This window comes from Watersipora subatra, chromosome 1 (genome assembly GCF_963576615.1).
Source record: "Watersipora subatra chromosome 1, tzWatSuba1.1, whole genome shotgun sequence".
NCBI classification, from domain to species: Eukaryota; Metazoa; Bryozoa; class Gymnolaemata; order Cheilostomatida; family Watersiporidae; genus Watersipora; species Watersipora subatra.
In genome coordinates this window covers 14,384,234-14,456,322 of record NC_088708.1, presented here as the reverse complement: position 1 = coordinate 14,456,322, position 72,089 = coordinate 14,384,234, and the positions used below count along the sequence as shown (strand labels likewise).

General features: G+C 35.9%; 1 protein-coding gene across 1 annotated transcript; it reads left to right on the top strand.

Annotated features, from left to right (window-relative positions):
• Positions 1–13,594: 13,594 nt before the first annotated feature.
• On the top strand, positions 13,595–43,999 carry LOC137400896 (kin of IRRE-like protein 1). Its single transcript, XM_068087238.1, has 14 exons — positions 13,595–13,900; positions 15,439–15,666; positions 17,772–17,894; positions 19,375–19,508; positions 19,590–19,761; positions 21,034–21,145; positions 22,266–22,417; positions 25,896–26,165; positions 27,497–27,647; positions 32,859–33,007; positions 35,261–35,377; positions 40,027–40,208; positions 41,335–41,510; positions 43,190–43,999. Exons 1-14 carry the CDS (start codon positions 13,855–13,857, stop codon positions 43,272–43,274), a joined length of 2,097 nt encoding a protein of 698 aa, XP_067943339.1. The 5' UTR covers positions 13,595–13,854; the 3' UTR covers positions 43,275–43,999.
• The last annotated feature ends 28,090 nt before the right edge of the window (positions 44,000–72,089 follow it).

The following is a 72,089-nucleotide window of genomic DNA, read 5'->3' as shown; positions in this document are numbered from 1 at the left end:
TCCGAACTCGGCTTACAAAGGATCGACACTTACAACTCATCTTTTAGTTTACATCAAAAGCCATTTTTGGCTGCAAACTGTAGCATAGATATCAATGAGTGCAATGAGCTATTATGCAACCTTGTTAAATATAATTATTAAATGAAAATATGCATTTAAATATAGAATAAAATAAATAACTTGAAGGGTCCAACACATTGCAACGCAGGCTATAAAATCCCCGTGGATTAAATGCAAACAACATATATCACCTGGTAGAGATATCTCTGTTTCCCAATGTATATTAATCTAGAGATCTACGACAAGTTGGAGGTAAGTTAGCAAATTTCTTGTGTCCAAAAGAGTTAATGTCACTCTGCCTGAAAGAGTGCAAAATATAGGCGACATTCGTTTTGCTCGTGAAAGGGCTAAATTTATCTTCTCAATATTCTGACGAGGTGTTTGAAAAATACAGTGCCATCCCTTATTTGAACGTCACCTCTGACCTCTGATAAAGCGCCACTCCAAGGAAACGATTGAAAAGTAGAGTGCCATGGCGTTCTAATAAAGGTTCAACTGCATGTATATGACAATAATTATTAGCTTACTAAATGCTGCCTGATTTTTAGCTGTAAGTTACAGTATACATGTATAATTCCTACAATGATGATGTAATGTACTTACACCGCATGTTTCTTTGCCGGCTGGTTTGAAGTGTGTGTTTTGGCTTTCAGAGCATCTGCTAATCAACTGGTGAACCTAGTAAACTAACATCTAAGGCTATTGTTGGCTTTCAGTGCTGGTTTCACCAAGTTTGTTCCTATTTGAGATAAATACTGGAGCTACAGAAAAATGATGGTAAAAATGTTAGTTGTTAAAATTATTTATCGTGTGTTTGGAGAAAAATAATTATATTTTTTCAAAAGTTGAAATATTAAATATAGCTACCCTAGGACACTTATATTTCGGTAGTATTTAGTTTTGTGAGTAGCATACAGAGTAAAATTTCACTGCAACTTAATTTCGCAGCTCTGATGACTGCGAAAATATAGTGATGTGAAAATAAATGCAGTGGAACAAACATAATTTGATTCCTCAGGTTCAGTTCACTGCAGGCCTGTATTCACTGGTTGCAAGTTGGGACGGCTAATGTTAGGCGACTAGTTATGAACACCTGGGGGTGTTGAGGGGGGCAGCGTAAGCCCCCAACAGGTTTTTCTTATGTAGGGCCTCAGCCGGGCCTCTCATGTGAAGTTTTAAAAAATTTTATCAGAAAGTATCAACATTTTTCTATTTTCTGAGATTTGTTTTGTTTTAGGTGATTTGACTGACGAGATGTTTTTAAATTAAAATAGGCAAAACTTGACCGCAGTTGAAACGCTCAGAAAAAAGACATTTTTTTCTTTTGAGCGCTTTAACAAAGATCAATTTTGCCCATTTTATTTTAAGTTCATACGGAAGTTTGCACGCTTTCGATGGGACATGGCCAAGCGTATGTTTGGTAAAACTTGATATTTTGCAAACCTTTATAAAGGTCGTTAACAAGAATATTTTGCCACTGATGATGATAATAATGATGCCTAAAAACTACTAAAAGTTGATGTTTGTCTCTATGGCTTTGAATAAAGTGATATTCTTCAGCGATAAAAACCGTCTCCATAGCCGTTGCGCAAATAACTCTTTGAGTAAATGATGTTGAGGTCGAGTTATCTGAAGCAATTTATCATTGCCTTGGAACGGACCAAACAAATCCGTTCAAGTTAACCTTGTGTTTGAGATGAAATGTTACATGTTACAGTTATCCGAGTTTGGCTGTACTTAGCCGCGGAAAGTTCCTAAAAAGTTGGGACGGCTCAGCCGGCCAGCCGCCCCAGGGAATACAGGCCTGGTTTACCGATAAGAAAAAAATTTCAATTTGGGACTAGTTTGTAATTGTGAACCGCAAGTAGAATGGTGTGGGTGAGGTCGATAATGCAATTTGATCGCTTGCTGCCATTTGTGTATTGAATTATCAATGAACAAAGCTATTTAATTTCGCGTTTTCGCTCGTTCGTTATGATAGTTTAGTTTCGCACATGAAATTTTCGCGAGAGGATGACTCCGCGAAAACGCGAACGTTAGATAAGGCAAATACATAAGTGTCCTAAGGTATATTACATGTTAGTTGTACAAGCTATGACGTTTTAGCTGCGCTATACATGTATTGATAAATTTGATTAAGTCTTAAAGTTTGTCATTTCAACTTCTAATAAATGTGTTTTTTAAACTGAAAATATGGGAATGGCTACAGATTGGCTGTTTTAGATTCGAGTTATTTGGGTTTCTGGTTGTTGCTAGCCTCAACCACTCAACTAAAGTGAGTTTATATGCACTTCACTATAGAACTCAAAGCATTTTTTATCTCAGAGTTTAGTCACTACATAGAAAAGAATTTTTTTCAGTTGAAGTAATGTAAAGATTTAATAGTGTGACCAGAGAGTTTTGGGAATTTGTCAAATTCTTATCTAGTAGGTGTTAAAACTAAACTCATATTTGATGCATTGACCGGTCTATTGTGCCTGAGACTTACTTTTACTGCTTTCTACACAATAGTTGTTTGAAGCAAAAAATATTAAAAATAATTTTGCCATTTTCATGCAATTTTGTTTCATGTAAGCTATTTGTACATGCCTCAAGAATAGATAATACATGTGACTCGGTTAAGAAGTTTTGTAACCAAAACTGTTGTCTATGGCAATTATTTGAAAGTGACAGTTTGTCAGATAGTGTGTTGCCAGATAATAAAAACTAGATGAATGTCTGGCGTTGCACGAGTGATCAACAATATTTTTGCATAAAAAATTTATTTTTAATCAACATATACAACATTTACCATTCTAACATTCAAATGAAAGTACTTGTTTAGTTCTGTGTGTTCGGCCAATGCATAATTTAAATATTCGAAAGCTAGAGGCATAGCTAAAACAGATGATTGAAAAACATTTCTTACCTCTTATGCTACACATTCGCTCAAGATTTAAAATAGCTTATAAACAGTAACAGTTAATGTAATTGCCATTGGCTAAGTTTCTTTACTCAATGAATTCGAGTAACTTAAGCTAGCCTAAATCTATATAGTGTATATAAATCCATAAAAATTGTCCAGTTAGCAATTAAAATCTAATAATGAAAAATCCTCATCACAGATGATTTGATCTCAGAAAATCTCGGTGTGCAGACCAACAATTTAATCTACTACACTATGATGGCCAAATTGTTAGCACATTCATTACATCGGTTGAAATAATCACCCTTGAAGCTCTTGGGTTCATCAACTAGAGCGGTTGACAGTTGCGTTTAATGTAGCGATAATTAAGCTGTTTGCAAACACAGTAGTTGTTTTAGTAAAGGTAAGCTTATCTTTATTGGTTTACCAGGTGAGTTTCTCAATTTATTGAAAAACTGTTAGTACCAGTGCAAAGTCCGGCATTCGGGTAGGCTATATAAAGTGTATATAAATTTCAAAATCTATTGTCGTTCCGTCCAGTTATAGCTGTTAAAATCTAGGAATGAAAGATCCGCTTCATGCTGGATTTGATTTGATTTGGAAAACCTCCCGTTCACCAGGCATTAACCTAACCAATTAAGCTACACGAGATGCAATGGGATCACTAGGCGATATGAGTCATTATCTCGGTTAAAATATGCATATCACTCTGTGTTATGCAATACCACTAAAGCTTGCTCTCACGGCAATTTACCAAATTACTAGCTTACTCAAATTAGTCAAGGGCGACTACATTGCCTGCTGCTGTTTTTTAATACCCGTGCATTGCCGGGCATTCGGCTAGTTAGTCTATATACAGTAGATGCTCCTATAACCTAAATAATCTGCTCCAGGAATGTTTACGTTATAGGAAATTTACGTTATAAGAACAGTAAAATGCCTAATCCGTTCCAAGATCTTTCCAAACTCACCTCTTTGGCCATGCAAAAAGGAAAAACTTAACTCTTTTAATTTGCGAGCTGTACCGTAACTGTACAATTATTGGTTTGCATCAACTTTTCTCCTTTTTATGATCAATCTCACTGGTTTTATACAGCAAGTTGATAGGGACTGCACATTTTCGACGTTCATTTACAACGATTTGCTTATTTTTCTAACAGCAAAGTTTATTCTGCAAAGTAAAGCTAATAACAAATATTTTGTACATTTACAATAAGGCAAGACAACAAAATCTTTTTGCTGTAAAAAGCAGTTCTACCTGTTCGTCGTCCATCACTATCCAGTGGTCAAGGTTAGAATAAAGATAATTTTTGACGACACTTCCAACTCGTGACATTTAGATTTGTAGACCGACGCTGTAACACCTGCACCAATCGATTGCATATGTACTTATGGACAATTGCACAGCTATCCTATTCACCTTTTAGTCGACACATTTAACGATCCATTACGTCGAACTAAGATGTCGCGAAAGCTATATACAACAGATAAAACGGTAAACAAACAGCGTTTTTTCTTCCGCAAGTGCGGCGAATTAAACTAACATTCAAATCCATTTTGAAAACTTGCCTGATTTGATACACGTTATATGGAATTTTTTACCTAGTAGGAAGCAAAAACTTCACATTTTTTTACATTACATGTATTTGGCATTAACATTAAAGGAAGAGCACATTATAGAAGCGTTCACTGTATGTAGTCTGTCGTCATTTGGTGTCTGTTCAGCTACAGGGATTAAAATCTAGCAATGAAAGATCCACTTTGTGCTGGATTTGATCTCAAAACCTCCCGTTCACAAGGCAGTAGGCTAATCCATTTACATGTACCTACTAGGGATGCAATAGATTCATTGGGGGATTCATTGGATTCAAATGAGTCATTATCTGGGTTAAAATACGCATAGCAACTCTGTGTCACGCCAAAGTCACAATAGCATGCTGCACAGGTTCTCATTAGTAAGTTCAGCAATACGGATACTAGCTTACTCAAATTAATCAATGGCAATTACATTACCTGCCACTTGACGCTGTTTTTAATACACGTGCAACGCTGGGCATTCGGCTAGTCTTTACTATAACAAGAGTCGTATCTGTCTGAAGCCAGCTAGGAGCATTAGGAAAAAAGATTGCACCTCACCAAAATCAAACCTATACACTTGGCACAGATGTGAAGCCAAGTGCACTACCACTAAACCATGCAGCCACCTCACCTTGCTTGGCTATAATTATCCATATAATCATTACCCATCATAATCTCTCAACGGGCACTGGACTGCAAGTGTGCGTATTTAACCAATTGCTGTTAACTGGACATACGACAAACATTTCAATTTAAATATGTAGATGTAACAAAAAAGATGTCACTTGTATGGTTGCATAGGTCGAAATTTGATGACCTTGCAATGATTCAAGCAAACTTTTCCATGATCTTTTGAACATGCCTTGTCTCAGCTTGGACGCTCAAATTGCGTCTAGCAAGACCAATGAATGTATCTCTGAATTGGATTTTTTATAGCAATGTCGTTAATGTTGCCGGTATTCTTGGTTTTTCTTACACTTTATCCCAAAACAATTCTTAGCAACTTAAATTATATAGGAATTCCTAAAGGGTAAATTGCTCTCTGCTACCTCATATGCATCGGTACACAAGCTATCAATACCAACCAGGAGCTATAGAGAAATTTGAGCTGCTGAAAATGGATGTTGCTAACGTAGAAATTAAAAGCAGTTTCTCGAGATCTCAGAATATAACAGTAGTAGTTTCTACAATCTATAACCACAGTTCATGTGCTTTTTGTTTGGAACAATACCTAATAAATAATCATGTTATCTGAGTTTTATAAATCATTATGATGATTTCTTCATTTTTCAGACTTTTTGTAGAAATAGCTCATATCAGTACTATTAAGCAGTTTTTTACGGTTTTTATAGTTTTTATGCTTGAGCTCCTAATCGTATTGAATTTTTTTTTGCCGGTTATCATGGTTTGTGCTGTGGCATTTCCTTGGCTCAGTTTCAGTTTTTATAATTCATGATCATTTCTGGTAATTTTTATCTGCATGACTTCTTAAAGGTTGACTTGCAACAAAATTCAAATTAGTTATTTGGTATCAAAAGATTCACCATGTCTTACTCTGCTGTGTTATAGGTGCAAAATATGTGGAAATGTGACTACAAACCCTTGAAAGCTAAAAAATGAACAGTTAATCACGGCCATGATGAAAACGCCGTAGATTAGTATCCCTTTCCAAAACGGCTCAAATGAGACGTAGCTGAACAAGATGGCTTCTGTTTACACTTTCATGCAACCTCATTCGTCAAAATATTTTCACAAATATACTTCACCCATTCAATAAAACCATGTCTATTGTCCTTAAGCGTCTGTTTCATCATCATTGTAATGCTGTCACTTTGAGCACTGATATCTTAAAACCTACCGTAAAAATTCGTTTATTTTTTAACCTTGGCTCGAAGGAGTGCATATTATCCTTTGATAAACATCAGGGTTGGCTCGGTTTAAACCAGCCCCAAAAAAACCGGTTTTTATGGTTTTTTTCATTATTTTTTGTGAAAAACAATATTTTAAGCTCCTAGTGGTTCATGTGCGGTAGCAATGCAATTATATTTAATTATCAGCTGCGGAAGTTTATTTAGGACACAGTAGCAAATTGATGGCAGAGTTCAAGTTGAAACTACATGAAATCCTAGCACAACAATGAATTAGTGAATTTCATTTTCAATTGGTTTTATCAAGTGATATAATGATCTCTTTACTGATGAAATATAAAAACCATGTGAAATATACTAATCCAATCACCATCTCTAATAATGAATAAATACTTTCTCAAGTCTGGCCAGTGAGAAAGGATTACTTATAATTTGAAATTAAAACAATAAAATCCTTTTGGGCAAAAGCTTCAAGTTTGCAAACTAATATTTTATTTATTGCGCACAAGCCAAAGTAGTTGGATTGTTACAATTCAGTTTATCAAGTTTGTTGTGTTTTGAAAAGTTTTGAAAGGCAATGGTTTTAAGGCAAAGGTTTTAAGGCAAAACGTAATAGGTGTGCTGTCGTAACGCGAGGTCACGAAGATAGGCTTAAAGCTCATGTAGCAAAATGTCAAGCTGAAAACACCAATTTAGACAGTGATGCTAATATTCAAGTGATAGAAGTTGAGTCATCTGCCACTGCTTCAAACACTAGCAATGCACCTGCACTATGCTCTGCTCTACACTACCACACGACTAATCACTGGGATTAAAGTTTCTACTTATACATAGAGCATTAGAGCTGTATGTAAAATATTCACTTTATGTGATAAGATTTCTGCTCTGTATTTCATCGATCATGTTTGATTTAAAACTCATTCTTAAATTTCCATGTTTTCTCTCTTTTTTTCCCCATAACAACTCCCACAGTACCATCTTTAACAGATGATTCCACATATGTATGTTCAATAGTCAATCATGCAGCTATAGTAAGTGATGTTAATTCGACTTGAAATTATAAAAACCATTAAAACCGGTTTAAACCATAAAAACCGGTTTAAACCATAAAAACCGGTTTAAACCATAAAAACCAGTTTAAACAAAAACCTGGTTTTTTCATAAAAACCGTGGTGTTTTTCAACCCTGATAAACACGAAGAGCCTGTTGGTCACCTGTGGTAGTTGAAAAATGCTGCAGAAATTATTCGCGTTATTTGGCAAGGAGTATGGGTCACATCATCAGATTACGACTAGTCGATTAGACCTAGCCGAAACAAAACTGTAAAATAGCGAGCATCTATATTTGATACTTGCTTTGCTGTAGAACCCGAAGTGTTTGTCATACACTAGTGCTACGAGGCGTTTTATATTGAGCCTTTTATTGGCCTTTCAATTCACGTGATAACATCACATGTCGAAACAATAACCTCGATGTTTGAGTACCGTACGTCATCGAATTAAAGAGATTCCAAACTATTGCGTCTTTGCAATGGCTGTGGTTAAATGTTCATTTTTGAGCTTTTAAGAGCTTGTAATCACATTTACACATATTTTGCACCTACCACACAGCGGAGTAAGACATGGTCAATCTTTTGATACCAAATAATTGTAATGTGAATTTTGTTGCAAGTAAACCTTTATGTATCTCTGCATGGTGAACATATTTACCGCTGTTTTATAAAAGAAAGTGTGCGAACAGCCAGATTACATAATGCTGCTAGAAAGATATGACTGCTTTGTCTGCTCACTAACAAAATCTTTGGTTTAATTTTGTCATTGGTTTTTAAGCATTATTGCTCTGATTGTTGTATTCATTACTTCACATCTATTCTCACCAAAACATGTTCGATGATGTCGTGGTTTTTAGTTACAACTTTCATATTGTTTTAGACTGTGTTTGTATTACGCATACTTAAAAGATTTATACCTGCACTACGTTATCTTAGGTTCATTTAATTCACTAAAATTCTTTTGTCCCTCAAATTGGTATTTGCTGGCTAATAAATATTACCATAGATGATCTGATCCCTGAAACTTAAATTTCTGACAGGTGAAGTTTCAATATCATAAAATACGTTTTACTTACCATAAACTTGCCAACTGATTACTATTTTTGTTGTAAGACAAAATTGCAGGAAACATCTAAGTTTTATTAGAGTAGTCTTATCTTTATTGCGTTTCATATGGAAAAATCTATCATACAAAATTACTCAACATTTTGCCAACCATTCAGCATGCGTGAATGAAGTATTGAGTATGATCAGGTTGAGAGGTTCAAAGTGAATGTAGATACACCAAACAATAGTGGAGAAATATTGGCTTTAAAAGCATAACTCTGACAATATTCAAACAAAATATTTCGATAATTAATGGTTATTTTTAACTCATCAGTTAAATGTTGTAAATCAAAAATTAATCTAAAGTTAATTGGCATTGCAAAGTTGTTTATAGTGCTGTCATGAAGACTTGGTTAGGTTCTTAGGAAACATTTTACGATCTTCATAGTGCTGCTTTTCTTTTTGTCTGATAATTTTGTGGCAAGTACACCATCAGTATTAATATAAGTTGCATACCCAAGGCAGGATCTAGTTGAGCTATTTAATTTAAAATTTGTCCTATATAAAAGAACTAAAACAAATTATCTTCTGGCTTGGCTCTTTTTGCCTCGCTTTTATACTTACTTGCCTTCACTTTTTGTCGGCCTTTTTAAACCCTGTTTGATCTGATGAGAAGGACTGCGTGATGCTGTTTTGTGAAGTGGTATCTTGCATACTCTGCCACCTAGCGGCTGCATGGGAACTGTCACATAGGCTTGTACTAAAAATATTTAACCTATCTCAACGCAAAATTTAGCTCAAAATATTTCTCTTAGCTCAAACTTCTTGTATGTTGGGGCACTCGTACCTCAAGGTATTACTGTACTGTGCAGAAGCAGACATTTCCTTTGGTTGTATGACAAACTTTATATATAAAAAAACATTAGCAAAATAGTTTTGGTAATGCCAAATTACAAAGTTAAGTAGAAGCATGTAAAATTACATGTATTTCTAAAAGAATATAAAGTTTATCAGATCAGATGTTGAATAGGTTGATGTTACCAAATGTGCAGTGAAATTGTCATTACAACGCCTGTCAAAGAATATACAGAAATCTTAAACATGAATGTATTGGTGATAAATAATTAAGCTACCACTGTTTAACTCTCTTGTTGTCAGAGGCCTAAAAAACCAACTTGGTATCCACTGCCAAGGTAATTCTTAACGCAAACATTTTGATGAAGCACTTGAATGTTTACTTGAAGAGAAATGTTAATGTAAAGATGCCCCATATAACATTTATGTATGTAGAAAGTAGAGTAATACTTTATATCAGAGCAGCGTAGACTCAAGATATGCTTCTTTCAAAAATAATCACAGTAAAACTCAAAGAAAATTTTAGATGTCTTACAAACTACAAACTATATCTACAGTCAAATAAAACAACCTCACATTTAGCTTTTATCAGAACCTCCAATTTATTCTGAAGGTTTCATTTATTTTTTAATACGTTTAGTTTTTTTTAACTAGCTCATTTTAGGAATGACCCTGCATTCAAACTGCTGATAAATTTTACATGTTATCTCACCATGCTTGCATGAGCATGTCACAAAAAATCATTGAGTAATTTCTAATGCTAGTTACCTAAGCTTATTCACTGACAAATAATATGACTAAAATGCCCAAAACAAACGCAAACGCATTCAAATAATGTATTCGGGAAATTACAAAGAAAATGAAGAAGATCTCATCAGTTGATGATTAAACAGACATGCATGCGAATAGATTTCAGTTTGATAGGTACAGACATTTGTAATATATTTTATCTTACCTTACCCATTTTAGGCAAGTATTTGTCAGAGTACACACGAATAGTAATAGCGATAATTCAATTGTAGATAGTTGAAAAGCATTGCAAGCATTAAAACGACAATGGTATCAGAAAATAACTAGATGGTTAGTTTTAAGTATGAAAAAAGTTTCTGCTGGTCTGCTTGGTTGGACCAGGCTGTGCTCTGAATGATATATTATGTTCTGAACTTTCTCATAATACAAACATCAGCTGTTGACTTGCTTGTCATCCTGAGGCAATATTAGTGCAGGTTCTGTTTTACTTTGATGCGTGTTTTACTTTCAAATGATCTTAATACAACTTGATACATCTACCAGCGACAAAATAAACTTTTTGCAGTCTTTCAGAGTGTGAAGCTTCATTTTAATCCAGTCATTTTCTATCAAAATTATTTTAATCATTTAGCACAGTTGCGTATAATCTCGCAGGTCAACGGCTCACTCAACTGAGAAACTTAAACTAGTGCTGGGCACGGGTAATAGAACTCGTTGAACTTGTGGGTTTATCTTCTCTTGAGTCTCGGGTAATAAAAATTTTGAGTATTTCGATCTTGCGGATTCGGGTTTTGACTTGCGAGTTTGAGTTTTGGTACTCGAATCCGTCGAGTAGAGTGGACAAAAATTCATCTATTGTGCCCTGCGCTATGAGCAATTTTTAACAACCCGCCTGTTAACGTTGCGAGTGCGAATATCAGTCGATAAAAAATAGTAAAAATAATAAATAAATTGAATCGAATTATAATTGCATTGCAAATTTTAAGATATGTTCGATGTTTGGAAATTTTAGACGTGAAATCTGTATCAACAAACTTGATACCCGAAAAACCTGTTGTCCAAGAAGTACTCGCGCCCAGCACTAATGTAAATGGTCACTTCATAGTACCACACCTGTTTTTTTAATATCCAAGGTTTTAATTAGTAGAACAATTTAAAAAGCCTGAGATTAGTGAGTGAGGCCAATTCTGCTGCCACTATAATAATATATAATAATATAGTCTACTTGTATGTGCGTGGTTATTGAACCTAAACTTTTGGATGATGCATTGCTTAAGAGTTCAAGTTTTATCAGGTGCAGGTGCCTATCATTACCATTTCTGACATTGGCTCATTCACAAAGCGCAAGAGGCCTGAATTGATTAGCTTACAAAAACGCTTATTCCAGTGCTGGCTAGGCCTTTTTACTTTTCATTATGTGGTACTAAGCTTGCTAATGAAATTTTTATGCCTATGAATAACTAACCTAAACCCAGTCAAATCTTCCACACCAATTGGCTTTGTATGTAGGATGCTCTTCAGATATTACAACCATGAATCTTCGAGCAGATATTCCTTTGAGAATACACTGTTATTCGTTTCACAACCCAGAAATTTCTGATAAGCCTAAATAAATACTGCAGGCAACTACGCATGGCTTTAAACACCTTTATTATATAAAATCTGTTACAAACTATGTTAAAACAACTAAATAAAGCAGTAATCAACATAAAGTGTTTTTTATTGTTGCTGTTTTTTATTGTTGTTTTATTGTTGCGATGATGATGATGACGATGATGATGATAGATATATGTGGCCTGATATGAAAATATCTTAGACTATAATTAATGTTTTATTTTTATATTTTGTTCAATTCTTTTGCTTTCCCGGGCTTTCTCAACTTCAGTCATAAAATTATATTGCATTATAGGTCATATATTGGAAGATACTTAGTGTGTAGAGCCAACTATTTGCTGGAATTTTATACCCTATGATGTATAAGTTGTCAAGTTCAAAAGTGAAGGCAATCATAAGAAAAGGCTTGACTACACCAAGTTTCAAGGATGACAAAAAGTTGAATATGAAAAACAGGACATCAATTTACTAACACTTTTAGATACCGAGTTGCACTGATAGCCTGTTGTGCACATATATATTATTTTATTATACTTTATTATATTTTAAAGTATTTCTTCTTGTTAGGAATATGTTTAAGCAAGCCTGACAAATCACTTGTGCCTTCCCAGGCTTGCTCTAACACAGCTATCATAAGTTATTACCACTGTTGTTAATAGCCTGTTTATTTGCTGTTGATGGCCATATAACATTTGCTGTCTGTGTATCACTGACCACATGTATACAATATGTATAAAGCTAGGTTATTACTCATTATTGGATAGACAATAATATCAATCATAAACGCAATTTTTTATCAAAATATGAATTTGACTAGGTTAAGTAGAAGGTAGCATGATCTTGCAGATTTGCACGCCTGATGCAATCCGTCAATTAATTTTACGCTCTTTCATTTGAGCTTAGATTATCGTCGGCTTATTTTCTCATTCCTTGTATACTCGGGTTCTTCTATCCATTACTTTTAATTTGTGCAAAGAAACGCTTATTGTCTTAGTTGTCATAACCCTATACTATTTACCATGTTATTTGCTAACTCCTCGCTTCTCCTCACAATATGTTTATGTACCTTAGTTAAAAACCCATCTGTATATTTGCTTTCTTGTGTTTAAGAAAACAAACGATTGCTAATGCTTTGATAGCCTCGGTAGTCATACCTGACGCTCATAAGTTCGTTGTAGGGTCAACCTGAGAAGCCGAAAGCTAGTTTCAATTCAAGACATGACAGGTTTATAACAGTAGGGAAAAGTATTTGTAATCATTCATCAATCAGATACATTGCAATCTTCATTGTAGGCCGTTCTTGTTTATTATTTCGTGATTCACTCTAGCAATGTGTCTGTAATATTGTGCCATTGGAAAGCGTTTTTATACAAAAAATCTGTAGTTGACACTCTCCTTTTAGCCATGCAGTTATGATTTAGTTTGTAATTTCTATGAACATTATCATGCATTATTGGGGTTAGACATAGTAATAGCTTCATTGCTTCCTTTGATATACAAGTTTGAGTGTTTTCAATCAGTATTATCAGACATGAGAAATACTCAGCGGTAATAAGGTATTGATTCTCATATAAGTTTGCTATCAATTCCTTGCCCATCCACAATTGTTAAGAGACAGATGGTGCAGGTACGCTAACTTTTAATGCCAGGGTTACTGTCTCTTTGTAGTCTTAGCAGACCTTAATCATTTTATTAATGTCATCTTTTTTGATAATTTGAATAGCTCATACACGGTGTTATCTATTCAATTATATTTGTCTATTTCGATGGCGACATTTCTTAAAGATAATATCAACTTGGATTTGTTGTTCTTTTCATAGAGACAGCCGCGTTCAATGCACTACTTTTGGTTAGTGTAGATTTACTCTGGCTCCTGCGGTAGTAACACGATAGGCTATTATAGACCCATAGCTGACCTTTCACCTCACTCTACAGCCAATTGTCATAGGCCTAGATGCAGACTGAAGAATGAAGTGAGACTGGCTGCAACTGATTAGAAAACCTCTTCTCTATCACACTGCACTTTGGATTATATTACTGGAGGACATTTGCAAGTCATTTCTGGTGTGATTCAGAAGCAGGCATTTGATGAGAATCTTTCTGCCAACGAGAAGACTGGCATCAGGATGAGTCGACTTACTTTGTTTTTATACTTTACCATCTGTACTTCAAGTATGTATTTCATGTCTGTAGCTGGTTTGTAGCTGTACGTCTTGTTTGATTTTCGGTTAAGAGTTGCTCACTCTGTTCAACTAATTTTGTTTCTTCGCTCATTTTGGGTGTCATTGCGTGAATACCGCAAGTTTTTTATTTAACTTTCCCAGAATTCTGTGTAATATCATATATTTCTGCTTTACTATTATCTGTGTACGTATTTCTTACATATATATATCATTCGTTCTACCTGATAATGAAAAGGCCCCGTCTTACACGCTGTCGTACTTTTTAAATTTCTGAGTTATTGTTGAGAGCTGCACATTCTATTCAGCTAATTGTAACGTTCTTTGCTATCGTGGGGTATTATTGTTTAAATATAAATTTATTTAAGTATTTCCTTCGGTATTGCTAGGTATAATATTACGTTTAATATTAACTTACATTGTTTTTAGAGGAGTCTGACAGTTATATTAAATTTAAAAATAAGTGGGGTGTACAGAAGTTGTATTTAAAAAGTTTTAAAGTGCCCAAAATATGGGAAATAACTAAATTCTCACCACTAATACAATTTGAGTGCTAAGTTCGAAAGTAGAAAATAGGGATTATAGGTAAGGGATCAATGACTGATAAGCATTTGTGAAGGATTGTTACAAATTTTCGGAAGCTCATGTTAAGTTTTACTTGTTAGTAAATCACTAATTAGCAGTTGATCGAGTGACTCGCATTCAATAGGCAACAGATGTTGGGCCTCTTGAGCAAGCAAACCTGTCTTAAACATTCTTTGAATTAACGCTTCGGGTGATGCTGCAACAGACATGAACAGCACACAGCGCTCCTGCATTGAACAGAATTGCAATATGGTTGCTTAAGTTGATGACATGAAGTGTTCTTCTCAAGATTTTATGCTAACTCATCTGATTCACTCATTTCACTATTATTCACTATTTTCCATTGTGCGCTTTCTGAAATTAAAAATCTTGTCGATTTAGGAATTGCCTTGTTCCATACTGCAAATGCAGCTATGTCCAACGTTCACACCATTTATGTATGACTGACGTAGGCCTATGCTAATCTATTTAGCTTTTTGATGTCAACCATGCAAAGCAATTGCTTCTTTTATCCTATCAAATGATTGTCATCGTCATTCCCATCTAGGCTGACTGGCAGCCTGGTCTTGCTACTGAACGATCGTGGAATGTGTCCTTCTATTTTATGGCTACACTTTATAGCATCACCTGTTCAACTTGACAGTCTCGCGTATGCAAAGTGCCAACCACTGATGCTTTCATTGTTTGATAAAGTCGTAGCTCTGTTCTCAAGATGTTTGAGGGCTATGAATTAATTATTAGATGGCTTTATTGTCAATTTAGAACAATCTAAATCAATGCAGGATTTGCTAATGGCAGATTATTGATGCGTGGAACTTTTCACTGTTCATATCTTTGTTGGGTAAAATTTAGACCTGCTATAATTTGATTTGCCTTGGTGGCCAAAAGACATGGTGACCAAAATAAATGTTGTTCAGCTAACTTTAGCAGTTTCTACTCTTGCAGGTTTATGTGATGGACAACTCAGATTTATTCGATTTATCACTGAACCCGTAGTTGAAGTCCAATTGACTGGATCCGTGACCATCTCAGCAGAACTGGAAAATCTACCTGTAGGATATGATGATTTAGACATAGGCTGGTCAGTTTTTCCTGGTTATTATGTGGGAGTTATCGGCAACAGGGTGTCTGATGCATTACGATCAATCTTTGACTGGAGTATAGATACACAAGGTTTGTGGTATTATAGCAGTTCTTTTTATACTGAAGTTTTCATCCAAAATTAAGGAATTTGCATCGCAGCAACTATAGTTTATTCATAGAGTTTATTACAAAATTGTGCATTTATGTTGATGTAGCAATAGAGCTATGCTACTTAATGAAAAAATGTGATTGTATGATTACCTTGAAGTATTTGTGAGTGAAACCTTTTACCTGCTTCATCATAGACCTATTAACTTTAAGTATAGTTAATAGGTCTATGTGCTTCATGCTGATGATTTTTTGTGTTTATTCCATGCAAGAAGGCTCGATTTCATCATATTTGAAAATTGCTATTTTTTATTTCAAGTGAAACGAAACATGTTAACTGAATAATTTATATATATATATAGGTTATGCCAACAAGACGCTCAGAGAGTATATTAATTGTAACTGTACTTGACATACTCGAATCGAAATCAAGAGATAATTTATTCTGTTTTGAAGATGTTCAAATAATCTGGCTTTATGACACATATCGCTACCAATAAAAACTTGACTCACTTTCTAAGCATACCCATATGACAGAAAAGGCAGTTGTGCTACATATTCACAATAGGATTAAACAGTAGAATTTTGTTAATAAATATCTCTGCATCTTCATGAAAATCCCTCACTGAATCTTATGCTTCAACTGTCTCTGGATAACATTTGTGTCCGACGTTCCAGCTCTAGAGATTTCTGGTGATTGTTTGTTACAATATTTAGGCTCGGAGTGTAACAGTTTGAACCTTATTAAGACAAAAACCTGAGACAAGTCTGTCTGATCCAAGGTACATTATAATGGCATATTCTTAAGTATTCGTCATTTCTATTTTTATCAGTTGTATGGATAAAGATTGTTTGCCAGTAGGCAATGCCCTATGTTTTATTGGCAATATCTCTAAAGTTTAGTATCCAAATTATTTCCAGAGAAGCTTTCAAGAGGTTTTTGTAGCAGCTGCATCGGAGTACTATTTCTTTATGGTAGGCGTTGATTGCAAAAGCACACCGTTCAGCAATCATTTGGCCATCTATTCTATCAAACACTGGTCTGATCTAGTAGTTAAAAAGGTTTTAACTGTGTAAGGTTTATTGATAGTCTGACATGCCTGAGTGAATTATAGAAGACTTATTCACAAAATTATGTCTCACAAGAAGGAAGATAACTCACAGAATGACTCCAACAGCAGTCTGATCTCAAACACAAATTGTAATAATTTTAACAGCCATTCTATGTTTAGGAGAGTGAAATTTCTTGCTATGTTGTTCAGTCTGTTTTATTTTCCCTCGTCGTTTGCACTCAGTTTTATGGCAATGACTATAAGTTAGTGAGGACCTCACTATTGATTTATTAAGCAGTGAACATATAAAACTTTTAGCATCATGTAAAAGCTTTTTATGTTTGAATGTCCTAAAACAACAAGGCGATGCCTTGGGAACTGGCTTTACATCCGAGCTGCGATATTAGCAATGAGCTGCGATATTAGCAATTCATGGTCAGCCTGAGATAACACAAAAGGAGCAATGAAATGAAGGCTCAATTTGCAGCTTAGCTTTAACCGTTTTGTTGTGTTTATCTGATTTGTTCAAGTTGATATTGATCTCTCCGTCACTCTTTGTAATACATAAAATGGCTGTCTGTCATACAGATCGCAAGCAATCCTATTGCCTTTGATAGTTCCAACTTATTCTATTTGTGTAAATATAATGAGAATAGTTGCTGAGAGTTCATATTTGGAATCAAAAGTTGTAAAGAATACAAAATTGAAGACAAGTCATGAGAACCACAAGGTGCCGATATATTAAACATGTATTTGTGTGAACTGTTGATGGAAGATTTCACTACAATGAGCTACTCTTTTGCTTCTCTGTTCAAACTAACTACACCGATGACCAACTTGTTTATAATTTTTATATTACCATAGAGTCTATGGTCTATATGGTCTATAGACTATAGTCTATTTATTATATAGGTATAGAATATTTATTATAACCCTATTATTCTGCTGATAAACTGAATGCTTAGTTCCAATTCAGCCAATAACGTTAGAGTCTGTATCCATGTATTTATGCGTTCGAAAATGACCCTTCTGCAGCTAATCTCGTGGACCTCACCATAAAGTCTGCAAATCTCCCAATGAATGGTTCGGTTTCGCTATTGATCAACTACGCTGGTAGAGAAGCAATTCAACATTCGAGTATAACATTAATCATCCTTGGTAAGTTTGTCTAGTTTGTTCTCTTGCTATTCTTGTTAGCTGCCTGATGCTGCAGTTCGTGAGTTGCCAGACATAAACATCAACTCTGAATGAACAGTAATATATTAAACATTTTTAGGGTTATATTGTAAAACTATGTTTCCTATTAGGACCAATTTAATCATTAAGTAAAATATCAAATTAAGTATGTCATATTATAGTATAGTACGGTGTGATATGCTACATATAAGCATTATGATGTAATAATTGTGTGGTATGTTATAGCATGGTATGATATAGTATAGCTATGGTATGATATAAAATATGTGATATGGTATGGGAATGTATATGGTTTGTAATGTGGTATGGTATGGCATATGGTGGGACATGTTGTTGTATAGTAGCCCATGTCGTAGCTTGTTGGCAGTGACCCTCTGTGACCTGTGCTGGTCATTTGTTGTTCAGTTATTCGGTATACTCAACGACAATCACGAAATTCTTTAGGTTTTCTTATCAGCCGTAAAAAAATAACAGTGGTCATGATATGAGAATGTTGTGTACATGTTGTGTACGGTAAAATGTTTAGACTTGGAGTGATAACTTTTTGAAGTTTGTCGATGAAAACTCTCTACAGTAGTCTGTAAAAGTAGCTCTATGGTGAAAGTGGGATAGCTATAAACAAAATCATCTTTTAGCAAAAATTCGCATATTTTTTTTGCATTCGCAATAAAAAATTTTAACAGATATGAATTACTAAATTCTGGAAATGGCAACTAGAAAAGAATTAAGATATAGAAAAATTAAGTTTATTTTTTTGTAATTTGTTATGCCAGAATGGAGTATTTAGGTTAAATGAATCAAGTAAGGTCAAAATTCATTACCAATTGAGTCAATATCTATAGCTATACACTTGTGACACTTATAACAATTGTGACCTGATTTGTGAACAATAGGCAGTAGCAAAACCAGTTGTGAAGACATTTAAATTTGAGTCTAAAATTCTATATTCTGTGCAATGAACAAGGTTCTAAAATATGGCATCTTATGTAGGCAATCTTCAAGTTGCGTTCACACTAGGCAGTGTTGTGAGCTGTTTTGCAATCTCAAATCGTCTATGACCTGAATTACATGAATTACTAGCAAGTAATCTGTTAGACCTTTTGCGTCAGCAATAATCAGCGGTGGCCCATCTACCCTGTCTTAAAGCAATTTATAGCAGCTAATTCTTTAATAGCAGATAGAATTTGCTTTTCAGCAATTCCTGATTTTCATTTGTTAATATTTTCACATGACCGTTTCATTCGGTAGCATTCTAGCATTAGTTAACTTATTTTTAAAAAGCAACAGATATCCCCGTTTTTAAATCATTGTAGCGATTGGCTGTCTCATAGTGAATTTTGTTGTCATCATCTTTGAAAGGACCGATGTTCAAAAGGTGCCTTAAAGTTGTTGAGCTCTTCTTACTGTGCCATGTTAAATTTGATCTCTTCTTAATTTTTAGTGCCACCATCGACATTGGAAATGCACCTAACCGAAGGGAACACAGTTGAAGCAGGAAAGACGTACAATATATCATGTACCGCCGGAGGTAGCAATCCTGGGGTTGACATACAATGGCTACACAATTCTGAGGAGGTGAGCCAAGTTCTGTTAGTTTTGATCGTATTATTATATTTTTATGTGCTGATTTTTCTCACTATTCTATGGTTTATGCAGGTGGCAGGAATTACTAGAAATATTCGTGATCTAGCGAGTAACTCTTTCACCACCATCAGCCATCTAGCGATCTCTCCGCTATCTAGTAATGATGGGGATGAGTACCAATGTGTCGTAACAGCCAAGTCGATGCCGAATGCTCAAACCAAATCTTTGACCATAAACGTACTCTGTAAGTTTTTATTTTACATTGTTGTTGCAAGATTAGCCTGTTTTCAGTACAGATGATGGCATGCTCCGGACTCTGGTAAAAGGATGTTTTCGTGTTCATTATTGAGAAGCCATCTTGTGTGTCTTTCAGCTGGCTCATGTTTGTTTACATAGTCATTAGATTTGTCACCCACGTAAGTGCAGCATATTCATGGGTCTTGTTTTCATTAGCCACTTGTATAGCTGCATTTGTCTTTTCCTGTCTAGCACAAAGGCTATCAGTGTCCACGGCTGAGGTGATTGCTTTTGTCAGTAGCATTGTTCTTCGCAATGCAGTTGAGTTTCATCTTTATGTAATAATCTAGAGATTAGCTGGCGTACAGGTGATATGACATAATGAGTGAAATGAGGCTTGTAGCCGCTGCCCTAGAGGGCTACTGGGTGCAGTGTAGCCTGAACAGCCACAGCTTCTATTTGGTTATAGCAAATATTACATCTGTTCTCTTTGCGTGTCTGTTTTTACAATAGATATTTGACAGATGAATCTGAGCATCGTTTGTATTGCCGCGTGTGCTTCCTAAGCTTTAAAGTCTCTCCTGAAGCAAATGTCTTGCTTTTTACTTGAACGGAAATTCAATCCCTTCAAGTTGATTAGGCGGCAGGCAGCGACTATTTGATGTTAAACAGCTATAGAGTTGATGATAAAACTTTTGAATTGTGCTTATACGTACTAGAATTACAATCAAGCTGCCTGCGTGCTGTGTATATCCGTGCTGTGTATATACGTGCTGTGTATACACGCTACATTTTTTATCTAATTAGCTTCACAAAGGTAACACGCTGTTTCCATATCTCAACATTTCGTTACTCGTTGTAGGTAGCATGTGTTTCTAGTTTTAAGATATGGCTTGGCTGACTCATCACCAATAGATTGCTCTGAGATTTAGTACATTACTATGCTGGCCTAGTATTAGTGTGTAAGAATGCTTGCAGGACTTACTGATTTTTGGTATTTGTCCAACTCAGGATTAACTCTGCCACCCTGTCTGCTGGAAACAATGCAGCCTACACCCACAAATATGCCACTGAGACTAAAACTGTCTGGAATCTCATCATGTTGTGTGCCCTAGATGATAAATGCTGGTATTTGGATAGTGCAATATTAATGGCGATGCATACAGATGAGGGGGCAGGGACAGTTCAACCTGACCTTTACGTAACCCTGCTACAGCTATATAGCCAGTTTATCTCCTGTGTTTGTTATTTTCAATTCTGTGAAAGCTATTTTTTTCAGATGCTCCAACTGTGATCATGTCAGTGTCACCGAATAAAGACCATCAGATTAGTGGTACCAAAGTGGTTCATACTTGTACAGCTACCTCAAACCCAGCAGATGTCACTTGGCAGTAAGTTGTAGAACTACTTGAACAGGTTTCGCATGTAAAATATCACTAAATCCGAACAAGTTGTTTGTGGTCTTTTGAAAACTAATTTATACTGCAAATCTTATCGTGCATAAAATTGTAAACTGGGTCAAGTGTGTGATTTCTGGCAACTCGATGTAATATTTGAAAGGCGTAAACATACATCATTCGATACAGTGACTATTTCACTTTTTTCTCTATTTGAAGACATAGAAATTAAATGTTGTGTAAAGTCTGAATTGTTTTTTTTTCTTATAATCAAAACAAAAACTGAGATTGCGTATAAAAATATGGCTTTTGTGTTAGATTTTCCAATCAGGAAAGATTTTGAAAATGGCTGAACAAAAATTGGTTTGTTTGTTATGGTATTTTGACTTACAGCATCTTATTATATTGTGATGAGGCAGTTGTTAGCAAATAGTGATTTGGTGAGGAGGGGCTGTCATTCTAAAAAGTTAAGATTTGGCTGTCAAATTAGTTTTAAGCTGAGCTGGAATGCGAGTTATCAGCCTAAAAAGCACCAAATTCCCACTATTTTATAACTGGTTGCTGTTCATCAGGAAATTGCTAGTGGTAATCTGCGGTAGCTTGATCTTTATGATTCTTCTACAGCAAATGATCCAGTTTATTATTTCGATGCAGAACTTATGCATGTTTTATGCTTAATTCTAATACAGCATTTTTGAGACTGGGAATTGCAATGGAATGAACCCCGCTTTCAGTAGAGGCAGCAGTAAGCTGAAATTTATTTCTATCAGAAGGGGTAGTGCACTAAGGATAGCGCACCTGAAGACGTTTCAAGCTGTGGTTGATGTGTGGGGAGTTTGTGATGACTGGCTTGACCACAGTGCTTATATAACTAGGGTCTCTTTCAGCCGCTGCCAGGTTTAGATACAATTCTGATTAACTAATCACGTTTTAGTTTATTTTTAGTATCTAAATGTAGTCTAACTGACATCTTTCTGTTATGCTGTTCAAATGCTGCCTGAGCTTTAATGAGTAACTGTTTTTGATACTGACAACTACGATGCAGCCAGAAATAGATGGCCACATTTTGACATGGTAACAGTAGAAATAATCACTGCTCATAATGTATGCTCAGGTGGTTTATTGGTGATGAAATCTTACCCGATGGGACCTCATCCAGTTATACACATGACAGCATTGATGCGGGTCTGAATGGTCAGAAGATAAAATGTGTAGCGAGTAACAGTCAAGGCTCGGGCGATAAGGAGAAGGATCTCAACATATATTGTAAGTTTGCTTAACTCTCATTTGTGTTTATTGCAAGCATGCTATCTATAGAATAATCTATAGATAGGGGGAGTAGTGGCTAACGGCGTGAGAGAGACCACAGCAATGCATTCAGTACACTAGACTTATATGACGCTATGCAACATACATGTAACATCAACTTTGAATTTTACTTAAAATCAATTCATCTTACTAAACATGCAATTAAAGATAAGTGTTAATTTTTTACTAAACTCACTTTAATTTTGTCGTCTTTATTTTTTATTATCTGTTTCTGGTTTGGAGCTTTTTGTCTCGCGTTCACTGTAACTTTTAGCCGGCCTTTTTAAAACTTGAAACTGATTCACTGATAAAGACCGAGCGATGCTGTTTTCAAGGCGGCCTCTCGCATATTTGGCCACTTAGTGACCACATCGAGAATTGGCTTGTATGCTTTTATCTCAAAATTTTTTCGTACCTCAAGGCAGAAATTCTCCAAATTTTGCTCGTATCTCGATTTTCTCGCATGTTGGTGGTATAACTGTAGTTGAACTGGAATTGATGCCACATTATTTACTGACGCTATTTCTATTATCTGCGTCCAGTTTATTTCTTAATAATTATTACCAAAACCAGTTATTTTATTTCAAAGGGTCACACAAATAATAGGATTTATGCATTAAAAAGGAAAAGTTTTGGTTTCTTACCCACTACTGAAACTTACTTTTTAATACTTAACAGCATTGAAGGAATCGTGAGCGCCACCAGTGTGATATACATGTATTCTTCTTGCACATACATGCACAGCTACTAATCACACACATGAGATTAAACCAGACATTCTTTTGAAATCTAGAGCAAAGTAGTTTTTGAGGTTGCTTGTATCTTTCCACACAAAAAGTTATAGTTTCAGCTGATAAAATAGCTGAGGTGTGAAGGGAAAACTCCAACTAGAAACCTCATTCCATTAAGGCCGACTTAATTATACTTGTATTTTATTAACAGCCGGGCGAGTAGAGTGTGTCGGCAGTTTGACGAATACCTGGGTTCTTGCAGACATTTAGGTTACACAAGCTGTCAGTTATGGGCTTAGAAATTGATTTTGCACGGAATACTATACAATACGCATGCTGACATCTTCATGCGTGTCATTGCTGGGTAGAAATTTCACTGAATGTTTGTAAACACTGACTCGGAGTTTCGACAGTAAGTTTCTGGTGATTTAGCTGATGTCCATCTGCTACGTCTGTGTTTACCCATAATTGGGGTAGATGGGGCTTTGATCAGCGGCACTTGCTCTTTGCTGTCAAATCTTTGTAGCTGTTCCATGGTAGTTAATGATCGCTAATTGTCTATAAACAAATAGTCAATAATTGTTGGAGTAATGACTTAATTAGGCAAGTGCAAGTGCTTCATAGATATTGTTTGTTTGCTTTACTTACCTCCTGCAACCCTCTTCTCACTCATGCCTGTTTATGCTAATATCAGTTTGGATCCAAGAATTGCTATTCAACTGTTAATTTCTCTGTGCTAAAAGGAATGTACTAGTGTTGGTTTATTTTTTATGCTTTCGGTCTTTGGTTCATGATTCGGTCTTTGGTTCATGATTCGGTCTTTGGTTCATGATTCGGTCTTTGGTTCATGATTCGGTCTTTGGTTCATGATTCGGTCTTTGGTTCATGATTCGGTCTTTGGTTCATGATTCGGTCTTTGGTTCATGATTCGGTCTTTGGTTCATGATTCGGTCTTTGGTTCATGATTCGGTCTTTGGTTCATGATTCGGTCTTTGGTTCATGATTCGTTTATGAGTATTCTTGTAGTTTTACTGGGAGAGTTGCGAGTACATTCACAGTAGGTTAGTCACCTACATATTATAATGCTAGCATAACTTGAGTTGAACGATATGCCTGCTTTTAACATACATGGAAAAACCATATACCAATCCAAATAATGGAGCATTTTGTGAAAGCTACTTTCCAACTTATCTACACCCAAAGTGCTATATAATTACAATAACAAAAGTCTGATTTTTTATTTTATGTTTTGTACATATGACGGAGCCTTGCTGATCAAGTCTGGCTAGAGTGTATTTGAGTTAAAGTATGACTGCACACCGCTGCCACTTGTGATCATGTGCATATGTCTACTTCAGTTACTTGGTGCTAATTTCTTAATTCACTTTATAACTGCATTAAAAATACATACACATGAAGTGGCAATGTTAGGGATCAGGCAACTGCTTTGAAAAAGATATTTTCTCTTTCCTTGCTGGTGTTGTATTTGACTTTTGGGAATTTTTTTCAAACATCAGTACGTATATTTATAGCCAGCCACTATAAAACAACACCGTATGACCCCTACAGGTACACATATGCTATAGATAAGGTACTCATAATAAATGGAATGAATGTTTTTCAACTGCCCACCCATCACAAAACAGTTTCACGCTAGAGAAATACTGCTGGTAGAGTGTCAGTCTGTTTTGAGGAACAAATAAGTCTACAGTGTGGTACACAAACACCAAATGTGCTAGAAGAATTTTTTAATTAGTTGAAACCTTGCTGGCTAGTTACTAACCAGTAGCAGTTGTGTACTATTAATATATGACATGTTATCCTTCAGCGGTCTCAGCTGTCTTCAACGATCTCAGCTGTCTTCTACGTAAACTTTTCTTAACTTAGTAACAATATTAGTGCTGACAGATGCTAGAGTAACAGGATAGTGTCAACAGTGCTAGCTTTCATCCTATACTTACGCTTTACTAGCCTAGCTAGCTAGTTGAACTGATCCAGACTACCAAGGTGAGCAAGCCATTTGCTAACCGTGAACCAACCTTGAATTGTATCCCGCTACCATTTTGTAAACTATTTAGTGATAGTATACTTAGATTTTACTTCGGTTAAAACTATTGATTTACATTCACAATAGCTAAAGAGTTTTTGAAAAATCAAACCAAACAACCTTAATTTAATGGGTAGTTCAGATTCCCTGCAGGTACCTTAGAGGTACGCATGGCAAGATGCAGAAATAAATATTTTTCATGGAATGGAGTAGCCCAAAAGCATTCCCATAATATCGATAAGCCAGGAGTCGTTTTCTACACGGCACTTTCAGCAATGTGTGACACGTACACACGCACACACACCACCACCACCAAGCATGAGCTTATCCCCTATCAATAGACCTTATTTGTGTACCTTTGTGCTCCCAAAAAAACAAGGTTTATTGTTTTTCTCCTGAAACCGTGATTCTACCCAGCTGGTAGCCAACTGCATAACCCCTACGAATAAGAAATCTGAACCCATCCATATTGAAGAATGTATTATTTAACAGTATAACTGTTATCATCATAGAATATGATGAATTTGGTCTCACATGCCAGTAGATACTAGTACCTAAATGTCTGCAGTGGTGGTGGTTGGATCTCATGTAATCCTTTGCAATAGAGCTTGCACTTGAGGCCCATTTAGTTTCTCATCATTTCGCTAATATTTTGCAGATGCACCAAAATTCGAAAAGGTACCTTCTAATGTTGAGGTTGACATGGGCAACCCGGTTTCCTTAGAATGCAAAGCTGTTGGAAATCCTAAACCAGTAATAACATGGTCCAAGATGATTAGCGATTCGTCATATAGGATTGTCGCAAACAATGAGGTGTTTGAGTTGCAAAGTATGAGGGAGTCTGATTTTGGAAAATACCGCTGCTCTGCTGCCGTGGGGGAAGAATACTTTGACACATTGAAGGTTGAAATACACTTGTTCAAGAATGGTAAGCGTACTTGTTCACTTGCAGTAGTCGTTCTGGTATACATGGTATACTAGTGAAATATACCAGCCATTTTACATAAACACAAGTCTTATTAACTCTGGTAATGCTCAAAATTTTTAGTTCACATCGGAATGCCTATACTAGCTTTATTCACACTATCAACTAAACAACTTGAACACCCATCGCTGTGTGTGCAAAATAAGACATTAAGAAATTTCTTTTAAAAAATTGAGAAATTAAATTTCAATTAAACTGAGAAATTAAATTTTTCAAGTTTCTCATTAAAGAAATTTCCCATCGGGAAGTAAAAAGTGAGCAAAAAGAAGCAGGTTCAGTCCCGCTTTACTTTTTTCCTTTGAAATTCATATGGCTTGTGCTTGGCTGAGTTGTATTTAGTACTAGCGGTTCATTTGGCTCACTGTTTGCAAACATGGATGGCAAGTGATCTCTGTCGTGGACATTCGAAGACCGCTTTAGTTAAAAAACCTGTTTTGAAACTAGCTAAGGGTACAACGTGCTCAGGAATAGACGCAAAATTCTGTCCAAAGCATTCATAGGCATAAAATATTATTTATTATTTACAAATGTCTATATTGGTAGGACCTACTACCAGTTATATAGACTGTAGGACCTGAATTTCCTTCCTTTTTTAAAATTATTAAATAGTTTTTTAGCAGCAATAATTATTATTGTCACACTTTTGTCTTAGGGTTGACTGGTATGTAATCTTAGTTTTTCATCGCGGTCTCTTGAGTCAGCAATTCCTGCCTAAAGCTTAATTGTGTCTATCGCTGTGGATACCAGTTAGTTAATTTGTGTTGTTTTAGAGTTTTCTATGATTAGTTTTATAGTCTGTTTATATACAAACAAACGATTTGGCATGTCAATGTAATCAGCTCTGACATCTTGTCATCTATTCAGTAGCATTTGTCATACCTCAGATTCAAGTAGTGCTGTAAACTTAGTTACTATGATTTGATTTATTGGTAAACACGACCTCACTATGTTTATTTAAAGTTTTTCCTCCCAAAAAGACAACCTTCATGTATATATATCTTGTTGTTAGTTCTACTTGGTTTTATTGCTATATTTATGATACAAACTCTGTAAACATAAAGTCTCTGCGCCCATCCTGTTTCATAGGAATGACTCACCAACGTCGCTTCATGCTTTCATGTTATATCACATCACCACGCAATCAATGGATTTAGTTGCCATGCTAAATATTCTAAATAGCTGTGTCAGTGGATTCGTGACCTTTTGCATTCCGTCGCAATCGTGTGGCCGTATCCTTTTTCAGCAGAGACCACTACTCAAGCTCTATATTTCAGATGTTCCTACTGTTCTCAATTCGGGAGCGGTTACATATAGTCAAAACGAAGATGCTGTCTTGACCAGTGAAGCAATATGTATTCCTTCACCAACCGAGATTGTGTGGCGTAAAGGCAAGGATGGGGAAGTTATTGACTTGTCAAACCCAAGGTAAGGTCAAGTAAAGGTGAATAAACAGTGACCTAATATTAATCCACTAGTAGCAGGTGCCTGTTCAGCGTTATAAATAAATTGTGGTTTTGCCATTCAATCGCCATATCAATGTTTCATTCTTAAAGAATAGAGAAAGCATAATATTATTATGCTTTATTATTTATCTTGAGGTGTGGAATGGTGTTTTAAAAAAAGAATCAAGGAGATTGACCAACCAGAAGCTGAGATATAGCCAGCCAAACATAGGTCTACCAAAAAACATAAGTGTTTTGGTAATCCTCATATTAGCTAAAAATATGACGTATGAAATCGAATTGTGTGCCATTGGTCAATCAAGCCAACTAATGCGCGCTCCTATAACAATCACGACGGTTTAATTGGTTTAATCGTAGAAAGAATAGACTAATCAAATTGGGCCTAACAATCATTGCTCCAAAAATTCCGAACCAGTCCCTCTGACGTGTAGATTAGTTTTAGCATGAAATAATTACACGCATCTATGATCAGTTCAGTAAGTAATATATTAAATGATAAGATATGAACTTCAGCATAAGTATCTGCATAGTATTTTCTTCAATCAATCATCAATCGCGATTACCATTTGGAATTTTCTACAAATTATATTAATTACATCGTTAATTCTATACAAAGGTATATTATTATTTTGTATAATATGCATTATGATTATATTAATTAATCATAAAAAACAATTATAGATAACATAGACAGAAGAATCAAATCAAAAGTTGTTTTCTTTTCTTACGACAAGAGCAGCACGGTCAAGTTATTCTTTTCAAAAATATGGCTGTAGTGAACTTACAGTTTAATTAACAGTGACAATAATCCTAAAAATCAACTAAATGCTGCAGTAGGTACAAAGATGAAGAAGGAACAAAGATTTACACCCGCGTGTCTTATTCGACTGGTAAACAAACTGCGAATAGCGGATATTGTAAATTATAGACCGGCATAGGCTATACACGCGCCGTTTGTTCAACAGACGATCTTCGGTGCATATAGAGTTGAAGTTTGAGGCACAATAATCAAAATATCCTCTTCTGTTTTGACAAATCATGGCAGGGGGTTGTGGGCAGTTGCCTTAACCACACAATGTTTGCTTGATTTTTTTGAGAAACCAAAGCTTGTCTGTAAATTATTTACTACCGCGAGAAGCGTTTCGCATCTCACAGCCTAAAACAATCAGTATACGCAATGGAGGTAAGGGTGCGCAACTCCGGCACATATCCAATAAGTCGATTTTATACGTCACAACTTTTGGGGTTTTCGAGGGGTTTTTCCTCCGATTCGTTTTTAGGTAGACCTATGTTTGGCTGGCTATATCTCAGCTTCTGGTTGGTCAATCTCCTTGATTCTTTTTTTAAAACACCAGTCAACACCTCAAGATAAATAATAAAGCATAATAATATTATGCTTTCTCTATTCTTTAAGTATTTCATACAGTCATACTTATACATACATAGTGCCCCAACATACGAGAAAATCGAGATATGAGCAGAATTTCAATCTAGTCTCTTCCTTGAGATATGAGCCGGTTGTCGATGGCCACTATATGGCCATGTATCCGAGAGGCCGCTTTTGAGAGTAGTCTTTGTTCTCGAAACAGTTTAAAAAAGCTTTTAAAATGTATGATAAAAATGATAGTGAGCACGAAGCAAAAGCGCCAAACTGGAAATGGATAATAAAAAATTAAGATGCCCAAATTAAAATAATAAGTTTAGTAAAATATTACAACTTAGCTTTAAATGTGTGTTTAGTAAGCTAAATTCCTTTAAGTTAAATTCAAAGTATCTGTTATGTAGCGTCACAAAAGTTTAGTGTACCGAATGTGTTGCTGGCAAGTCTTTCACATCGCCGTTAGCCACTGCGTCTATCTTGAAGGTAAAAACTTACGGAAGTATACATAGTAGTGTTAAATTTTATTGCAGATTTCAGCAATTGAATAGGTATTTGTTATTTTGATAGCTTTGGGAGCGTAGGTGCTCAAGTTCAACATTTGAAAATACCTTTTTTCGCTGTAATATCCTGTTTTATGCGGTTTTTCATAGTATGATAACGAATTAATTTGTATTTAGTCATTTTATGTAAGAAATAGTGTCTTGAGACACGAGTAAATTGGCATACGAACTCAATCCCAGAACGCATTAAGCTCCTATGTCGAGGTATGGCTGTAGTTCGAATTACCGTAAAACCTCTGTGTGAGCGCCAAATTTATTTGACTTCCACCTCTAAAAGAACACCACGATAATGGAAGGGTTGAAAAATAAAGCGCCAACCTTTAATTGAATGTCACCTCTAATAGACCGCCACTTTGACATTCATGTTGTTTGATCTTTATGAACCTATCATAAAGAATGATCAGTAGTAAATTTTCCACAAAATTTTACTTGTATTGACTAGATTACATCAATAACAACGAATTTTTTCGTTGCTGTTGTCGAGGTTGCTATGGTTTTACCGTTTTAGTGAACATGTTCCTAAAAATATTGATAATTGCAATCAACAGACCTTCACTCTGATTCGAAGTCACCAAGGGCTAAATCTGACCCATTGTCTTCAGATTCGTCCATAAGTTGGTTTACAACTTGAAAACTTCAAAATGTTTAGATGAACGACGAGAATACTCTTCTCAGCGTAAAACGCAATAACAGCCCTTGTTACGGCACATGGAAGTCTATTTTCTAACTTCAAGTAGAATTGACACAAGTAAATTGAAAAGCAACACCATCAAAATAATAATATTTGTGTCAGTCTAATATGTTTTACTCAAAGTAGTTCCTTGTTAACTCAGTCTGATATTTTCACGTATATGAAAACCATTTAGCAATGATACTGACGCCGACGGCATCAATATCGCTCCGCCCAAGAGAGAGTGCAAATATCAGCAATATTTGCATTGCCTCATCCATAAAAGGGCTAAATTTATCTTACAAAATTCTGACTAGTTAGTCCAAAAATAAAGCACCACCCTCTATTTGAACGTTGCCTCTAATAGAGTGCCGCCATTAGGGAAGGATAAAAAAATACAGCGCCATGGTACGCAAATGGAGGTTTTGTGGTATACCCTCTTTTGCTGTGCTGCAAAATAATCTTGTTTAAAGGGCAGCTAGCTTTTTAAAATTAACCGTCTATCAAAAATGGAAACCTTTTTGTTTCACACAAATTCACCATTACCGTGAAAAAATCTTGCACATCATCTGAGGGGTACTTTGTAGTGCTATGTGTTATGGTAATCTCCATCAATGTTTTATATGTACATGTACACCCCCTCGTCCTCTTAAATCCTTATGCGTGAATTTTGATGAAGAAGCTCTAGTGCTTAACGGTGAATTGCTAAATTCCTACCAGAAATTCTGTTCATATGGCTTTAGGAAGCATCAGGTTTTATTTGTTAATTAGCAAGCAGATTACTCTTTGTAATCATCTAAAATATACTCTACAGGATGAAAATACTCGCGGAGTCAAGTTTCACGCAAATTGCCTTTTTCATGCATATTCGCGGACTAATTTATTTGCGGATGAACACAATCACTCTCTATTAAGGGTTAACTCTATTGCAGCTAGCAATAGAGTTAACGCGTGTACACCACGTGTGTATACCACCCTTCATGTGTGTACACCACGAGTAGGTTTCTATTTAGCTGACAACTACGAGTCGATCATGCTAAGTATCAATAGCTGAAGTATTGAATGAAAGCTTCAAAGCGATCAGTTTTTAAACAAGAGAATGAACTAACGCAGTTAATTATGGAAAAACATATCTGCACTACAAATCAAATACATACCATAATGTCTAGATCAGAATAATTATCGTCATCAACTTGGGTGTTAGAGGTTGATAGAGTCGATTTTAATGTAAAAAAAGGTAAAAGAGATTTTTGCGATGACGACGCCATGCCGAATAACATGTGACACCCTTGAATAGTTTTGTAAAGAAGTGTGATGCATTGCCTATGGGGTTAACTCAAAGCCCCGGCAATGATTTAACAAAAATTTGGAACTCAGTTACGTTTACTACTGCTGCCTAGCGGCTAGTTTTTAATTTGAGGCAGTAGTTATTCTCCCTTGTGTTTAAAAATAGAACTAATTATTCGCATAATAGACTGTTCGTGAAATCGCGAATTATTAAATCCATTGAATATTTTCATCCTGTAGGGTATGTTGTAGTTTACTAACATGTTTGCAAAGCCTATAAAAATCCTAATTTCTTATATCATTTATGTCAAATAGCACATTAATAATCTGATTAAGAATGCATTTCACCTTTTTGAATATTTTAGTAAAATGGCTTTAACAAGAAAAAGCTTGTTACCATTAATAATTTCCGAAAATTCAAATAAAATTCATTATGAACAATTTGTAAACTTTTCAAACACAACTGCCTTGTTATTGCAGCTGTTGTTGTTATAGCTGGATAAAATTGTAGTAATTAACTCTATACATTCAATAGATTAATATACTCTGTAACATTCAAACTGTTTTTTGCTTTATGCGAATAATTTTAGCATCAACATAGCCAAGCAATCAACATAAGAATGGAAGTTTTATATTTTCTAGTTTCTAATGACTAGTAGAAAGAGTCTCTAACTCAATAATCCTATTTTATATGATAAAAGATGTGTCTCAAACTGCATAAGACTCTTTTGTTGACATCTCATGGTTGTTTTAGTCGGGTCTAGTAAAGTCTTTGTTATTCATTTTTGTTTCACCAAATAATTTTAGTAATTTTTAATAATAATTAATCTACAAACTTCACACTGTCATATCCATATTAACATAAATTTATAGTTTAGAACAAGTTTATTTACGCATGAGTTTTGAGATAAATGTTCTTTATATTTTATCAAATTAAGACTACTGTAAAGGCATTTCTCAAACATTCAGCGACTAAATGAACTACGCAAACAGGGTGTAGCTATTAATGCTTGTATGCATACAATAAAATACATACTACTCAAAGTCAATTGAGGAAATATATATAGACACTGACCAGACTTTTACATTAATGATAGACTGCTGTGACAAAGGTAATTTATCTCTACGTTTTTCCCAATCTTGGTTCGAGTTCTTTTAGTGGGAACTACTGATCAAACATTAACATACCCAAATACACAGGTCTTGGCCATTTCTTGCTATCTTTATACTGTTGGTTGTTACTGGCAGATTTAGCTTTGCTTGTACATTTTTTAGATATTCAGTGGTTAGTGAACAGAATTTGGACCGTGTTGTAAATAGGTTAGAGATAAAGGACTTGGCTTCAACAGATTATGATACTTACAATTGTACTGTACGCAATGCCCGAGGCTCCGCCACCGCTATATTCACTCTACAACAAAAAAGTAAGTATACGAGTATTATGTTGAAACATGACACGTCTTCATTCTGTTGGTCTCTTTGCAACTGTAGACGTCATAAGCTCACTTTCGCTTGATCTGAGCATTTTAACTGCGATAATGATTAAGTTTTATCGATTTTAATCTTGACACACTCTGGGGGTCAGATCACCTCAAACATCGAAAATAACCGCAAACGGTAAAAATACCGATACATTTTGATAAAATCTTTTAAACTTTGGTGCAAGTTTGGTTGCTTTTTAATGAATGGGTAATAAATATATCATGGCCAAGTAGTCATTACTAGTTGTAAGGCATTAAATTGACGTGTTGCCTTCTCATTCTTATTTGATGTACAATTATAAAAAAAACAAGCGATTAACTGTGCTAGACTAGACCAATATTTGTTCTGTTTAACTGTTCAGTAAATAGGTCACGAATTGCCTAATATGTTCTATCCGAGATAATCGATATAAAATAAGCAAGGAATAATCATTTCGGCGTCTACTTTCAAGAGGGAAGTGTTTTAACAGTTTAAAGGTCACCAAAATTAAAGATGCCACAAGGAATTAAAGATTAAAGAAGCCACAAAAATTAAAGATGCACTTCGTAATGTTTGGCTAGTAATAACTTCAACGAGGCCTTCTGTTATGCTTGTTACCAGCAAAATTGTTGCTAGGTTCAGTCACTTGTGTCTTTGATATAACAATATGGAGCTTGCTACACTCTAACTTGTTTGGTTTCAGCTCAGACAACTCGTTACTGTATATGTTAATAATTATTGTTGAGATGGAAAAGGATAGATTTTAAACATCATTAGATTCCTCGCATTCGTTTAAGGTAAATAGTTTTGATACACTAGGATGCTACCGAATGAGATTGAAACCAGTTACAGCAGTAATATTTATGTATTAATGTTTGCATCAGGCGATTGGGCATTGAACATGTGAACAAGATGGCGTGTGTATAACGGAAAGTCCGGTATGATGTTGACCCAATTTTGGTATAATTATTAGGCTATCAATCTAACCTACATGTAGATTGTATCAATGTGTCATAACTAACTCATCGTAATTGTTTTTAGCGTTTCATGCTTCTCATTTATTAGTGTTACCGACTGAACAATGTAAAAGTTGTAAATTTGAACAATTGAAAATTGTAACAGTAAATTGATGTATTAAGCTGTTCTTTTTCTGCTGGTTGTTTGATTGGCCAACACCAAATATAAACTACTCGCCTGTTACATAGCGCTGATGTGTCAGTACATTAATGGCGTGCCAACTTGCATTTCACCTTTGTCAGCAGGTTGGGCTGCCTAATTTCTTTTTCACAATCACCTAACATAAACACCGCTGGAGTTCAGCATGAAAGGTGTTAATAGAACTACATACAGTGAAACTCGGCTAGCTCGACCTTCACGGGACCGAGAGAAAGTGTTCGAGTTATCAGAGCATCCAAGTTATGAGAACACTGTCACAAGTGCATGTATTTATCAGTACATACAAACTATACATAAATCAAAAGCATTGATTGCTCGTTGCAAGTTAAGGGGCCTCTCATGCAATGTTTCAACAATTTTTATCAGAAAGTATAAATATTTTCCTATTACTTGAGATTTGTTTGTTTTAGGTGATGTGACTGCCAGGACGTTTTCAGATTAAAATAAGCAAAACTTGATCGCGGTTGAAACGCTCAGAAAAAAAGACATATTTTTCTTTGGAGCATTTTGACAAAAACCAATTTTGGCGATTTTTCTTTAAGTTTATCTGAAAGTTACCTCGCTTCTCCTTGTTTTCGAAAAGCTATCCCTATGCGGATGTTTGGTAAAATTTGATTTTTTGCAAACCTTTAGAAAAGTCGTTAACGAAAATATTTTTTCGATAGGGGTAATAATGACGCCTAAGAACTACTAAACGTTGATTCCAATCTTTATGACTTGGAATAAAGTGATATTCTAATGCGATAACAACCGTCTCGGTAGCCGTTGGGCAAAAAACTGTTTGAGTTAACGAAATTAAGGTCGAGTTATTTAAAGCAATTTATCATTGCGTGGGAACGGACAAACCCATTCGAGTTAAACCATGTGTTCGAGCTATCCGAGGGCGAGTTATCCGAGTTTCACTGTATAAGACTAACCATAGTGGTCCTTGGTTTGCGTAAGAGCAGCCTTTGTTTAAAAAGATTTGCATGTCGATAACCTTGTGTCTCCAGGTATCACTTTTTGTGACAGCATGTTTCACCTTCTTTCACTTTTTGCAGATGATTTCCAGTGGAAGTGGGTTCTTGGAGTGACAGCCGTTTTAGTTGTGGTCGCTATCATCATTACGATAGTTGTGTGCTCCTGTAGAAGGAAAAAGGCCAAGACTAGCAGCGCAGGTAAAAAGCTAGGTAAAATATTTCATTGCTGAGCTGACTGCTATAGTTGTTGTTTTGTACACTAACCAGCTTGTTTAGTGGTTGCTCATCCATTGCTCTTCTACTGTATTGTCGACTCGCTTTAAATCATGCTGGAACTTATAAAAGTTGTCTACACGTGTAACTAATATCAAGATTTACTAGCTCTGAATTTTTTAGATTTATGCCATACATGAGGCATGTGGTTAACTTCTGAACAATGCATAATTTTAATGATGTAGGTAATTATGCTTTAGCGTTTGACTGATACATGCAAAGTGTTAAAAATTGTAGATAATGTTGGCGTATTATTAGCAACTCTGCACTCATTTTGGTATAAATTTGTTGCTGTTGCGATTGCATAATATGAGTGTAGGTATGAAATGTAAGTAAAGCTAATATCAATCCGCGCTGTCATTGCTAAAGAACTTGACGTTATACAGCTATAACTGAGAATTTTACAATCGTTATGCAGCAATAACTGAAAATTTTACAATCGTTATGCAGCAATAACTGAGAATTTTACAATCGTTATGCAGTAATAACTGAGAATTTTACAATCGTTATACAGTAATAACTGAGAATTTTACAATCGTTATACAGCAATAACTGAGAATTTTACAATCGTTATGCAGTAATAACTGAGAATTTTACAATCGTTATGCAGCAATAACTGAGAATTTTACAATCGTTATACAGCAATAACTGAGAATTTTACAATCGTTATGCAGTAATAACTGAGAATTTTACAATCGTTATACAGCAATAACTGAGAATTTTACAATCGTTATGCAGCAATAACTGAGAATTTTACAATCGTTATACAGCAATAACTGAGAATTTTACAATCGTTATACAGCAATAACTGAGAATTTTACAATCGTTATACAGCAATAACTGAGAATTTTACAATCGTTATACAGTAATAACTGAGAATTTTACAATCGTTATACAGCAATAACTGAGAATTTTACAATCGTTATGCAGCAATAACTGAGAATTTTACAATCGTTATACAGCAATAACTGAGAATTTTACAATCGTTATACAGCAATAACTGAGAATTTTACAATCGTTATACAGCAATAACTGAGAATTTTACAATCGTTATGCAGTAATAACTGAGAATTTTACAATCGTTATGCAGCAATAACTGAGAATTTTACAATCGTTATACAGCAATAACTGAGAATTTTACAATCGTTATGCAGTAATAACTGAGAATTTTACAATCGTTATGCAGCAATAACTGAGAATTTTACAATCGTTATACAGCAATAACTGAGAATTTTACAATCGTTATGCAGTAATAACTGAGAATTTTACAATCGTTATGCAGCAATAACTGAGAATTTTACAATCGTTATACAGCAATAACTGAGAATTTTACAATCGTTATGCAGTAATAACTGAGAATTTTACAATCGTTATGCAGTAATAACTGAGAATTTTACAATTGTTATACAGTAATCACTTTTTCTTATTTTGGTTTGTGCTGAATCTAATTTTCAATTTCTTTTCCGTGATCGGACTTTTTGTCATGTTTTGTTACTAATACTAAAATTGGAAAAATGTGCTATTTTTATGTTACTATATTATTACATATTATTATTCATAAATAGTATATGTTGCATGTGTTGTTTTTTAATCCTTAAAAAGGTTTGATTAAAACAAAATAAACTAGCAATTATTAAATTTATAAATTATGAACTTTTGGACAATGGTGATAGTGAATTAATGTTGCCTGTATTAATAGAAAGTGCGAAATAGACTGAGCTTCTGTGGCAATGCGATGCGAAGCATTAAGTATGGTAACACAACATTCATTATTATATGTATAGCAAAATTTGCAAAACTTTTGGACAAAAGAAATGATATGATAAATTTGCTGTCTATTCAAAGTTTTTAAATTGTTCAAGTAAATAGTTGGCTACATAAATATAACGAAAATAATTAGTGATTGTCATCGACCTGACCTCCTGTTGTGTGCCACAGGAGTTCAGGTCGAGCACACAGAGCAATGGTAAATAGACCCAGGAGAAAATAACTCCTGATTAAAATTAAGCTGTGTTTCCCGGAAAGATTTTCTCAATATGCATGAGAAAATACATGTACCACCATCAGATAGGGCTTGACTAAAATTTGTCTGCTTTGTTTCCAGTTTTGAAAAAAATTATGAGCTGCTGGCTTTCTTCTTCTCGTTGTAAAAATTTGTTTTGAGATAATAGTTTCAGTAATAACTATGATCAAGCAATATAATACATTTAAAATAAATAATAAATAAACATCTGGTAAAATAAATATCCAAATACATAACAATTATGCAGTTTTAATGACATTCAGCTTCAAAATTTAGTAATAGACAAACGAAATTAATGTTTTGTAAAATGATACATTCAAATTGCTGTCAATGCTGCAGGTGCCACGATGCAAATAGATTAATATCCCTATAACAATATATAACACTATAATCCTTATAACAATATATCTTATAACAACATTTCTATTTCTATATATTTATCTCTAATACATATAGTGTATATGTAGTAATGATGACAGCGGTAAATGTAATAAAATCGCAGAGCTAAAATTTGTAAATAAATATTTGAAGAATCTAAAAACCTGTTAACAGCCATTACTCGTATTTTTATGGTAGAAAGAAATTTCAGGTGGCTGCTGAGGACAGGCCTATTATGCTGTCATATATAAGCTTAGAGTGGAGAATAGCATAAAAGTTAGGAGATTATGCGATGGCATTGTAATGATAATTTGGTATTTATAAAGATTAAAAAAATTGTACACTATTATTTTTGTCTTTTTGCGTTATTTTTAGAGACTTGGTTTTTATATTTATTGTTAGAAAATATTAAGAGTACAATGCAACGATTAAAATTTCTTTTTACGTTTGGAAGGAGACTACAATTAGTAAACCTTTAGAATGAAAGACATAGGTTAGATAAAATACTCTGTGTGGTTTTTGCGTGGTTCCAAAGTCTTGAATACGATGGTAGAGATATTTGGAGAAACTAATGCAATTCTCAACAGCCAAGCAGCAACGCTCAGCTGATGTTCTGTGTTATACACATCACTATGTTTGGGTTATAGTAATAGTGGTAAATATTTTTACTACATGGAATGCTTGTGAGTGCACCGGCTAGCAGGCATCAATTCAAACCATTCATCAGGAAAATTGTACGTGACTTGGTAAATCTTTCGTTAATTTTTGGCATTGTGGCTCAATACGCTTCAGCTTGTTTTCTTCATAGCAAAAATATACTGTGTTTTCTTCTCAGCGAAACAAGGCCATTGTTTGTAATGTTTGTGGGATGAATAAAACCTGGTGTTTACAGTTTTAATTATGTATGAAAAACTGCTTTCTTACCTAAAGAGCAATGATCTGTGTCACTCCACGGTTCACCCATTTTGCTCAACAATAAGAATGCCCCAAAAAATTGGTCTCACAATACATGCCAAGCTGGTGTCCTTCCAAGTGTTTTATGTAATAACAGTAGAAGTCACTGCCAAGAACAGCCTGAACTGTTTTGTCATTGACAGGCAGAAGTACAACATGCATTTGTCGAGTTCCGCCTAATTGCCATAAATCTTGTCAGACCATTGATCTCTCTGGCAATCTTAGGTCATATCCTCATGGTCAGCGTGAGTGAGCTCATTCTACCACTCGGTTCTTCCTGCTCTATTTGTTCATTGGCTTCTTCCTTGGACTTCTCTCGCTATGGCTATCCTTTTCCTTGTCCGTATTGTACACTATACTTGCCATCCTTGACCGGCTTCATCGTACATATTGTGTAATCTCCTTTGTCTGGCATCTTGGAACCTGAAATACGATCATTGTCCTAAAGTTTTTTGGTGCCTGTAAACTGTGCGCATGGATCTTGGGTGTAAAAGAAGTAGTTGGCTAATATCTGTTTTAGTATCGGACTGGCTGTACACCGATGATTTTCTTTTACACACGCTCTAATTCTAACAGTGAAAAAGGCATGCAGTTGCAAAGTAGTAGGCCTACTGTAATTCTAGCAGTACTACAACCGCAGTTCTGCTTTACTGAAATATATTCATTTCGTCCTTTAAAAGAATATTTTAAAATAAAAATTGATCTAAATCTGGTGTTTTTGAAGTCTCAGAGGTAGTCATTCTCAGCATTTTGGAAGAAAATTTGCTTTTTTTGTCTTGTCACTAGCAGACACTTAGACGAACAGAACAAACATATAATTTACACTCAACAAACAAACACGAACATCCTTAAATTGTTGAAAATAAAATTGCAGTGACATTCTGTGGTCATCAACAACTGGTTTTTTAAATAGTTTTGTGCCTGTACCTGCACTACTAAAAAAACTCATTATATTTTTATTATTTGGTCTGCAAATAATAAATATGATTGCTTCAACTTGGTGTTTACACTTAGAAAAGTTATAGAAACAAAGTTTTAGGTGACCCTGATTGTCTTTCAGTGGATCACCAGCAAAGTTTAACTGCACTTCCAAGTGCAACCCCAGAAAGATGTTCTCTGTTGGTTTTTATTAAAGGCTTTTTACTTTCTTTCCTCTCATATCCACGATTATGAAGATAAAGCTCTCTGGCTTGATTCCACGCTTGTATTTAATATTCAGGTTCACTATCGGTTACATCACATACCACCGACAACTCTATTAGGAAGCCAACTGAGGGAATGGATCATGTAGAGTTGTCCAGTCTTCCCGAGTATGGCATGAGGCCAATAGATGTTTGGAGGAATGATGAAGAACCAAACTCCCACATTTTAGACACAGCAGATTTCTCTCATGATCAAAAGGTTGGTTTCGTCTTCGTTAGTCTACCCTGTCTCATCTACTCGTTTACATGTTACAGTCAATTTGTAAAGTGACTGAAATTTAATCAATTTACAAATTGACAGTTCCACTCAGTCATTTTCCAAAACGGCTGAAGTTTTCTGACATTTTACAAATTGATTAAAAAACCAATCCATTTGACAGATTGTCTGAAACATTGATATGAAGTAAGACAAGTCATTTATGTCATGTAGAGCAAAGCTATCTCATATATGCATTCTTATATTGTTTAACTTGCTACTGTTTAGTATTTGAAATAATAATAATCAATATGATAATATTTCACACACAAAAATTTGAACAAATTATAATAATTTTTAAAGATAAAATTTTAAAGTACCATACTTTTCGGACTATTAATCACACCCCTATATAAGCCGCATCTGCTTTATTAAAAAAAGATAATAAAACAATACATAGGCCGCACCTTTTGTATAGGCCGCAGAACTCATGACGGTGCTTTTTAACACGGCAGCAACTTTGCTGGTTCCGTATTAACCTACGCTTTTTAACCCAGTGTCTAACGGAACAGTACCGTTAGGCATTGTTTCATTTTTTCTTTCACTGCTAAAGCCGCACTAACCGAAGATTCCGGTTAATACGCCCTAGCGGTGAAAGAAAAAACCACAAAATAGCCGCAACCTCTAAATAAGCCATATGGCTCAAAACATCAGAAAAAAATAGTGGCTAATAGTATGAAAAGTACGGCACTTCATATGTGTAATATTTGATTGAGGCTGTGCAGACTACCTATAGTTAAACATATGTTAATATTAAATGGCTGAACCAGATATTCATGGATGAGTTGCAAAAGGTAGCTGTTTACCACAATTACTTGTGTGCTAGCTTTAACAAGGCTGCTTAGCACATTAATTAGAGCCAAACAGCAGTGTCTTTTAGAGTTACAGTACAGCCAATGTGTAAAATCAATTAAATTGTATGTATGAAAATTTTAGTCATATTACAAGTTGACCGATTTTAAACATTGACTGTAATATATACAAGATTACTAGCTTGGGGTTACTATCTGAACTTACATACACAATGTTAAATACGTTTTTATGCTAACTGATGACCTCGATGTTTTAGCCAGAGCTATATGGCAGTTATCCCCGTAATACACATTCAACATTCACTTCTGCGTATCCAGTGGGAAACTATGGTTCGTACCGAGTGCAACATCCTCATACCAGCAATACCCCAGTTCCTGCTTATTCCACTCTTCCTCTTCGCCCTACCCAAATGCACCCTGATGCATACAGCAGGTTTGTTATCTCATCATTGGCTGCTGTCTGAGTTTATCTGATAGCTTACTGTAACCTAGTTTACATACATGCTCAAAGAAATTAGTGATTGTATGTCCGTACAAATACAGAAGAGTTCAACAGCGGCTTTCAATGACACTGGCACTGTTTCATTGGAGTACTTCACTATAGTACCGCTAGCATTTAAAAAGGTTTCTAAAAATAATTAGCCTGCCCTACAAGTCTTTTTTTGACTTGGGAAAGGATTATTGAAGTTAGTCTCGAATGTGTAACCATGTTTACTGATAAGAAATAATAACGATCATGTGAAGCATTGTAAATAAAACATCAGCATTCTCAGTCCTGAAATGAGTCTGCGAAACCACCCCTTTGCTCTGCTGCCTCATGCAGCTCATTACACTAATCAAATGCCAGCATAATAATTGATAATATAATTCTTCTCTGATTGTTAATTACTGGACTGTTTATTAATTTTATTGCATTGCTTTGGTTCACTACTCACCTTACCAATATTTCTCTTACTCTTAGCAATGATATACAGCCCCCCAAGTATAGCCGACGGCTCTCATATGAGCGGGGTTTAATGATGGAGCTCTGTTAGGATTGTGCTAGCCTGGGTTTCGGAGCAAACACAACTCTCGCGGGGCGGTCGCGTTGCCTTATTAGGTTTTAGAAAACACGACTCGCTGTTATCGTTTCATTTGCTCATTCAGTCAGTAGACCCCGCGGTTCACAATAGCAAACCTTGAATTTCTACAATGTAGGGGTAATACCTAACCAAAATAATGAATCCATGCAAAATAAACATTTCAAATTACCTACTTTTAGTAATTTTAAAATTGGTAAAGGTCGTAGTATATGCTTAAAGTTGAATATAATTCACCCGAACAACGGCCTTTTTTTCCTCGTTTTTGATTAATATTTTACCACCCCTAATATAAAATGACAAAGTATTTCATCGTTGTCACATTGTTTTACCTGGCCAATAAGATGGGACAGCAGGAAAAGCTGTGCAGCGTAGTTTTCAAGTGAGTTTGTAGAATTCAACAGATAAGTAAAATAACCACTATAGTTCATAATATTTGCAAATTTACAAGGGGCTTTATTCAGCATATTTGTTTGTTTGGGTGCTGTGATCGGGTTCATCCCAACAGAAACATTAAGCCATCATTAAACCCCGCCCATATGAGAGCCGTCGGCTATCCTTTGGGGCTGTATATCATTGCCCTTAGGTACATCAGGCGGATATTTATGGACAGAGTTGTCTGCTCATGATTTTCATACCTAGAATATTTAGTTACCCAAGTTAGTTTGATGCTACTGTTAGTCCACATGTCTAAAAGCTTCACCTTTATTGTCACAACTTGTTGACCTATCATATCTTTCATTTTGTAATTTATGTCTGAAATTTGTTCTTGGTTATTACCATTTTTACCTCTCGATATGAACCAACTTTTGGAAATAACCTTTTTATCATCTGTATTTCATTGAATGAATACAGGGTAGATATTTCCTTTTATTGAATAAATGATATTTATTATTTCAACCTGTAGTAGTCGGTATTTTGGCACTTTATAAAAAATAATTTTCATCAATTAAATACTGAATATTGCACGTTTAACACCATTACAAAAACTGTAATGCTCACACTAAATGCAGAAAACATCTTGTTATTTTAGAGCTCCATATATTGGCAACGATGACCTGTTTCCGCCGCCACCACTTCCCGAAGTGCATGAAGAGAGGCTGGGTACTAATGTATGAAATTAAGGTCTCGCTACCAAATCATCCTGACCAAATCATACGGTGCTATTCTTGGTCATATACAGAAGCAATTTTTTGCTAAAATCAAGCATTTTATATCCTTGGCAAGTTGTCCTTTATTTTTGTTGAATTCTTACAACTTGGTTCAGCTTTCAGTTCGTCATGGCCACATGTCTTTGATGGTACACGTTAAGAGAAATAAGTAACATTTCTTGCCCTGAGGTAGAATAAAAGTTCTACCATTCCTTGCTTGTGCTCACCGAACCATCATTCATATTAAATGTATATACAATACGTAAAAATTGCATTGGATTAGCATTTATATGTATTATAACTTCTTCCATGGTATTTTTATTAGATTCTGCGTCTTTACCCGTAGATGTGTAATCAAATGCAGTATCGTCTTCATTTTTATTGAATTATATTAACAATCTTCATTTCCCAATTTAGAACAGGTATACTTTGACTGATTCGTATTTGGAAATATGAGCTTGAAGATATTATTTTATTTGTCAGTATATTTTTTTTGGTATGCAAGGAATGATCTTGCTTTTTGTGGACTGATGGCTCTTTGTCTGTATAATGTTAACTATATTACAGTTTTTTAACTTGTATTAACAACTTTTTATTTAATTGTTTCTAAAGTGCATAGTTTATGCATAACCAGAATTTATGCTAGTACGCTCATCGTTCTTTTAATACACGTTCATTTTATATCAGTTGAACCTAATGCTTATAAACAAGTGCTCGTATGTGCAATATATTGACACGCTTAAGAGTGTACAAACTGCAATTATAAACGGGTATGCAACCACAATCTGTTGAAGAAGGCTGCTTGAGAAGTGAATGGTTCAAATTCCGAAAGCAATTTTTCCATTACAACCCAAATTAATTATTTAGATTTTTCCATGGCTAGAAAATGACCATATTAAGTATTTCACATTATTTCACTCCACAAATTGTATATTAAATGTGCAGGTTATCAATCAAGTGCACTGAATTTCTCATATATTTTACAAGAAAAATGACCCGCATTGCATGGGTAATAAAGTAATTACCAAATAAATTTGAGTAATCCACAAAATTAACAACTTGGCTAATTTGAGTAACTAAAGCTAGTAACTTGAGATAGTTTAAATCTTTACTATAATAAGAGCCAGCTTAATCATTGCATTACGTGTAATAATCACTTGTGCTAGTAATAACCAATAGTATTTTTTCAAGCACCTCAAACATGGGTATTTTAACTGATGTAATGAATATGTGCACACTTATTCGATTGTGTAGCAAGTAGGCCATGTGGATTGTTGGGTTAGCTCGCCTGTCTGCAGGCCAAGAGGTTTTGAGTTCAAATCCAGGGCAAAGCAGTTTTGAGTTCATAAAACTTCATAGCAATAACTGGGCATCTGGATGCCAAACACTGAGAATTATATATATATAGAAGTACATGTATGTATACCTCGTATATATCTACATATCTATATATTTATCACTAGCTGCATTACCCATGTTCGGGAACAGATTTACGTAAAGCAATAGTTTTATTGAGAGTTGTCTTTCATACTGTAAAACAACTCCAAATATGCAATCTACTGAAATCTTTGTGTCGATCAGACTGAATACACATATGCAGCCGTACATGTCAATGATGTTGGAGAGAGCAATTGAAATATGCAATGTGTTTTACAGCTAGTCTACAATGCATCAGTCTCGAACCACTCAAATCGGAGTTTTCTAATTTTGTACACAGAACTGATTATGAAATTGATATTGCTAGGCAAACTGAAGTTTTTCAAACTGGCAGTATTGAAAAGTTTTACTTATTTTTAAGAAATTCTAGAAAATATTTTGCTATTGCACTGCTAAGCTATCGCTAGCATTTATTGAATCGAGACTTCTACATGCTTAAAACACTAATCATGACTCGCCAGTTCTTCGTCTATAGCCTGTGTTTTGACATGGTATATACAAACTGTGCAGCAGTAATGTGGTTGTGTTGATAAAATTTATTATTAATAAAATCTACTACATAAACTACATATATGGCCTCTCGCCTTTCTAATGTAAAGCAGTACATCTGAGGCATTTTTGGACATTCGTTCCATAGAAAACTTTGGCCCTATACTGTGTTGCAGGAATGTGGTCAAGTGCGAAGTTTTCTGCCCATACACAGCGCCTGGTAGCAGCTGCTGTAGTTAGTGCATCTTGCTCTGGTCGCCGTTTCATCTGCTCTGAAAATTCAGCTCACCGAGCAGCTGTTGTAGCGAGTGCATCATGTTCATGTCGCCACTGCATCTGCTCGGAGGTTTCTGCACGCCTAGCCCCTGTAGCGGCTGCTCTGAGCCGTTTGAGTCGCTGCTGGGTCAGCTCAGCAGTCTCTGCACTCCTAGCAGCTGCAGCATCTACTCTGGCCTGCTCTCGATGTACCTGTGTTTGTTCAGCGGTTTCTGCTCTTCTAGCAGCTGCTAGGCTGCTAGAAGAGCAGAAACATCGCCTGCATCGTTTCGTTGTAGGTGTAGCTATGTTTGCTCTACAGTTTCTGCAATTCTAGCAGATGCCGTAGCTATTCTGTTTCGTTGTAGGCATAGCTGTGTTTGCTTTGCAGTTTCTGCTCGTCTAGCTGCTGCTTTGCAAATTCAGTCTCTATCTCTATGGGAATCAATCTGTTCTTGCATTTGGGCAGTAGGCTTTTTTAGAGGCATTGTACTGCTTCAAGCGTAAAGCAGTACAATGCCGAAGTCTAAAAGTGAATGAGATGGTATACTTTTTTGTAAAATACGCTGCTCGCTTTCTTCACACTGTCGCCTATCGCAACGACCGGAGTGCCTGTGCAAGTTCTGTAGTAGCTGTAGTTTTGTAGTACTTGTAGCTAGACAAAAAGTAACAGCAACTCAGCTGCGAAAAGAAATGAACATGTTTACTATCACAAACAGTGGCAAATCCAACGTTTTCAACCCTTTTACTGAAGTAGACTCATGCGTTTTTTATGGTCGACCGCCGTAGACACATTTTTGCGACTTTCCCAGCAATTGCTATTAATTGAACTTTATTATTCGTTGATAACATAACCAATCATCTTTAAGACTTTTATAGTAGTGACAGTGTTGTCCAAAGATTTCTCTATAAAATTAGGTTTGGTTCTATAAAAGGTTAACCAACCTTTTGACTACACTATTGACTATTTGCATATATTTGGACTTGGATCATTTTTACTCAGACACATTACGTCAACTTATTATAATATATAATCTTCTGCAATCATATCAAGATTACTGGCTTAATTAGGAATAGGCTGAAAAAGGATGTTTTTATAATATAATATTATACTATTCATGTTTCATTTTATCGTTTGCTTGATACATTCTTCACAGATTTATGAGTGCATTTTATGTTTTAATTGTATTGCTGCTTACCATCATTTTAATCAGTTCTATATACATGTACACTAATAGTATTTTCTTGCTAAAGACTTTTATGCTTATTATGCTATCAATCTCCCAGTATTTGTTTACAGTTTTCATGGTTTAATGGTTATATGATTTATGGTTCAATAAACTATTATTAAGCACACAATCATTTGGACTTCATCTTAAACTCCCTCTGAACCAGTACAGTAACTATGTATATATTTATGTTGGAGTTATCTTCTTATGTTGTGATGACCGAGATTTGACCTTGGAGGGCCAAGCATTATCGTTTCTGTTTTCATAAAGAATGGTAAAATAAACCTGTTGTTGATTAAGCTTAAATCTTTAACTATATATCATTAGGAATGATCAAATACTACAACCAAAAAAGACACTTTATCACTCTTATACCTGGCCAAAAATGTCCACAGCTACATGTAAAAAATAATCATTTGAAAGCATTGTTATTTGTTGCAGCCAATTAAATAATTAGCTGCACTCAAACCTTACAGAACATAGGGTCAAGTAAAATGAATTACTGAATTTCTCAGTTGTGCGATAGTTGTTGTCTCTGTGTGGGATCTCTGCGTGCTACTTCTGGACACCTGGTATGATAGTCAATGACCAGTAAGTATACTCCGCCTTCGAACTGAAATAAATCAGTTATTACTATTTGCCACATCGATCAGGAGTGAGGATAGGCCGCAGTGGTTCCAAAACTTTGTTAGCCTCAGTTTTACAGACCTGACGTCGAGCTACCACGTCGCTCGCTCTCGCTCTCGCGAGAACGAGAGAGAGCGAGAGAGCGAGAGAGAGAGAGCGAGAGGGAGAGCGAGAGGGAGAGCGAGAGAGAGAGCGAGAGAGAGAGCGAGAGGGAGAGCGAGAGAGAGAGCGAGAGAGAGCGAGAGAGCGAGCGAGAGCGCGAGAGAGAGAGGGAAAGAGAGAGGGAAAGAGAAGAGGGAGAGAGAGAGGGAGAGAGAGAGGGAGAGAGAGAGGGAGAGAGAGGGAGAGAGGGAGAGAGAGGGAGAGAGAGGGAGAGAGAGGGAGAGAGAGGGAGAGAGAGGGAGAGAGCGAAAGAGAGAGAGAGCGAGAGGGAGAGCGAGAGGGAGAGCGAGAAGGAGAGCGAGAGGGAGAGCGAGAGGGAGAGCGAGAGGGAGAGCGAGAGAGAGAGCGAGAGAGAGCGAGAGAGCGAGCGAGAGAGCGAGAGCGCGAGAGAGAGAGGGAAAGAGAGAGGGAAAGAGAGAGGGAGAGGGAGAGAGAGAGAGGGAGAGAGAGAGGGAGAGAGGGAGAGAGAGGGAGAGAGAGGGAGAGAGAGGGAGAGAGAGGGAGAGAGAGGGAGAGAGAGGGAGAGAGAGGGAGAGAGCGAGAGAGAGAGAGGGAGAGAGAGGGAGGGAGAGGGAGAGAGAGGGCGAGAGAGGGAGAGAGAGGGAGAGAGAGAGAGACTACAATACTACTTCTATACATAAGGAAGCCCTTATTCACCGTAAGAAGGTCTTTATGATTATAGTATAGTTTCAAAGTGCTATTCACTGAGAACAAGTAGTGCGACCATCCATTTTTTATCCAGCTGACTACCTTCTGAAGGACCTCATCTATTTTCTGAGCAGCCTTCATCTTCTCTAATTGAGTATCTAAACCCTTCAAGAACACTATTTCATTGATGATGTGTGTGGTTTACCCATCTCTTAGCTCATCATCTCTTCTCTTTTTGAGACACTAAACCTAAACAGCATATCAGCAGAAAAGTTACACACACCAGAAATATGCTGCATTGTGTATTGGAAACGGTGCAGTCTCAGGTTGAAACTCTGGATCCCGAGCGACAACTTGTCCAAGAGTTTGTTGCCAAAGAGACTGATCAGGGGGTTGTGATCTGTTTCAATTATCACACTCTTCATATCAAGTATGTAATGGGAAAATTTTTCTACTGTCCGACATACTCCAAACGTTTGCTTCTCCATAGCAGCATACCGCTACTCTGTCTCAGACAATGATTGACTCAACGCTGCAACTAACCTTCTTGAACCAGCATCCTAAATTTGACTCAACGTAGCACCCAGTCCATGATTACTCATGTCCGTTGATATGATAGCCTCTATGTGAATTGTAAGTGGCTAACACCAGTGGCTCTTTAAAAAGCTCTTTGATGCCTGGGAAAGCACCACCTTATGCTTTTCTCCAGGTCCAAACAATATCTTTCTGTCAAAGCTCTCGAATGGGTTTGCTCGCCTCTGATAAGCCGCAGAGAAACTTCTCACACTCTTAACATCAGTAGACGTTGGGTAATCCAAAATTCTCTGTGTTCTAGGGCCAGCGTGTACACCTCGCTCATCGATCAGATGCCTCAGAAAAGACACACGTTTCACTCTGAACTCACACTTTGACTCATTCAATGTGAAACTCATTTTTTCAATTTTACCCATAACCTCTCTGAGCCTCAGGTCATGCTCTTCCTCAGTATGACCTAATACAAAAATATTATCCATATAATGGACTACGCTTGGACTTTAAGGCAAGCGCTTAGCTACTAGTGCTCTACTCGATCACTTATCCAACTCTGAGAATAATTGTGTACATACTTATTCCACATGACTGTCTCTCACAGCGCAATTGGCTGACAATGTACTAGTTAATCATAACAAATTATTGATAAGTTAGTTCATAATTTATCAAACATTATTTGTAATTAATTATAATAAGTATATTACTGTAAACTATTTTTTTATACAAAAGTTTTCATAAATCTACTTATCATGCAGCCAGAGTTACATGAGTTGTCACTAACTACATTATAGTCAACTTCGACATACAAAGTTCTACGTTCCGTAATTTGATCCGTCTGTTGGAGTTGTTCATTGAAGCAAATGTTTTTATAAGAATACTTAGCGTTTTGTAAAATTTGTTCTGGAGACATAAAACACTGATAAGTACTTAAGTAATTACATATAGCATTAACACCAATGCATTATATGAAACTTTGTAAAAATCTAAATATATACAAAACTAAATTATATGTAAATATAAATTAGTAAAGTGATAACCAGTAAAAGGTTTTTTATTGTTGCTTCTCGGTAAAGACACAAAAACCAGAATTATAGGTTCAGCAACGCGTATCTTCAGCGCTAGAAAAACACCATGCAAACTTACATTAGAAATATCGGTAATTCAAATTAACCTAATTAATGTATTTTTATTTATTATTTTTACATTTTCAATTTGTATCAGTGCTCTTTACTTGGATTATTTGTACACAGTAAATCCGGTGTTTCAATGATATTGGTGAATTAATTATATTAACGGTCGTGTGAATTTCACAAAAAAGCATCTGGTTGCTTTGGTAAAATAATCTCTCATAATCTGTATTTGTCACATACTTATAACTCGTGATTCACCTCCCGCCATCATGACTCTGAAGTGTTGCATGGGGGTAAGTAATTGCATCATGCTCAAAAACAAAAATGCATAATTTTGTATTTGAGGCATCATAGGTCTGTCTAGTAACATAAACATGTACTCTGCTTACTTTCAAATCAACCACATTAGTTAATCTATAAACAAATAATAAAAATGATCTAATTATTGCAGATTTTATTAAGTATAACTTACTTCAGCAAGATGAATTTAAAATTAAAATTTTTTTTTCAAATATAATATTTAAGTCAATGACATGTTTTTGGTTTATATAGAAACATTAAGTTAGTTTGTAATGCGCAATTTTTGTGGCATGACTAAATGCGCAACTTTAATAAATGCGTACATTTAAGAAACTAACCTACATGTTTGTAATGAATTTTAATGTACAATTTCAAGGGCTAAATGAGTAACAGTTTATTATATTATCTACTATATAAATGACAATCGTTGTCTGTGTGTCCGCCTTATAGAGTGCCGTACATTTTGGACTATTAGCCGCTACTTTTTTCTGATGGTTTGAGCTATGCGGCTTGTACGTATAAGGGTGCGACTATGCTGTGGTTTTTCTTTTACCACAAGAGGGCATTAACAAGAATCTCCGGTTAGTGCACCAACTGAATTAATATGAGTAGTATAAATATATTACAGAGCGGTCTTTCGTTTTTTCGATTCGGTCGTACGAAGCGAACTTAATTAATACGAGTAAGTAGTAAAATTAAATTAGTAGTAAATATTAGTAGTGAATTAAATAAAATTTCCTACTCATTAACTAAATTAAGGAGTAGTAAATTACATCTAATTAATATTTACTGCCAACGTGTACCGGGAAGGTCACGTGAATGTTTGTTTCTTGCGGCCACTAGAAAAAAACGTTGTTCTCACCTACTAAATTTCTACATCGAAAAGGTTAGTACTTCTTATTCAATGTTGTATTGTCTATGAATTGCCACACCTTCACTACTTAATAACGCTGGATTTGCCACTGTTCACGATAGTAAACATGTTCATTTCATTCAGCAGCTGATTTACTAATTTTTTTCCAGCTGCGACTAGGCCTACTGTAACTTACTACTACAGAACTTGCACGGATACTCCGAGGGTTGTGATAGGCGATGGTGAGAAAAAAGAGAGCAGCTGATATCGACTTACTGTCACCCTGTTTTAGCCATGACCAGCTGTACGTCACCTGCTCAAAAGTAGGAACAAGCAGAAAACTGTTTGTTCATACATCCGACAGAAAAACAAAAAAATGTTGTCTATCCACAAGTGTTGCGTTGAACTAACATTGTGTTATTGTTATGTCATGCTATGTTCTTCATGTTCTGCTATACCTACATATTATCCACATGCAGCATTTTTTAACATATTTTTCAGTATATATATATTTTCAAGCATTCGTTTTCCTTATTGTATCTCATAAAAAGGCTATCATGTTGGCGTTATGTTTTATTATTGCAAAGTGCTAATGCTGTATCTGCCTTGACATCAAACTGTCTGTGCTGTAATACATATAAATTTTATTGCCACAACCTCATTACTGTTTGTATATACCATGTCAAAACACAGGCTATAGACGAAGAACTGGTGAGCCATGATTAGTGTTTTAAGTATGTAGAAGTCTCCATTCAATAAATGCTAGCGATAGCAAAATATTTTGTATAATTTCTTAAAAGATGCAAAATTTTTCGATACTGCCAGTTTGAAAAACTTCAATTTGCCTAGCAATGGCAATTTCATTATCAGTTCTCTGTACACAAATAGGGCAACTCCGATTTGAGTGGTTTGAGACTGATGCATTGTAGACTAGCTGTAAAACATATTGCAGATTTCCATTGTTCTTCCCAACATTATTGTCATGTATATGTGTATGCATATTCTGATCAAAGCAACAATTTTAGTAGACTGCATATTTGGAGTTGTTTTACAGTATGAAAGACAACTCTCAATGAACCTTATGCTGTGTGTGAATCTGTTCCTGTAGGCGGGTAATGCAGTTAGTTTTACTTAAGAAACTAACCTACATGTGTGACAGCAGATTTAATTATAAACATGAGGAATGTAGAGTTTTCATCATTTGAATGCACATTCTTTTGATACAGTCTCACAGCGATCTGTGAGTAAATTCCTTACCGACTCTCCTCTCGTGGGGAGAACAAATCATCGAGTGACAATATCGGCTTAGCTGAAAGACCTTCCCACAAGCAGCTCCAAATTGGACATAGACTGGTCAATTTTTCCTGATTATTACGTGGGGGTTGTTGGCACTTGTGTATTGGAAACACTAAAATCACTTTTTGACTGGAGTTTAGATAGTCAAGGCTCAAAATATTTCACTTCAAACTAATTTTTACATTAAACTGATTTTAAACCAAAATTGAGAAATGATTTGTGCACTAGGAGAATGCATCATACAATATTATACATATTGCTGACTGAAGTTTAAAGTAGCCATGTAAGGAGATGATGAATTATTTGCATACGAAATCGGCTTCCGCAAGGTATAGTAATGATGTGTAACTTCTTCATAAAACACAACTTGAGAATAATTGTTGAAGCAAATATAAAAACTGTAAACTTTTTTAGACATAAGAATAGACTTAGTCTAAAGTCATAATTAAACCATAACTAAAGCTTGGAAACCTAATACTTTATTTTAACAGCAAAAGCACCAGTCATTCAGGCATATTTAAACATAAAACATACATCTAAATGTAAACAAAAATATATTAAAAACACAACTTTCAATCACCAAAAGCCTCCAAAGAAGTTTTATTAAAATAATGTATCTTGTTGAGAGGACAACCCCATACTTGTTTATGTTGCTCCGTATACCTGATTACGTGTGTTACCTGACGATATCGCTACTAGTTAGATATCATTCCGATTCGTATATAGCTATATAACATGTATATACTCATTGTCTGATGCTCACTCTTACAGTTCAATTGTTACATATTATATTTTATTACACATTCTATTTGACTTAAACATTATGGGTTAAATATTATGTTACATTAATATTACGCATTACATTGCATTACACATGCGGATATAGCATTGAGATTGTTTACTCACTCTCTTCCTGTTCATGGCAAAATATTATACGCACGCTTGATTAACATAATACATATTCTATCCATGTAATCCATTTGTGTATGACTGACAATGGCTGCAAAACCCTTAATAGGTTATGGGCCCAGCTATAAGCTACACTTTGATGGATGTATGGACTCGTACGAAATATGGGAAACACGATTTATTAATTATTTATACACCGTCGACAAAGGAATGCACAAAGCAATTTTGCCTTTACCAGATGGGGTTGAGGATGACGAAGACCACGCGGCCAAAAACAGGGGAGCCTACGCTGAGCTGGTGCAAGTGTTGGACGAACGTTCTTTACAGATTATAATGAATGATGCCAGAGATGATGCACGCAATGCATTAGCCATCTTACGCTCTCACTATGCCAGCACCGAAAAGCCTAGGATAATGACATTGTACGAAGAGTTGACAACCATATCTATGAGCGAGTATGAAGATATAACTGACTATTTAATACGAGCAGAAAAGGCAGCCACAGGACTACAATCAGCAGGTGAGGCCATATCTGATAACCTAATTATAGCCATGCTATTAAAAGGCTTACCTGTATCCTTTAATTCTTTGGTAGTCATTCACACACAAACCGAGCAGAAGAGAACTCCCACACAGTTTAAAGCTGCTCTACGTAATCACGTACAGACTGAAGCCGCCCGAATGCGACGGCTCAACAAATATCAAACAATGCTATGGCCTGTAGTATGACAAAATCGAAACACAACTCGAGATACAAATTGTCGTCTAACAGCACGCCGTCAAATAAAACCACATCGACATCAAAACCACAAACCCAGCAATGCCTGGCTTGTGGAAAATCAAACCACAAGACTCATGACTGCCGTTCTAAGTCTAAACTCACATGTTCATTCTGTAACAAACCTGGACATGTCGAAACAGTCTGCTTTCAGAAGAAAAAACAGTTATCTGCTAAACATGACGCATCTGCTAGTGTATCGAACTTTAGCTTTACAATCTTTAGCAGTGAAATTACACATGCTGATAGTGCTGAATTCGACAAACAAAACGCCGGAAAACTACAAAACAAAAATGGTCTATTAATAAATTGTGAAGCAACGTGCCATATCTTAAACGATGCATCACGCTTCAAATCTTACGACTCGACATTTGAACCTACCGGACACTACATTAAATGGTAGCAAATGGTGAACAAAGTAACGAATTTGCAACAGCTAGAGGAAAAGCCGAGTTCATCATATATGACACTAACAATAATCCGACAAACATCTCACTGAAAAATGCTCTATTGGCGCCAAAATTTCCTATGAGTATTTTCTCTGTCCGTGCAGCAACCGATGCTGGAGCAAAAGTGACATTTACTATGAAAGCAGCTACGCTCACCAAACATAACACAAACTTCCAAATCACGAAACAAGGGCAGCGGTATTTCCTCCAGACACAACGTAATCATGACACCTCTGACTCAATATTCACCACGCGCGCAATCGAAGTATGGCATGTCACTCCAGGACACACAAATCATGATGACATACGAAAGCTTCAACAAGTAACTCGTGGAATGAAAGTGACACAAAGCAAAGGCAATACTGGTAATTCATGCCAAACTTGTATGAACAACAAAATTACCAGACAACCAAAGTCAAAGGACGACCCGTCGTTATACGCTGAAAAGCCTCTCAAACGAGTGCATACTGATATTTGTGGTCCCATTGATCCTGTTTCAAAAGAGAGTTACAAATATATAATCAACTTCGTAGATGAGTACTCAAGTATGCTATTAGTTTACCCACTACGCTCAAAGGATGAGTCAGCTACTGCCTTAAAACAATTTCTAGCAGACATAGCGTTTATCGGTACAGTGCTTGAAGTTCACAGTGATAACGGAAGAGAATACCTCTGCAATGCTTTCCAATCAATACTCAGTGACAAAAGTATTAAACATACAACGACTGCGCCATATTCACCGTATCAAAACGGTAAATCCGAACGATCGTGGAGAAGCCTACTCAAGGTATCACAATGCATGATCACCGACGCCTCGCTGCCGAAAACGTACTGGCCATATGCTGTAAGACACGCAGCTTACATACGAAATTGCTCGTACCAACGCAGGAGCTAATCAACCGCTTATGAGTTGTTCACAGCAGTCAAACCAGATATGAGAAACATATACAGCTTTGGCTCACGATGCACATTCTTTGTTGAAGGATATAAAACCAAATTAGAACCTCGTGGACAAGAAGGAACTTACCTAGGTATAAACCCGATGAACCAAGGTTACTATATTCTGAACAATGATTACTACAGAGTTATCACATCGAGAAATGTTCTTGTACACAAACAATCAGAGCTTCCGATTGACAATGTTTGCTCAGACGAAAGCGAAGACTCCACTGATAACGACCAGATACCAGCTATGAAACGACCAATCACTGACAATGCTACCAACAACCAGCAACAATCACACCATGAACAAGAAGAGTCCACAAGTAATACACAATCGGAGCAGTCAACCATCAATACTATGTAACCAACCTTGCCGTGAACACCGACCGCCTAAAGACCTATCCGACTATGTTCTAAATGTGTCAAACAACTACGCATATGCTGTTATACCTTTTATACCACAAACTTATGAAGAAGCAATAAACTCGACTGATTCGACAAAGTGGAAAGCGGCAATGGACAATGAGATCGCAACTCTAACTGAGAATGACACTTGGGAGTTAGTTCCCTACCTGCAAATAGATCAGAAACCAAAGGCAGATGGGTCTATACAACAAAACAAAGCGTGAACGCCAACGAAGTGCAGTACAAAGCTAGATTTGTTGCTAAAGGGTATTCGCAACTAACTGGTACCGACTACGAGGAAACTTACTCACCTACGACACGCCTCACGTCTTCACGCACGTTATTGCAGAAGGCAGCTAATGAGAAACTCCTCTTGCACCAAATGGAAGTCAAGGGTGCTTATCTGAATGCACCTATAGACAAAGACATCTACGTGGAACAGCCACAAGGGTACAAACAAACACACAATGGAGTTCGCCTCACATGTCATCTCAAGAAGAGCCTATACGGTTTAAAACAAAGCAGAACGAAACTGGCATATCACACTCACCAACTTCCTGAAAGAGCAAGGATATTCCTGTAACTCTAACGACTCGTGTGTATATATCAAAAACACCACACACGATAGTATACTTATCATGTTTTGGGTGGATGACATAATCATCGCTGCTAAGAGTCTCAAAACAATCACGTCTGTAAAAGATATGTTACCCGCCAAGTTTCACATGGATGATCAAGGCCCTTTGAGATGGTTCCTTGGTATAGACTTTCAAGGCACAGAAATTGGGTGTTATAAGATGAGTCAACAACGCTACGTTGATGCCATTCTAAAACACACCAATATGACTGATGCCAACACTGCCAACAGCCCTGCTGACACGAGTATACAACTCCAGAAAGCCCCAAATGATGAACACAATGCTTTTCTTGACAATAAGTTCCCATATCGCCAAGCCATAGGTAGTCTTATTTACTTAATGACATGTACACGCCCTGATATCTGCTGGTCAATATCAAAGTTATCACAATACTTAGACAAGCCAAGCTTAACACACGCTACAGCCCTTAAACGAGTATTAAGGTGCATAAAGGGGACTAAAGCATACTATCTGTTATATACACCTGCAGACAACCTGCTAACCCCGCATACTGATTTCGACTGGGCAGGTAGTATCGATGACCGTCGATCGACTACTGGGTACCTAAGTACACCAGGCAGCTCGCCTGTAAGCTGGAAAACCTGTAAACAACCTACTGTAGCACTTTCTAGTTGTGAAGCCGAATACATGGCACTAACTGAGGGGACAAAAGAAATGCTTTATCTTCGCAGCTTCTGTGACCACATCAACATGCCTATACTTACTCCTATGCCATTATACAGTGACAACCAGGGAGCGATATCTATTGCTACTAACAATGGTGAAAATCATAGTCGCACTAAGCATATCGACGTACGATATTATTTTATGAGAGAACACACCGACATCGCATACGAACATGTATCATCCAATGACAATCTGGCCGATATCCTCACTAAGCCACTCGGTACAACACAACATTGTCTAGCTGTTAATAAGCTTGGGCATGACGGGGCGTGTTGAAAGGACAACCTTGTACTTGTTTACGTTGCTCCGTATACCTGATTACGTGTGTTACATGACGATATCGCTACTAATTAGATATCATTCCGATTCATATTTAGATATATATACTTATTGTCTGATGCTCACTCTTACAGTTCAATTGTTACATATTATATTTTATTACACATTCTATTTGACTTAAACATTATGGGTTAAATATTATGTTACATTAATATTACGCATTACATTGCATTACGAATGTGGATATAGCATTGAGATTGTTTACTTACTCTCTTCCTGTTCATGGCAAAATATTATACGCACGCTTGATTAACATAATAAATATTCTATCCATGTAATTCATTTGTGTATGACTGACAATGGCTGCAAAACCCTCAATATATCTAACAAAATTTTCTCAACAAAAATATTTTCATACCTATTTAAGACCTCCGGTAGACCATTTGTAAAAAGTATCATGTCTGCAAAAACGATTATGAGACAGAAAATCAATGTACTATAGTGTATTTGTTTAATCATTTGGTACAAAATAGTGCTGACACACTAAAAGGTTGGTAATATCATACATTGTCATAGAACCTTGTCAACTGTTACCAGGTACTAAACTAGGACTTTTAACACCAATCAAAAACTAACCGCTGAAAACCAGCTGCAGTTGCTTAGTGCAGAAACAAATCATAGCTTTTGTGCCTTGTCACAATGATTTAAAACCATTTCATGCCACTAGTTTAAAGATTGAAAGACATCAAAATGTAACCGAGTGCAAGCTGAACATTTTTCATTATTTGCTAGGCAACGAGTGTTACTTAAACACAAATAATAAAACCTTCAATTTTTAGCTGATCTGCAAAGCAGAATAACCCAATCATTTAGCTAGTCTTCTACATAAATTTTTGTGGTGTGAACTGTAGAGACGACAGCAAACAAAGTTTGGATATACAAACACACAAATTGAATGCCTAAATGGACAAATTTAAAATTGATTTTAGCATAAAGCTAGGGAAGAAAAAGCTGTAGCTTTTTACAAATGGGTCAAGTCTCTTTTACAGACGTGTCAAGTCTCTTTTACAGACATGTCAAGTCTCTTTTACAGACGCGTCAAGTCTCTTTTACAGACGTGTCTAGTCTTTTTTACAGACGTGTCAAGTCTCTTGTCTCATATTCAAATACTGATCGCTTAAAAGGAATTAGTACAATAAACTAATACGTATGCTAAAAGTCACAAACTACTGTCAGTAGGGGTATGATTTAGTCTTTTATAGCAGCTCCAAAAAAAGAGTGGTCAATAAGAGTAGACAACTCTACATTATACGGTCAATAAAACTGAACTCTACTTTATTCGAAAATATATTTTATTAAAACACAATCAAATAAGCTTATAGCTGAAATATATTGGATGTATTGTCTAATGTTGTTTAGAATATTTCAAACCTGCACGGCATAGGTACCTACCTAAGAGAACCTGCACAGCATAAGTACCTACCTAAGAGTACCTGCACGGCATAGGTATACCTACCTAAGAGAACCTACTGAAGACCTGCACGGCATAGGTACCTACCTAAGAGAACCTACTGAAGACATTCACGGCATAGGTCCTACCTAAGAGAACATACTGAAAACCTGCACAACATAGGTACCTACCAAAGAGAACCTGCACGCCATAAGTACCTACCTAAGAGAACCTGCACGGCATAGGTACCTACCTAAGAGAACCTACTGAAGAGTTTTTTAAGAACTCAAAACACTGCTGCTACAAAACTTGCTTTGTATGATGTCCTATTTATTGAACTCAACCTCTCAACAGCACGTTATTGAAGTTGCAGGTTTACATATGAGCAGTAGACAATTTAGTATATAGTAAGTATTCAATATAATGTTCCTAGTATTTAATATAGTAATACACGTGGAGGTCTATAGAATTGACGAGGTACGGGCCTAGTCTTCACCCTATTCTTCCTTTTCTTCTTTTTCCACCAGCTTACTGTAAAAACTAAGAAGGAGATCAGCAGTAAGATTGCTGGGACCACAGTGACCGCTGCTATTATTTTTATAGTACCTGCAAGAACAAAAAACATAAAAACAAAAACATTAGAGAAACATTGAGTCTAATATTTAACATTTATAGCTCCAATATTAACCACATGACCACTATTCACTTGAGGCTGATATTTTCATAAGTTACCCTGTCTAACAACTACTCGCCTGCAACAGCTAGTGTTTAAATGGGACCTGTAATATATCTACAGCGCAAAAATTTAAGAAGTCATTTTATACCAGTTGCTGCTCTCAGTCTGAAAAGTTTTATTTTACACAAGTATAAACTGTTCACAATGGTGTAGGTACAAATGCGTGATTGTGTAAACTAAGAGCAAGAAAGCCTATACGTACAGTTAAACCTCTGCTAACGGAAAACCTTGAATATGAAATTTTCAAGTTAGTCTTTTCTTTAAATTATTGCTTGGAATAACGAAAGATGTATCTAAATATGAAAGACTGAAAACAAAAAATTTAAAACCGCAGCGCTGGCCGTTTAAACAGATGTGCATCTTAGTTCAAAAGTGAAGCACATGATCTGCTCTACCATTGGCTGACTCCCAGCAATATTCTTCTTGCCTTTCTAGTCGGCCAACACCAAAGAGAAACAAACATAACGTTCATAGTTTTATTTGTTATTTCTGTATTATTTCATCTCTTCATGTGTACTAATTTTAGTTCTAAATCTAAGATGTATTTGTTACAGGTTTTGACCATTATTTTTAATTTATACAAATATTCCGTCTGATTTTTGTGAACTCTTAAAATGGATGAGGGCCTTTATAGGGTAAAACAGTTTTCGAGTTGAATTAATTTTGTCAGCAGAGTTTCTACTGTACAGCTGTTACCGCATGAAACTAAGGCCAAAATGCTTTTACGGATGCTGCAATTCACAACTTAACATGAAAGCAGAAGAAAGACAGGGCACTTGATTAACTTGTTGAGTCATCAAGTAGGAGTTGTCTTATTGAAAATATAAATAGCTCAGAAGTATAAATATAGTAATACCAAATTATATTTGTACTTAATACAAGCCTCATAAACTTAAAGTCACCACGTGTGCTAATAAATGGTAATGCTAGCTATTAGCTCAATGCAAAAGGGCTGCAAAAATAGATTTTTAAAGCGTCTAACAATTCATAATGACTGAAATCTAATATACATACAGAGAACTAAGAAATCAACTAAAATATTTTAAAGGTTCACAAAAAGTTTTGTGAAAACAGAATAGAGTAATATTTTCTATATAGCTATCTTATTACCGAAGTGTTTATAGCAAGACCTTTCACTTTGTAAGGTATCATAGAATTCTCAACTAATATTGCTCTATCTCCCCGCTTTTCGCATACAAAAGTTATTAAAACTGACATGCAGTTGAGAAGTGTAAAAATATTTGTGGTTTTTGAAGCTGAATACTCAAATCGAGCAACAACTTACAAACAGACAAACTCTACAGCTAGAAGTACCGCAGGAACTGAGACTAGACTGTGTGACAATGCATAAATATTTCAGTTAAATAAGATTTACGCAATCAAACTCATTGCTAGTTCCATCCGTGCTGTTCTCTCATTTTCTTTAGTTTATACTGGCACAGCATAGTTGATGGACACTCAGAACACTTGTTTTAAACACGGGCATTATAAATGTCAAATTGAATACAAAATATCACCGTTTGCATCTGTTTATAGCCTATCAAACTTTTTTAAGTAATTCGCATCTTTATCATCGCTTTCCTCTGTTTTTTATTCTTCAGCTTATTAGTTCCAAAATCTAATTATTACTTATTTAAAAATTGTATAGAGAAAATGAGTATTTTTTAACAATTTTTCCCATAGGTGTCCTCTGCACTTCCTCATACTAACTATAATTACTATAAGCAGAATTGCACTTACCACTCTTCTGAATGTAGAAATCTGTTACCAGATCCGGGAAATAATCTGAAATAACTGAACAATGGTACATCCCAAAATCAGAATTTTTTAGCTGCCATAATTGCAACACTGGCCTTGTAGAAATAACCTTGAATGAGCTATCAACCTTCTTGGACCAGCTTATTGATGTCATCAAACTTCCATTGGCTTTACATCGAAAGGATAAAGACTCACCAATTTTAGCATTAACATCGGTTGGGGTCTCAGTGAATTCCGGTGGAGCTTAAAATGCATTATAAGCCAATGACAGGCAGAATCTCTAACATCTCTAATATGTAGAAAATTTATTGTTTGCACTATTATGTGTCAACATATAAATAAATCATATCTATTTTCCTTCTTACCAGTAAGTTACATAACTACAAACCTTTCTATGCAAAAGTGAGAGATTATAAGGTTGATTAAAAGGCTTTTTGTATTTTACATTTCTCTGGCAGAGAATAAATTAAACGTCGAACAGCGGGAACAACTTTTTTAATGAAACGGGCTGCATTGAAAAGTTCTCGGCCTACAAAAATGAATTCAAAAGTGCTCCTCTCAGCATTCTTGAGAGAAGACTTGCTCAAAATGTAATTATTTAGCCACATACAGCACTTTGGAATGGTACGTCTTGAATGATACAAGATGAATTGCTATCTACAAAAATGGATGTTGGACCAAACTGATGATAAATAAAGGGACAGTAAAAACATACAAATACTAGTGTTCTGAAAGCGATGTGTCTTTTCTGTTAAGAACCATACAACTAGACTAGAATTACTTGGTCTTATTCTTGAAAATTTATATTAAAGGTACATAAATAGACTACATATTATATAACAACTACTGACAGTATCATGATATATCCTGGTACAATGGACCCCTGCCATACAACATTAACTCGTTTCTTGTTGGCATCGCAAGACGACAATGTTGTATAGAGGGGTATAGAAACCAATAGTAATTATCGAATGCAAACACCTCCTAGTAAACAAACATCAAAATTTTATCTCAGTGAGGGGTCTGTCACTTTTCACCTAATCTTAGAATAAGGCAAGCATCGGTAAGTCGTCAGAAACAGCTGAAGAGCAATCTTAAAATCACCTCATCTGCACAATTTTTTTATACAGCTTGTTTCATTGTCTGTACTAGTCCTTCAGCATATCTGTTGGATGCAGCATGACAGGCTGGTGATGTCATATGTTCTATGCTATTGGTAGAGCAGAACTTATTGAATTCATCTGAAGTGAACTGTGTGCCATTATCTGTCACAATCTTCTGAGTAAAACCCTATGTTATAAATACATGTTTCAGAACATCCATAGAGTCTTTGAATGTAGTCTTTCCAGTGTTCATCAAAGCAATGTAAGGATATTCAGATTGCTCATCAACACATACGAGCTCCATTTGTCCTTTCAGAGGTCCAGCACAGTCCAAGTCGATGTGGTCCCAAGGTTTCTATGTTTCTGGCCAGCTTTGGTACAATTTAGCAAAACCGTTCACATTGTTATGACATGATTCACAAGCTTTAACCAGCATCTATATCTCTTTGTTGATGATAAGTCCCCATACATAGCATCGTGCTAGCTTTTTCACGTTTTCAATACCTCAGTGAAAAGGTTTAGCACATTCACTGTCAGATGTTCAGGAATAACCACTCTAGCAGCTTCATCACGCTGCAATAGGATATTTAGAAACATACCTCACCATGAAGAAACGGTGAATCTTTTTTGTTTCAATAACAATGAAAATATTTACAGTTGGAGAATATCTTGCTTGGCCATATTCCATCATGCATTCACTTCTTTAGAGTTAACAAGAGACATTGTCAAAATAATGACAAAAATCATCGCCATTCTTGGTACCGCTTTTGCATCAACAGGACCAGCATCCAGCTCTTGGATTGAATATGGCACCTCGATACTTTTTGTTTTTATGGTCATCAAATTATTGATCAGTTCCTCTTGGCAGTGTTGACAACCATCAGCGTAGCTATGTTCTGCTGTGGGCTTATATCTAATGTCATTCTATTAGCCATGAGCGTTACAGCGGATCATTGTAAACGTTGTGCTGTGGATACGGGTACATTGTCGTCAGGAGAGAACATTTCACAAAAGGTTTGTGATCAGTATAGAGGGTAAGTCGTCTACCATATAGGTACAATTTGCATTTAGTTACTCCATATATAATTGACATAGCCTCTTTCTCTATCTGAGAATAGTTTTTCTGGTGAGAACTTACAGTTTTTGATGCATGAGCCAGTGGTTTCTCCCACTCACCTTCTTTTTGGAGGAGTACAGCTTTAATTACATAGCTAGATGTATCTGTTTGCAGCACCAGTAACTTCTTCTCATCAGAGTGAGCTAGTTTGGTTGCATGAATTACACTGTCTTGCAGAGTAAGTAAAAGTATGGTACACTGCCTTGCAGAGTGTTGGATGCTTTCTGGCATTAATTCACTTGAAGTCCACATAGTTGTGCAGAGAGTAATGAGGAAGAGCAGATTTTGCAGATATGTCTGACAGTACTGTAAGACCCAGAATAGTTGGTATGAGATGCTAAGAAAGCTTGAAACTGCTGTGAGTTCTTTGGTGGTGGAAGCTGCTCAATTGTGTCTATATCTGATCTAGATCGAGTTTTCCTTTTCTTGTCAACAATGCCACCAAAAAAATCGACTAATTTTCCTAAAAAATTGAATTCTTTTTATCTGATTTTTTTATCCAAAAGTCGTACTTTTGGAGGCGACCCAACAGTTTCCCAAGGTTAGGTTAGTGTTCAGCTTCATTGTGGCCTGTTACAATCAAACTATTCAAATAGGCCACAGTATCTGGTAGATCAGCTATCATAGCATCTATGCATCTTTGAAGCGGTTTGGGACTTGATGCTAAACCAAAACAAATAGGAGTATAGGAGCAAAATAAGCTAGACTGAGTGTTGATAGCACACACCTTATGAGCCCCATCATCTACCTCAAGTTGTAGATTGTCTTCTGCTAAGTTGGCAGCATCATTATCTTAGAAAAGGGCTTTTCCAAAGGTTCATCGAGTTTAGGGTGTGGTTGCTGATTAATTGATATCTGTTAGTTCAGCTTTTTAAAGTCTCCACAGTCTCCTCAACCTTTCCCTCTGATTTAAAAATAATCACTATCGATGCTGCATACTCACTAAAATCAACTTGCTCCAGTATACCAGCTATAACTAACTGCTCTATCTCTTTTTCCACAGCTTTTTGACAAGAGACAGGTACTTCCTGTAGTTTGCAAAATTTACTTTATTTACTTACTTTAAAAATACTTTGCTTTGTGCAAGGACCTAAACCATCTTTGAACACTTCAAGACACCTTGAGGATTGTGATGCAACCTTATTTTTCAACTCAGAAAAAAAACAGAATAAGCAGCATCAACTTTACATGGTTCTAATTTTCCTAATCCATGTTGTGAAAGTCCAAACTTATCACTCCAATCCAATCTAAACCAAACAGATTTGTCCTTGCGCTATATCCCCAAAAAATAATTTGAGAGCCTTGCGTTTCATGTTACCAACCTGAACTACTACTGTACAATGGCCTTTTACTGCCAACTTGTTATCTCCATCAGCCTTGAGACAGGTGTCAAACAGAGTGAGTAAAGGTGATCTTAAGTCTTGATAGCCTTGTGAGCTTTCCTTGGAGCAAGTTGCTTTAGTGCCCCTCTAAATTAATGACTCATGGCCATTGATGATCATTTTCATTCAAATCTTCTATGATTTCGCTCAATAACTTTGTCTGAAACAATTTGCAGCCTACTACTGAATGGGGATTTCAGTTTTTAATGATGTTTTAGACTTCGTCTAAAACAACATTGTTTCATGGTGATTGTTTTGTGAAGCCCGAAGCCTACTCAACATAAAATTTTTAAAGGCTTTCGCACTAGCAGATTCTTTCTCATGGTTCAAATTTGGCACTTTGAACATGCACACAACCATTATGTGACCTTTAGCTTCACAATTTCTACAAATCAGTCTTCGACACCAGCAATCTTTGTGCTCATGTGTTGTGTAACAGCTAGAGCATGACTTCAACATACCACGATGGTCAGTGTTTGGCGGTTTTTTCATGTCATGGCATTGACCTCTCCATGACCTTTGACTGTACTGACCTGACATCTTGTTTACCATGTCCTCAGTAATAGTAAGAAACGAAGAAGTTGTCTCACTTTTTGAAATCTTATCAGCTTCTGTCATTCTAATGAACGCTGCTACAAATTAAAGTTAATATATATATAGTAAAATGTTCACTTCAAGTAGACATTGACAATGAATATCTGCATGTAGAGCTCCTTTGATTATTGCGTCATGAATCTGCTTTTCAACATAACTCCGGCCACAAACTGTGTTTATGCAAGTCAAATAACAGTGTTGAGCAAACCAGCAAAGCTAAGCCAGCCAATCCGCATGAGACTCGTTAGGTTGCATTCTACATAAATAAAATTCATGATGAGTAGCCTGTACACGTACAGTGTCAGTGAAAGGAATACTAAGGGCATGCTATAACTCAATGAAACTCTTGGTTGTAATGTCCTCAGGACCAAATATATTAGCTAGTAGATCATAGGTATCCGCCCCACCCAAGAAAATAAGTCATCATCATCATCATTTTGTGCATCGTCAATCACTTGCTGTACATTAAAATGTTGTTTGAAGCGCTGGAGGTACTGCGCCCAGGCTCCATTGTCTCTGTTGTTTGTTGGCTTCAAATTTGGGTGAAGCTATAACAAATAAGGCTGCAGCTGCTGTGTTACTTTTGCTAGCTTCTAAAAGAGAAGTAAACTATTTATGCATATCCATCTGCTGCGGCTGAAACAGTTGTTGTAGCTGCATGACTTCTATCAAAACCTTCACACTAGGATTCATTGTCAGTCAGCACTAAGTAGTCTTAAGTATTCATAAGCAGTGAGTTCATATAATGATCTTTGACACCAGTTATTGTAACAATTTGCTAGCACTAAAATAGTTGAAAATTCTGTGTAGAGTGTGCCTTGTGGTTAAGAAAAAACAATCCCCCTTCTGACACAAGTTGTTGCGTTATTCTTCCAATAGTTGATTGATATAGTGATTTTAGTAGTACAGTGCACTCCAGCCATATGGCATTAACTCGTTTTGGTGTTGGCATCGTAAAGTGAAAATGTCATATACTGTAAGTCCTTATGCTCAAGCTGCACAGCTTGTCGTTAGGCGCAGCTTCTGGTTCAAGGTCATAGGCCGCGGCTAAAGCCAAGTTTTTAAAACTTATGTGAGGCTCAGGCCACTTCTCGGTAAATGCGGTCTTTGCTCAGTTCTTTTGCTCAGTTTTATGTACGGGGTTGTGGCGACCTACTCGTTTATTTTCAAGGTCATGTTTATGGAATACTTTACACTAAAGAAGAATTTATCACTCACGTTTAACTCACTACAGTCATAGGTTATTAACACCGTTTCATCCTTGACCGGTATCTATATATATATATATATATATATATATATATATATATATATATATATATATATATACTAGCTGTTCCACCTGGCATTGCCCGTGTATTTGAAGAGTATTTGAACAGAAAATTGATTTCTATTTAATATATAACAACATTTGCCATTCTAACTTTCAAACTACATGTCATGAGAAAAATAAAAACAACTGTAAAGGTTTTAAAACTTTGTCAAATAACTGTACCTTTCAAGCTAGTAGCCTAGCATATTGCCAATGGAAAATTCTACTAAGCTAGTTAATAAGGTTAGGCTTCCAATGACGGTAAGCCATGACTTTGAGTCTGCATTGTTGTCCAGCTCAGGTGTTCTAATAATAGCTATAGCCGGAAAACCTAAAGACGGATCCACAGACGGACTTTGAGAAATATATATAGATCATAGATATATATACCTAGATTGGCCAATAATAGCTAGCCCCATTGGTGGCCTTGTCAGACTTAAATGCCATGACGCAACGTAATCATATTGTACCTTACGCTTGACTGACCGCAAGATTCATCATTAGTTTACAATGGCTGAAGCTGAGAAGGGTGTGTCAGCTGCTACTAAGGTGAGTTTTTTACTACTTTTAATATCAAAGATAGGCTTGGAACTCCTAAATATCAGCTGTAAGGCTTTATAGTAAAAACTAGAACAGTTTTCATACCAATAGTGGACATATTTTCCTCATATTTGACACTTTGAAAAAATTATTGAAGACAATCAAATCAGCAGACATCATTGTTTGTCAAGTTACTATCAACTTCAACTTGTTTGATTCATTAACTGATTGACTCTCTCTTGGAAGGTTTCCTTAACTTTGCCCAAGGAGCTGCTTGTGTAATACTGCTACTTTGTGATGCTTGAGTCATTAATTTGGATACCATCTTGCTATAAATCACTAAGTCAGAATGGAATTCATATTCATTGCTATTTTGGCAGCGATCTCACCATTATTCATCAAGCTCACAGTCATCTGAGAGGACTAGTAAGAATTGCTGCGTTGCTTTTGGATGTTCCAATTATCCAAGAAAATGCCCAGAGAAAAGCTTCCACAGGTAGGGCAATATAACAAACATTCACCCTGCTAATTGTTGGGAGAATTCATGAACATACTACATGAGCATGGCTTGGAGCATGGTTATCTTTGGCTATAATCAGGCTTAAAAGTTTCCATTATTTGACAAGGTTAATGCTACACTTCTCAAAGGCAAAAAGTCAATAATCCAATGAGCAAAAAACACCACTAATTGTATGTATCTTTTATTACTTGTTAAGTTTTGCTACTGCTGCTGATCGCAAGGATGCCTGGATTAAAGCAGTGAGACGAGAACAGTGGACCCCAAGTAATTCTTCTGTACTTTGTTCAGACCACTTCACTAGTGAAAGCTACCAAGTATCACCTGGTATTGGGAAAAAAGCTAGATTGAAGGCCAATACCAAACCAACATTAGAGTTTGTCTTTTAAGACATTGATAAAATTCAAATTTATCAAAGACAACTGTTGTAATGAAGGATAACTTATATCTCCCTCTCTCGCAAATGCTAGCATTAGCTGCTATTGTATGTATTTAATTTTACATTTTAAATAATCACATTTCCTTGTATTATTTTTTGATTGTTGCTTTTTGAAAGCATGTGGTAAATTATGACAATAACCAACATCTTCTTTCTGTTACAATATCTTGTTTTGAGTATTTTATTTGCATTTTTAGAGTATGGAAACCAAGCAATATATATTTAATTGTTTGATATGTAAATAAATTGCACCAACATGCGAGTATATTAACATACGAGCTCAGTCTCGGAACGCATTAAGCTCGTAAGTTGAAGTATGACTGTATAAGTTTTTAGCTTTTAAGAGCTTGTAATCACCTTCTCATATATTTCACACCTACAACACAACAGAGTAAGGCATAGTGAATCTTATGATACCAAATAACTGCAATGTGAATTTTGTTGCAAGTCAACCTTTAACTTGCTTTTGCATACTGTACAAATAACTTGGTATTGCCCTTTCGTGACTGGCTTCTTAGTGGTGGCAATTAGTGCTAGCCTGGCAAAGTTTTTCACCAATCCAGCACTACTAAGCAACACTCTTGTCGCTTTCTCACTGTGGTTGCAAACCTCAATCACCACAGGCGAAGACAAAGTCAAGCCACCCTGATTCTTAGCTGTAATTAGGGAATTCGTTGCTTGGTTTACATCAACGTTGGTAACATCCACGATGCTAGTGATACAATCATTACACTTCAGCTTTGGTGACCTAGCCAGCTGTAAAATAATCATTCTGTCTCATTTTTGACTTCAGACATACTTGCATACTCATCATATTTAGTCATGTTTAGTTCAGCATATTAGTCTATTTACCTAGCCAAGGTCTGGCTCTTTGAGTGGGTGGGCTATTTCCCCTCCCCTCTCCATTCCCCTTCTCTCTTTTCCCCTTCTAACTTATTCTTTGGAAAAGGGGAAAAGAGAGAATGGGGATAAGAGAGGGTTGCAAATAAAGCCATGATGGCTCATGATTTGTGTGCAACAATTCATAGCTTTTATAGTTTTAATCTATGGTGGTTATCAGATATTATCACAGAATTGCTTTAGTTTACTGGATTATGTATACAAGAAGGTTTTTATGTGAAAATAAATGTAATTTTGTTACCTTCTTCCCATTAGATTCATTGTAAACAGCAGTGCAGTCAAGCGTGAGGTACAATACAGTGACGTTGCGTCGTGCTATTTTGGTCTGACAGGCTTTTTCCCTATTGGCCAATCTAGGTATATATATCTATGATATAGATATATATATTTCTCAAAGTCTGTCCATGTGTACTGTGTCATCGTCGGAAATCCAGCTATAGATCTTAAAAGATTGGAATAAATATTCCGTACCGAAGAGGATTTGATCTCGGACCAAGCCTTTCACCAGTCTGACACCTTGACCACTAGACTACGGAAGTCAAATTGCTAGCCTGCTAATATAAGTCATTATATCAGAGCAATACTTGACTGCTTTGCGTATGACGCGGGTCATAGCATAACATCACGAGAAGCTGTTCGCTCACATTATTAAACTGGCTAATAGCAAAACTCTCACTACTTTTCATTGTTTATAAGACAAAAAACTTCACATGATATGTAGTTTGAAAGTTAGAATGGCAAATGTTGTTATTTGTTAAATACAAGTCAATTTCTGTCCAAATACTCTTCTATTACACGGGCAACGCCGGATGGCACAGCTAGTCTTTCCGTAAACGTGAAGCCTTCTAACAGCGCAATAAAAATCTAGCTGAGACATGGCAAGTAAGTTCTTGATGCAAGGGTTTAGAAATTTTAATTCGAACTTGGAAGTAAAAGAAAATTATTTTCACGCGTACTGATATAGCCTGTTTTCTTATTCAAGAGGACAGGAGTATAACGAAACCTGTCTCAACACTCTCGCTCCCGAAGGGGTCAAGGACGACAAAACCTCAGTCATTAGCTGCGGTCTGTGGGCATAAGCGGCTTGTTAGAGGATTATTTTTTTCTTTCGTGATTCATCTGGTTTTGAGCACAAGCTGCGCGGATTGAGCATGAAGACTTACGGTAGAGGTATATAGAAACCCATATTTTCATTTCACTCGCACAATATCAAGTATTTATGAAACACGAAAAATGCTGAACTAAGAGGGAGAGGGAGCATCGTATTTCATGCGTGCGTTGTGATAGGATTTTAGTAAATAGCATATTGGCATATTTGTTATTCTGACACATTTAGCACACCGACTGCCAAACTTGAATTTAAAAAGAAACTTTTGTTGATATTGCATGGTGAAAAAATTTCATATATGGCTGAGGTAAAAAAACTGCATAACAGGGACAACGTAACCCTGAGATGCGCTGTATTACATTTATTGCAAGCAACAGTGCGCAATTTCAAGTGAGCTGTTCAGGCAATCGAGAAAACTCTATGAAAAACACAACATAAAAGACAACATAAAACACAACGGCAAAACTGAAACCATAACTAATACAATCAAATAGATACTTGTAAATGTATCACATCTGTATATCTTTTTGTAGATCACTTCAGGAGTTTTACAATATTAAATAGTTAATTATATTGCTATAGCCTCAAAAACTACTCGTCTAACAAACAAGTGAGAATGTAATAGTGAGACAGAAGATCTCACCAAGAACAAGCAAAGGAACTCCCTGGTGATCAATAGCCTGTCTACCTCGATTGTTGACAAGCAGAGTAACCATTCCATTCATGTTCAGCTGAGCAGACTTTATAGTGAGGGTCACAATATCTGTAACCAAGGCTTTACTCTAATCAAACAGATATACACGCTGAGTATCTGAATAACAACATATTAGCTACTAATTGTAATAATACTGTATAACAAGAAAGCATATGTCTTTCAAAGGTAAAATATGTTATCTGTCAAACTGATAAACCGTAAAACAAATACTTATTTACCCAATGAGATATAGCTCAGTATCAACTGCTTTATGTTAGTATAATCTATAGAATCTCAAAACTGATGTATCCTTAGTGTGAGTGGTAACACTGTATACCGAGTTATTTTAGCTTGCTTTCATTGACTTATAGAGATATTATGATAAATACAACATTCTGAGTTTGTAAAACTATTCCGACGACCAAACACGAGCGAAGCGAGTGTTTGGGAGCTTTATGATAAATGCATATGTGCACACAACTCCCGAAAAATTATCCGTTAACGGCGTGATCAAACCCTTGAACCGAAATACCATCAACAAATTTAACCATTTTTGTGTAGAGTCGTTTAAGTATAATAATGATACAAAACACATATAAACCTATTTAAATATGTTACCAAGTCTTTGAAAAGTTACCGCAACATCTTAAAACTAATCCATCTGATCGGATTATACATAAATAGACAGATTAATTCGGCCTTAAATCGTAATAAAAACTTTACAAGCCTATTTTAATCAAAATTAAGACCGGCATATGAAACGCCAATAAAGCCGCCCGACAGAGAGTAAAAATATTAAGTCGCCAGCATTTCATGAGAAAAGCGTAGACATTTTACTAGTCTATAGCATTGTTTAATTGCTGAAGGTTTCTGCAATTAACGTAGACTGTTTGAGGCGCAGACCGTTATACAGATACGAAAATGTGGTACACAGTTTATCAGCCTACATTTTTTGTCCAATTACCGAAGGTTTTTTAAATTATCTAGAACATTAACTAGATTTCTTTACATCTTATCTAAAAGCTAGGGCCGAACTACAATGCCCCTTTGTGACAAGAATATTTCTTTATTTCACTCCAGTTTGCAGA

Excerpts from the sequence above, each read along its gene's own strand:
- LOC137400896 (XM_068087238.1), top strand. The coding sequence starts at position 13,855 with ATGAGTCGACTTACTTTGTTTTTATACTTTACCATCTGTACTTCAA. Across the intron at positions 21,146-22,265 it reads CCAGCAGATGTCACTTGGCA|GTGGTTTATTGGTGATGAAA; the intron begins GTAAGTTGTAGA and ends ATGTATGCTCAG. Across the intron at positions 40,209-41,334 it reads ATTTCTCTCATGATCAAAAG|CCAGAGCTATATGGCAGTTA; the intron begins GTTGGTTTCGTC and ends TCGATGTTTTAG.